Below are 72089 nucleotides of genomic sequence, written 5' to 3' on the forward strand. Positions count from 1 at the left end.
GAAAGTCTTGCCTCTCACCAAATTAAACCACAAGCACACACAAAAATGATGTGTTGATCAGGAACTATTTTTGTTCAAAGGTATTGATGTCTACCAGAACAGACAGAAATATGCAACGTATTTGTATCTTTACATGCTCTCTCATACATATATGTGTGTCTATATATAATATTACAACTCATGGAAGCACATGCATCTGTAATAATGTAAGGAAAATCTCAACCAACAGAAAAAAGAAAAGCCATAATTCAAAACTAAAATGTCCCCCAAGCTGTATTTGATGTCTGAGTCATAAAATACACATAAAATAAATACTATATAAATGGTGGCTTTATTTCACAGTGTTTGGGTTTCATGTACAAATCACTAAAGTTTTGTTCTCCAGGTTACTCTAGGATCCCTAGATAGTTACATATCCTTACACCATTCAGGATAGTTTTTATATGCTTGCCTTGTTAAAGGCCAATTATTTGTAAAAAGTTGTCAGGCTTCTTGAGATGGAAACCATAAAAATGGATGTTCTATACCTTCCACAGCCTTACGTTAGTTTCCATGTAACACAAGTCAAGACGCATGTTTTATTGAATTGAACTAGATGGTACATCATATTTTGGAGAGGCTACAATTTTGCACCTGAGACCTAGGTTCAATGTGAAATCTTTAGGATTCTCTCCCCCCTTTGATACATTTTGGGATTTTTTATTATCACATTGCCATTTTTGTGGCTAGCTGCAGAGGAGAAGAGATAAGGAAGCAGGGAATAGAAAGAAGAGAGGAAGATCCAGAGTGTGGTGCCATTTTTAGAATGTAAGTGAAAGTAAATCTGCCATTGTAGCAGTGGGCTATTGGACTGTTGAGTAAGAACAGGCCACAAATAACCCAAAAGGATAGTGGGGGATGACAGAAGAAAAGAGGCAATTATTCAAAAAGAAGGGCCTTGTTCCTATGCCTTGCGATTTTATTTGGTAAGCTACTTACATGTATGAAGGAGCAGAAAACAGATTACAATCATTGCTGTATTTTGCAATGCCACCTTTATTTATGTGGACTGATTTTGGCTTCAGAAAAAGTGGGTGAGATTTAAGTGCCTAACTCCAGACTGGAGGGAACTACTGATCCCCACTTGGGATCCTGAGCTTAAGCCAGCTAGGGCACTTTTGTCCCCAAAACAAACAAACCAGAGAGCAAAAGGCATCACTTTCTATACCTATTTTACACAACAGCTCAGTGGTTAGGACATCCATCTGCCTGTAGCAGACTTGCTTTTGAATCCCCAAATCTGAGTCGTAACAGTATCTTGAACCCGGTCTCCCACTTTCTATAGTGGTGCTGTAGTCATTAAGCTCTTAAACATTCTGATTGAGGACCTTAATCCTTGTTCTTTTGGCTCCCTCAGCTTGGGATTCACAAGCATGGAGTTAGATAGGTAAGGCAGCACTTCTGTAGCATGAAACACAAGGAAAGAGGGACAGCAGTACTGCAGTCCATTGCAGTAATACCCATGTACAACGTATTTTCTTGTAATATGAGAAACACAGCTTCAAATTTCTCCACTGCCTGATTCGAATGAATAGGGGAGTGTCCTGACCACTAATTATAACTTTTCTGAGGTAGATGGCTCTCTCTAAATAGATAAATATGCATTGGGCAAGAAGAAATGAAAGACTGATTATGTAGGCCAGTGGTTAGGTACTGCTGTTGAAGAGTCTGATTCAAATGCCTGATCCACTGTATGTTTGGTTTTTTTCATTCAAAGCGGAACCATCTAGCCACATTGACACCCAGACAGCCCCAGAACATCCCACTATGCTGCCTTCTGTCTCTTTTGGGCTATAGCTTGCAGATAAGAAAGGCTGGGGGAATGCCCTGTTTGAAAATCCTGCTAGTGTTTGAGCAACAAACAGTTCAGTGCTGTTAGGACCCTGGTAGTTATTCACCATCAAAAACTTGGGTGCCTGAGGATTTTATGTAGTTAAATTAGTCAGCCACTCAGGGAGGAAGTCATAGGTCTAAACTACAGTGAGAAAGTATGCTTGAATAATTCATATTCCAGATGCATTCACTTTTTTGCTGAGTTTTGAAATTATGATAGCAACTTGGAAACAATGAAAATAGAAATGTCAGGAAATTCTTAAATAAAAGGTAATGTATTTAGTGTACTTTTTTGCCAAGAAACTATGAAACTTCCCTTTTATTTTCCCATAGATTTCTAAGAATTAATTCAACATAAAAAGGAATATAAACAATTCAGAAGGGATTTTGAATTAGAAAATGAAAAAAGCAGGCTGGTATACTGGGAAGCGTAGGGGACAGGCAGAGAGAAAAGAGAAAATTGTTCCCAAAATGATGATATTAAATAATTTATCCTAGACCTATCAGTGAATAAAATTGTTGCAGGATTTACTGTACAAAACATGTATGAATCTGTGCATTTGCTATAGCAGTTTAATGGTTACATAACACAATTTTACCCACATATACTATTCATCCCACAAATGCATTCCAGATGATACACTCACAAAAACTGTATGGGATAATAGTAACAATTAAGTGTAACTAATATTTTTAAGTGATTTCATTATGTAAAATAAAATTTAAAAGAAGCATCTACCATGTATATGAATTGTTGGCTTTGCTCCCAAAGTCTCCCACCACACCAAAAAAGGCAAACAGATACCTATCAATATATAGTTACATAGATTTCATACACGTTAAGGGCTGGAAGGGACCTCATGAGATCATCAGGTCCAGTTCCCCTGCCATAGGCAGGAAGTCAGCTGGGATCAAGTGACCCAAACAAGAAATATATCTACCTGTTTTTTGAAAGAATCCAGAGTTGGTACTTGCACCACCTCTGGGGGGAGTTTGTTCTAGACCCTGGACACATGCACTGTAAAAAACTTTTTTCTTATGTCTAGTCTAAATTGGCCTTCCTGGAGTTTATGGCCGTTAGACCTTGTTATCCCTTGGGGAGCTCTGGTGAACAGTTGTTCTCCCAGGTCCTGATGTACCCCTCTTATATAGTTGTAGACTGCCATCAAGTCCCCCTCGAACCTTCTGTTCTCCAGACTGAAGAGTCCCAAGTCCCTCAGTCTCTCCTTGTACAGCCTTCCCTTCGGGCCTTGGATCATATGAGTGGCTCTCTTCTGGACTCTCTCAAGCTTCTCCACATCCTTCCTGAAGTGGGGGGCCCAAACTGGATGCAATACTCCAGCTGCAGTCTCACCAGGGCCGAGTAAAGCAGGAGAATGACTTTGCTGATTTTGCTTGAGATGCATCAATGGATGCATGCTGGAGTTTAGTTTGCTTTGCCAGCCACAGCATCGCATTGGTGGCTCATATTCATCTTGTGGTCAATCAAGACCCCCAAGTCCCTTTCGGGTGTGGTGCTAGCGAGCGTAATAGTGCTGAGTCTGTAAGCACATTGAGAGTTCTTCCTACCAAGGTGCAGCATCTTACATTTCTCTACATTGAAGGTCATCAGGTTTCAGTCGGCCCACCTTGAGAGCGTGTCCAAGTCGGCCTGTATCCCCAGCCTGGCCTGCAGTATGACCACCCTCCCCCATAATTTGGTATCATCCGTGAACTTGGCCAGTTCATATCTGACTCCTGAATCCAAATTATTGATGAAGATGTAAAAGAGTACCAGCCCAAGTACTGAGCCCTGGGGGACTCCACTGGTCACCCTGTGCCATGTTGATTTGCATACCCTTCCCCATAATTTGGTATCATCCGCAAACTTGGCCAATTCATATCTGACTCCTGGGTCCAGATTGTTGATGAAGATGTGAAAGAGTATCGGCCCAAGTACTGAGCCCTGGGGGACTCCACTGGTCACCCTGTGCCATGTTGATTTGCATATCCAGCATGCCGTTCAACATATTTTATTATTGATAGTTTGTACAGAGGGCATGTCACAAAATAATGCTGTACAGGGATATTAGGAGCTGCATTAACACAGCAACCCAACTAGTTTATATTAGCCCCAATGAGAAGGAGACCCCCCCCCTCCCTGCCCCCATCCCAACCAGCACACCTGCCAGGTAACAATTCCCTTAAATTGGAGAAGAGGAGTACATACCCAAGTACACCCGGGCTACAAATTGTTACGATGTGCCTACTTCAAAACAAAACTAAATACCAAGTACTGTGATCTCTAAAGGTTTAGGAATTCACAAAATCAAGAAATCCATAACAATCTGAAAACTAGACTACATGGCTGGAAGATAAAATAAACCAAGCGGAAGTTAAAATAAATCCAACCTTTTTAGATTCAAGATACCTAATGGCAGACTCAAGGCACCCCTTGGAAAATGCCAGCTCTTAGCTTTCACTCATTTTTTGACTATGGAAAAATAATAGAGTAACTCTGTTGCAAAGAAATCAGAAAGACCACAACAGATCAGAAGGCTTTTGACACTATAGATTTCTATTTGAAATGTCTGGGTTTATTTCATTATTCATGTGTATGTATTTGCACACCTAATATTGTATGATACCCATACCACAGCAGCCTGGTTGAGTATCAGTGTACTAGAAGAATCACCTATATTTCAAATCTAAAAAAACAGGTTTCTAATGCTTTAGCTAAACATATCCTTCACATAGTATTAATTCCACATTGCTTGGTCCCAGATCTTCAAATATATTTAAGTACCTTTCTGTCATTTTAGGTGCATCACTCCATGATTTAAATACCACTGACATCCTCAAAGCTAAAGGAGCTTAGCTGGACCAGTTCATTGTTTGAGCTCTGAGGGGGCTGATCCTTTTTTTCTCTGGAGCCCTTGCTCCCTTCCTTCTCCCCCACCTCCATGCTGCCACTGGCCAGGCTGGCAGCCACCTAGCCGCGTGCTGCCTGAATTTCAGAGAAGAAAGGATTAGGCCCCTTGAAGTTCAGATGACAGCCAGGTGGCTGGCAGCCCAGCCAGAAGTGGCACGGGGTGGGGGTGGGGAGCTGCAGAGGGGCTTATTCCTTTTTTCTCTAGAGCTCAGCCCCCAACACCACCATTGGTGGGTGTAGAGAGCCCATCCAGGCAATGGTGGGGGGCACCACAGCTTCTGAGTGCTCCAGGGCTACACTGTGTCTGAGGTCTCTGGGGGAGGAGGGGGAATGAGGTGCCATGCCCAGCCCTGCTGTGCCCTGGCATCCCCTGTCACCCACTGCATCGTGGGATGCTGAAGAATAGCTTTGGAAATTGACCGCACCTTAATAGAACAAAAGCAAAATTAGGTAGATTAGAGATAATCCTGCCCTAAACCGGCATAACTTTAAGCTGAATAATGAGTGCTTTAAGCCATTTAAAAGGTGTTAACATGCAGCTGATCCAGGGGCTAAGAAGCCACCTAAAATTACTATGTAACAAGCCCCTATGATTTATGTGTATGTGTATGTGCATGTGTGATGTAGTACCTGCAGATGAGATAGATATGAAATGCTGCCCAGTTTAAGAGTTTAGGGCTGGGGGACTGGGTGGACCTACTGTTGGGAGTTAGGAAAAGTACCCCAACCACTGGGCTATTAGCTGTAATGGGAGAGAGAGGATGTCTGCCTCATTCTTCATAAGAGATGGCTTAGGTTCAACAACCTCTAAGGCAGCATTTAAGTCCTTCCCTTCCCACAGGTATTTCCTACTGGGTAATTTAAATGGTTCCATTTTTTTTTAATCATGTTTAGAATCTACAGTCTTTCTGAGTTTGAAATAAATTATTGTTTTTCCATTTCTAGCAGCAAAAGTACCAACAATTTTCCAAGCAAACCTTAACACACGCAATGTTGTTTCCTTTTATTCAATACAAGCAGCCAGATTCTATTCAAACTATTAGGCATCTAAGGATAGAAACAGACATTGGTTAACATCGCATTTGTGCCTCCATAACATTTTTATGGAGCCACAAATGCTGAGAAAATAAATGTTCCTACTTTTGTCACGCCACATCAATGGGGAGATAAAAGGTACTAATAAAGTCTGCTTCTTTATTGCAGCTGACATCTATTTGGGAGAGTACTGGCAGTTCAGAGCTGCCTGAACTCTCTTGCCATGCTAGACACATGCTCCAGGGGCTTTAGGGGTCCAATCCTGCACACCCTATGTGCCTCCTGTGAGGGATGGTTCCTAGCAGGGGAGGAGGCCAAAGGAAAAAGTGTGTGAGAGTCAGGTAATCCCAAGTGCCCCTTGCTTTCATACAGGGACCTGCACTGACACGTATCTCTGCATGAAGCATGGGTTCTGGTATGGAAGAACAGGGGACCAGGAATTACCTACTTCCTGTGCAGCACCCAGTGCCAGGACCCATGCTGACCTGTTCCTTTGCATGAGTCATGGATCAGCACAGGTCCCCACATGGAAGCAGAGGACATCAGGGATTACCTGGCTCCTACACCACTCCATGCTACCCCGTGCCAGGATCCGCACTGACCTGTGCCTCTATGTGAATCATGAGTCAGCATGGGTTCCAGCAAGGAGTTGCAGAGTTGTATGGGGACCAGGGAATTCCTGGAGCCCCATGCCTCCATGCCAGAACTTGTGCTGACCCATGCCCCTGGGTCAGTGTGGGACTTAGTGCAGGTCCCAGTGTGGAGGCACAAGGGGACCCATTGCTGATCCACACATCTTCCTGAGGCACAAATCAGCATGGGTCCTGACCCAGGAGCACAGGAATCTCCATCACCCTGTACCTTCTTGCCAGGAATTCAGGCAGAGGCATGGGTCAGTACAGTTCCCCATGTAGAGGCAGGAATTCTCCAGCTCCCATGCTGGGCTGAGCCCCTGTGCTGCTCCACACCAGGGCCCACACTGACCCCATGCTTCCTCATGAGGCACCAGTCAGAATAGGGAATCTCCCAGAACTGGGCAGGGAAGCAGGGGGATAGGGGTCATGTCCTGCCATAACTGATCCGCTTCTGTTCAGCAATATGTTTCTACCCTAAGTGAACTTAGGCAGAAGAGTGCAATCCTATTCCATCCTGTTCAAAACCTTGAAAATCCATATTTCATCCAGTTTCATCCATTATCTGGCTCTTACGGTTGTCACAAAAAAGCAACATGGAGGAAAGGACCCACATACTTTCTGTTTCAACGGGGACTTGAGCAAAATAGAATAAAATCACACTTGGATGCCTGCAAGGTGGAACAGAATTTGGCCTAGGCAGTTCATGAAAAGTAAGCTGCAAATATGAAGGTAATGCTAATAGACCAATGAAACACCCACTGAAATTAATGGAAAGTTTCCTGTTATCTTTAACAGAAATTGAACTATATCCCAAATTCTGAGAGCTACTGAACACCTGAATTATACATTGAGTTCATTGGAACTTGAAAATGCTTATCATCTCTCTGGATTAGACCCATTACTAATACATTGCTCAAATTAATTATATCTATTTGAAGATCTGTTTCAGGTTCACCTATCCCTAATTCCTAGATTTTCTGTTTGCATTAATAATCCTGATAAGATCACCTGAGGTATTATGGCTGACATTGTAAACAGACCAACTGAAATAGTTGTCTTAAAAGTATTAGGAACACTCACTCATTTTAATGAAGTCTGATCTTTTAAACCTCAACATGACTGCTTAAATGCTGGTTTAAATAAACACTGAAATTACTAGTTAAGTAACAGAAACATCTAGCAAATATGTTTACTCAGTGGAACTGGCATCAATCGTTCAATTGTTTCTTTCATTTAAGTTTGTTTCAATATAACTGAAAGAATATGATCTACAGTGGCTACTTCCTCAGTTGACTTCTGTTTGCATCCCATTTACAGAATATAGTCTCTTGTGGAAGTAGCTTATGATGAGTTTTGATGAAAGATGGCCTTAAAAACAAGTGCTATGAGATTGTAAGGCAAATAGTAGATTACTCCCTTGAAGATTTGGAGGTTTGGTATTGTAACTCTAAGGGAGAGCTCTTGGATTTAGGTGTTACAATCTGTGAAGAGCTATAATATCTTGCAAGAGCTTGACAAAGGCATTTAAAGCTAGTTCCTCAAAAACTAGCTTACCCCATTCTTATAAAAAAATTAGGCGACTGTGGCATCAATGCCTACACAGTCAGATGGGTCGCAAATTGGCTGGAGGGCCGCACCCAGAGAGTGGTGGTGGATGGGCCTTTTTCGACCTGGAAGGATGTGGGCAGTGGGGTCTCCCAGGGTTCGGTCCTCGGGCCCTCACTGTTCAACATCTTCATCAGTGACTTGGACAGGGGGATGAAAAGCACCTTGTTCAAATTCGCAGATGACACTAAAATGTGGGGAGAAGTGGGCACACTGGAGGAGAGGGACAGGCTGCAACTAGATCTGGACAGGTTACAGGGGTGAGTGGATGAGAACAGGATGGGATTCAATCCTGACAAGTGCAAGGTACTGCACCTGGGGAGGAAGAGCCAGCAGCATACATACAGGCTGGGGAGCTCCCCTCTCATCAACACAGAGGCAGAAAGGAATCTTGGTGTCATTATTGATTCCAAAATGATCGTGGGCTGCCAATGTGGGGACGTGGTCAGGAAGGCTAACTGCACCTTGTCATGCATCCATAGATGCATCACGAGCAGGCCCAAGGAGGTGATCCTCCCCCTCTATGCAACACTGGTCAGGCCACAGTTGGAGTACTGCATCCAGTTCTAGGCACCGCACTTCAGGAGGGATGTGGACAGCATTGAGAGGGTCCAGAGGAGGGCCACTCGCATGATCAGGGACAGCAAGGCAGGCCCTCCGAGCGGAGTCTAAGGGACCTGAACCTGTTCAGCCTCCACAAGAGAAGGCTTAGAGGGGATCTGGTGGCTGTCTACAAACTGGCCAAGGGGGACCAGCAGGCTATGGGGGAGTCCCTGTTCCCCTGAGCACTACCAAAAGTAACGAGGAATAACGGCCATAAGTTGACCGAGAGTAGATTCAGGCTAGACATCAGGAGGCACTACTTCACAGTCAGGGCGGCTAGGATCTGAAACCAACTTCCAAGAGAAGTGGTGCTCGCTTCTACCCTGGGGGTCTTCAAAAAGAGGCTAGACAACCATCTAGCCGGTGTTGTTTGACCCCAGCATTCCTTCCTGCCCACAGCAGGGGGTCAGACTTGATGATCTGCTCAGGTCCCTTCCAACCCTACCTGCTATGAAACTATGAAACTATAAATAGTACTTTGGATAAGGCTTTTTCTCTAGTAGGGCACAGTAGTTCCAGCAGCTCACTATAAAGCTCCATAGGTGTGAACACAAGCCCTGCTCTGGGATTTTGCCAAATGTGGTATTAGCCATTTTTATGCTCTGATATACCATTGGCTATAGAAACTGGTATGTTTTCAACATGCTAGTGTATGGGCCTCTATGCTGGGGGTGATCTTTGACCACAGTCTGTTTTGGTAAGTATGGCTATTTGAATGGTTTCCCTATTAATTCCATGGCAACTGGTATTCCTTGAGATAGGAATAATAATCAGGTATAATAATATTTGATTTTTTGTTTACATATATCAAGGACCTAGTGAAATTCTCAACAGTTTAGACTGTATAGAAGCAAAAGTAATATAATTTTAAGTCAATCCATACCAAAAATAGGAAATCACTGACTGACAGCGCATAGTACTCATTCCTATCCTTAAGACTATATCCCTTCAAACCAGCCGTCAGAGGAATCAGGCAGAATAAATGAACCTGCAGCAAAAACTGAAGATCAACAAATCTGGACTTTGGTTGACTAAGAAGGGCAAAAGTACCAGAGCCAAGAGCCCCAGATAAAAAGGCAATGTTCTCAACCCAAATTTACAGCAGGTAGGAGAGAAAATGTAACAAACACCAGAGAGGAGATGAAATGGGAGGGTTTGGATAAAAGTTATAAGAAATGAAATTTGAAAGGGATAGAAACAAATTTTAAAAGCAAGGTAGAACAACTTAATTGTATGGAGAAAGCCTAAAAAATGATGAAGGGATATGAACTGTGGAATGACATATGTGACCTGACAACAGATACTAAAAGTTAGTCATAAATTACATACATTCACCCTGTGCAGATTAAATGTAGCTGCTCCAGCTTCTGAATACTGTTCACCTCTAATCCTACTTAAACATAGATCCAGCATTGTGTGTTATTTACTGCCCAGTAGTCTATACTGCATACTTCACTGTCCAAAAACCTATATAGATATTTATAGAAGATTCACATAGCAGCTTTTATCCTGGGATTGCTCATATTTTTAATGTGTAAATGTGTCAGACACTGAGGGTATGGTGCATGTTACAGATGAGCAAGAATGAGACATAGGGAAGTAAATGATTTGTCAAAATATGCCCTTCATGAGAGCCAAGCTTCCTTTTCCAACCAACAGACTACGCTTCACCAGAAATTACAAGCAGAACCATAATACATAATTTTATCATACCCTGGAGGGTCAATATATGGGTTTAGATCAATCAAACCACTGAAAGCATGAGAGTACATAGTCAATATTCAATACAACACATTCAGCAATTTTTAATAATTTGATATTACATTTGTAATTTAAAAGTTTATCTAAGAATAAACAAACACATCACTTGGTTGGCTGCCTTTTTAATCATTTATCATGAATACTAACTGTATGCAAGAAATTAAAATTGAATTGATAAGGGAATATATTTTTCTTCACTATACAATAGGTAAAAGCTGTGACAAAGGGGCAATCATAAAGGATAGATTAGTGATAATGTTTTCAGTTTGTCACTTAGCAACCTGGCCCATACCTGCTGCCATTGCAAATAAGCTAAAATAATGGCTTTATGGTGCTAGAACTGCTGCCCTGAAATTAATTGCATAACTTAAACTTTCCCTGACACTAATAAAAACTACAGCTGATAAAATGAAACATTCTGAAATTAAACCAACACCTTCAGTAAATTGTCCTTTTCAAGTATCAGTTGTTAAATTTTCTGTGCTTTAAATTTTTAATCATTGTTTTCTGGTTTTTTTAATGTATGTATAAGAAGAGGGAAAATAATCAGCTAACTATATTATTTTTCAATCTATAAAAGAAGAAATGCAGTTCTAAACTTTTCATAGGATCCTAAGAAAAATATTTTGGAATGGTGTTTTCAAATATTTTGGAATGAATACATGAATGTAAATTCTCATGATCAAGAAACCTAGATAATAAAAACCTTAAACAATATACTTCAAAATAGGTTAGTGGGGGAAGATGTATTAGAAAAACAGGAAATTGCTATTGAACTCAGTTACGTAGGTGTTTTCCCACTGTGACTGCTTAATGTTCAACAAATTCAACTGCATTTTCTGAATGGTCACTCATGTGAAGCATTTCAATGGCAAATGGAGTGAAATTAAAATTATGAATGTCATCTTCTGTTAAGAAAGACAGAATAAAAACAGGCACAATTCATTTGTTTATTTCCTCAAACGTATTTGCTTCTTTTATTTTTTTTTAATCATATCTGTTTCTCTAGGGTGCTCCGCCTCAGCTGCTAGAGTCTTTAGCATGCTAAATCTGGTTGCAGAAGTGACTATTCTCTCTGACTGTTTATAGATTTAGCTCCTACTTTATGGCTATTGTTGTCCAAACACCCTAATGTGCTCTCTAGTGCTATAGGCTGGACAGGGGTTTAATTTGAGAGAGAGCAGCACCATCTACTGTGACCTGAAAGCTTTGCTCCACATGGTAACAATACAAAGAGTAAACAAGTCTGATTACACTAAATACATTTCAGTTGGAAATTCCTTACTGTGGTTTTTTTTTTATCTCCTGTGCTTCCAGATCAGTTCTAAGTGAGCATATCACTTATTTGTTAAAGTACAATATTTCATACATGTCTAAGAGCTGTATCATAGAACAATACAACTCTAGAAAATTTAAGATGAAGGAATAATATTAATTCAACCATGCTGCAGTGACAGTTTATATTTTCAATCACAGTAATTTTAGATGACTTGGTTGGGGTCTTCTTATCCAAAGTGGGATGGTAAAGATATAAGAGTTTATTTTACGCAGGCGATATTCTTTTAACACTTGTGTGAAGCAGCAGCATTAACATAGGTGTGTTGTACAGTATGTACTTCTAATAATGACGATGCTATTGTCATCCATGTATACTTTTGATTCTTCTCTTTTTCTAGACTGTCTACAAAGCCTGGCTCTGTTCCCAGTATTTTGAAGTCACACAGTTTCACTGCAGCAACAGAATTCCTTGCAAGCAATACTGTTTGGAGGTTCAGACAAGGTGTCCATTTATATTACCAGACAATGATGATGTCATCTATGGAGGACTATCAAGTTTCATCTGTACAGGTACAGTGCAGATTAGCACGTCTCACTAGTTCTCATTCTAAACTTAACCTTGAAGAAGAGTTCAGCTATTTTTTTCAAATAGTTTTAACTAAGAGAGCCTGAAGGCATTCTTCATCAAATAATTGCTCAAAGGGTTTAATAGTTAAATCAATACTTCCAATGCTTCGTTTTCACTAGCTTATCTGTGACCATAGTAATTAACATTACAAAAGCACAGTTCTCATAGAAAAAATGCTTCTGACCTTGTGTTATACTTAGTAATTTGACTGTGAAAAGGTAATTCTGAGTTATATAATACTAAGTTATTTCAGAGAAAATTGTGATTAGAGCTGTGAAGCTGGTTTTTGCAACACCTGTTTTCCATATGCCCTTAAACAATGTGTCTACTGCACACTTAAAAATATGGCTGCCCTACCTGTGTAATTTATTCATACCCTAGTACCAACTTTTACAGGAACATTGCTAAGATAAAATCCATGGGTTATTTCATACCTCCCTGTTGGGATCAAAGGACTCAAAGGACCCAAAACACAACAAAGAACTCAAAAAGCTTTGCTGTTAGAGGGATTTGGAAGAACGTGCGCATACTACCTTAAGGAAGTTTGGATTTAGATGCAACTCTACTCTCAGCCCTATGGTTTCAGGATCCTCCATGAGAGACTCAGGCCCTTTCTACTCACAATGAGCATCATTCAGCCGCTATGGTCTTGATGACCTCCCCTTGCAAATGCACAATTCATGAATGGTGTGTATGGGAATGAATGTACTTCATTCCAGCAGTAACTTCCATGGAAGATAAGCAGGACCATGCCCCAAAGGACACATCCATGCCTTCACTTGCTATAGTCCTGCCTGAACTTCAGAGCCTGGTGGGTTTGGAATAGAAGAGCTTCTACAGGCTTTGGTGCCATGGAGCAGCTCTTTCCCAATGGGCTCTTCTCCTCTGACCAATCTGTCTCTCTCTGTCTTCAGTTACTTCATGTATGCTTTTAACAATATTATATTACTAGAGTTACTATTGTTTTATGTAGCTTACCACTTTCATCATTGAAACAATGTGTTTACCATTTTCATTTTAGTAGCTTGACAGGAACATTTCATAAATTCTGAGATGTATCAAAAAATCAGTGGGTTGAAACAGCTAAGAATGATGGCCATGAGATTTGGATGCCTAGATGTCAAATCTTAAAAATCAGTTCCCTCCATTTTCTGATTGTAGCACATACTGCCCAGCTTGGTTATGTACCAACTTTCATACAGACCCTATGGCTCTGGATTCTTATATTTTCTATTTTCCTTATACAGTGAAGCACATTCTTCCAGACAGATTTTCTTATGCCAGCCAACTCTCTAAGAGCTCCAAGCTCTGAATCCTTCAAACTAAGCATAGTTAATATCTGTAGTTCTGTCTCTGAAAAACTAGTATTATAAGCCATAAACAAATAGTGTTAATGGCTTCATCCCAGTTTTGGAAAAAATCTGTATTACAATGAAGGGCTACCAGTTGGATGCAGGGAAGATATACCTAAACTTTTATTCATATAGCAAGATACTGTAAGGAAGGATTGGGAGACTTTGTAGGTTTGAACTAAATTTATCCTATACCAGCATAATGGAACAAGAGTTTTATAGATGAATGTAAAAATACAGAAATATAATAGCACTAATTTGCAAAATTGTCTTTTTGGGGTAGCTCATTTCCTTAGTACTTATTATTATCACCCAAACTTTCAGTTAAGGTCACAAAGGGATGCAGATGCTTAGCACCCATGAATATCAAAGTATTTGTAGATGTTCAACTCATTTTAATAAAGTGGGAATTAGGTGCCTAAATAGTAGTTAGACATCAAAACACCTTTGTGGCATCTGAACCAATTGTCTAAAGTTGTCCACCAAATATTGAGGGTCCCTAAATTACAATCTTCATATGAACATTTGATCTTAAATTGTTTGACTTCATCACATGATTCTATGGCACAGTCAAGCACAGGACATGGGAATCCTATGTGCTACATCGAAAACATTGTCTTTTAACTGGTAAGTTGATTTGTAAAATCTTTGGCATAATATTTGGTACATTTTAGGAATTTGGGGGATTCTGATACCAAGTTTTTTTTATATAGCATCTGGCAGAAGAGTTAAAGAATTCAGGAACTCCCATTTCATGAAGACAGACAATGATTGTATGGAATACATAAGGAAAAATAACAGTTTTGTTTTCAATTGCATTTTTTCTCAATTTAAGATAAGGAAGCCCAAACCATAGGTTAGACATTGAGGAAGTTTGAGTTTTAAAGTGCTCCTTACAATCCATCCCACAACACAGCTTTGAAAATACATATCCACTTTTAGTTTGTCCAGCACGTGCATTTCCCAAGCCAGTCTCAAATAAATAATGATGCTTATCAACTTTTCTGAAGGTCAAGATTTTGCAGCTAGACTCACCAAACAAATTTTGACTCAATGTTGTAACACCTAACTTTTCAGTCCCTCATCTCCCAAGGGAATCCATGGCGTTGAGTTCAATATTCAGGTTCGCTATACAATGCATGGGAAGATTTAGGTGTCCCAAGATGGAATTTATAAAACTCAGCTGAGCAGGGAGCTGCTGTAGGTAGCCAGTAAAAAAAGCTGAGGGCAAGGTGATAGTTGGGAAGAAAGAGTTTTTGCCCTGTCCGTCCTAATAAACAGACATATTGCTTTGGGGATACACCTATTTTTGTATTTGTTGCATTAGTTGTTCCTCCTATTTGTTGATATCTATCTTTAATTCATGCCTCTGCCTGAGAGGAAATTTAACAATATCTTCTATGTTGTGGGATAAGCACTAGACTATCAATCCATGTTCTCTTCCTTGACCAGTGAATTAATCCATGTAAAGTAGAATATCTTCCCTAGGAGAGAACAGTGCCCTACCCTGAGATACTCTATAACCTGGTAGTTAATTCAACGTTGAGACAGGTGTGGATTTATATCTCAACAAGAGAAGGGAATTCAGCCCAGGTCTCCTACATCTAGGGTGGGGCCCCAAATCTTTCAGCTATAAAAGAAGGCTCGTTCTTTCTCCTCCCATTTTCTATTATGAGACAGTGGAGGAACAACTAATGTGCAGATCACCAGGGATCCTGGTTTTCTCTGATTAAAAAAATCCCCAATTTTTGGTTTTAAAGAAGTAAACCCAAATTCACATTTTTCAGTGTTTAAAATGACGGATATAGATATAGTGGTGTTTCATTTTAATCATGGAAGAATGTGGATTTGGGGTTACAAGATTCCTTGGGTGAATTTGATATCTTTTATTAGACCAACTCAAATGGTTAGAGAATAGTTATTAAGCAAGCTTTCCGGTTCAAAAACCCTTCATCAGGCTAAGGAAGCTTCAGCAGTTGGTGTGTGCTCTTCCTGGATTTGGGGTTACTTCTTTTTTTTTTACTGAAAACTGGGGATTTTTTTTTTAATCAGAGAAACTAGTATCCCTGCAGATCACATGCACAAGCGAATTAGCCACAGGCATGTCTCTATATGGTGTATGAGCTCAGACGGAATTAACTTGAGTACCAGAAGAAGTATAGCTGCATTAGTTCTGCCTGGGCTAGTTGTGCCTGATCCTACTAATTATTCAATGTGGTGCACCTGCTAACATAACTATACTGATTCCTGTATCCAGCTTCTTTAGGCTATAAGCAGATGTCACCAAATGAAGCAGATTAGCTGTGCTGAGATGTGTCCCAGCACAGCTGATCCAGTTCATTGGGTGACACAGACATTGCCCATTGCCCCTGCTGCTCTCTAGGCTTCAGTGGCCCAATCCTGTAGGACAACTGCAAATAGACCCATGTCTTTGCTTACAGATCCCTACCTGGCAAATCCCCTACTGAAATTCCTAGGGTGCGTGTTTGCAAGTGGAGAACCTGGGGTTTCCCCATTTGCAGAAGTGTTCCTCAAGTCATGTCACAGCAGCATGATATGTGCCCAGGGCATTTCTGAAGCATGCCCCTGAAAATGAGAGAACCTGGGCAGACACTTTGGGGGCTGCATGCCCCATGAATAGGAATTTGTAGGGTACTCAAGATCAAGCTCCTGAAGCCCCTGAAGCACCTGCTGCTCTGGGTTGCCTGTGTTCTCCTCCCATGAAGCAGACATCCACCACAAAAAAGCAGCATAGTTTTATACCACCAGTGTCACAGCCATAAACTTTGAGCATTTGAGGTCCAACAAAGGGCATGGATGTGTGTTTGGTTGGCCTTTGCATTGACATAAAACATCTTATGGCAATACAAAAGTGACATCTGTTTCCAGCCTTGGAACACTGTACCTTTGGTGCAAACCTTTAAGCATAGGAAATTTTACTGTAAAAATCATGTGCATCAATGAGCTTACTATATCTCCAGAGGGTTGGGTGACAAATTCAGAGGCTCTAGGTTTCTTACTCAAGTACCTCATGTGGCATTGATGTGCCTAAACCAAGCCTAAGTCCCTTTGTTGGATCTATTTCCTGAACTCAGAGGCACCACCAAGACAAAAGAGCAAACTCCACAAGCAAGGATTTCTCTTATCACAAACCCTCGCTCTGTTAAATTTGGCTTAAATGGGTTGAGCAACTCTCCTTGTCATAATGATAGAATCTTACATGAGAAAAGACTGCAGGTTCTCTTTCAAAATGTTGGATATAACATTTGTGGAGATCCTGAATCTAATTGTGTTAGTAATCAATTGTTAGAAAATTTGTTTTTGAGTATTTCTCCACCCCTCCTCCCCCCACTATGCAGGATTTTGACTAAGAGTGGAGCAGAGTTAATTAGACTAAATTTGTCCCAAGAAGAAAGGGATCCCTTTATTTATGGCATGATTTATCTATGAGAAGTCCCAACCTTTTGAAGCTCCTGATTTTCTTTAATGAGGTTTCAAAAACAATAGTTTCACAATCAACATTTCTCTTTTTCTTCTCCATGGTAACAGGCTGCTTTCTCTAGGGTCCATTAGAGATGTAGGTTATTGGAAAGATGGACTGATTGAATCCTGTGTTTAACTGCTATTGTGAAAGCCAAGAAAGTGAATAAAGTATTGGTGATTACTATTTTATATGGTGTCAAGACAGCACATAGTATGCAAATATAAATGTTAGATGCTGATTTCTAATTGTAACTAGGTAAGAAGTGATGGAGGGGATTTTACCACTGAAAGTGAATTGCTCTTGCTCTATGTTTTTACCCTTATTATCACTTTATGCCAAGAGATTTGACTTATGGTAGAGGAAGGGAGACATCTAGTGGACTGACTGTGGAAAATTAGCTAATAAAAAGAATCACTGGTTTGAAACTAGAAGAAATAATACTTTTTCTCCCAATATGAGATGTATAAACACTAAACCTGCATAAGGAACAACATTGTCTAGAAACTATGATACAGGGTACTTTTATTTCTTTTCTATAGCAGGATTTTCTAATGAAAAAAACACAGAGGACTAGTAGGGGAAAATATGTCAGGAATTTGATTTTTCCTAGAAGAGCCTGACAATGAAAAGAAAGGTATAACCCTGGCAATTCTAAATGAAAACAGTTTCTCAATCCAAAATAATTTCTCAGCTATTTTCTCATTCCATTTCCATCTGTGTGTATTTTAAACTGCTTCTCTCCATTCTCCAAAAATGATTAAGCAATGCAGTTGTATCTTAGGTTGTGGATGGATTAGATCTTCATTTGTGACTGAGAGCCCCATGTGGCAGTTCTGTATGGAGCTGCAGATAGACTCTGTTCTATACTATCTGTATACTTAGCCCGTCTCCCAGCATAATTTAACATGACCTGAGGTTTGTTCTAAATTGCATAAGCTGCTTCTTCCTTCAAGGAGCCAGTATAATAGGTGAGATTCACAAGGGCCTGGGAAACCCCAGGCCATGTAACATTTTCCTCATCTACAGTGACAGCAGGGAGCAGAAGCAGCACAAAGTCTCAATACACTGGCTGTGTATTGCTGGAGCATCTTCCTACCTCAAAGTGATTTTCCTATTGTAGGTTATATTGGGTTGCCCCAGGAGTACAGCACAAAAAAAAAAAAAAATTACTTGGAATCTCTGGGTAAGTGAGAAACCAGTTCATGACTAGAAAACCATTTTGGTAAATACAAGAGAAAGGGTACCTGAGTACTTTTGTGCATTAAACCCTGAAAACCATAAAGCTGTGACTCTTGAATGTTTTTAGCAATTGCAAAGAACATGGACGTTTAGAATATCTCATGTTTGTTATTCAATAACACTGAATTTGTGCTCACAGTTCATACCCTCATAGTTTATAACAATAGTGATTATAGATTTTTTCCCCCTTTTTTAATTCTATCTAGCATTTTTTTTTTTTTTTTTTTTTTTTTTTTTTTTTTTTTTGGTGCAGATAAGATATCTTGAGTTAACTATTCCATTCTCTGAAAACAGAAAGCCTTTAGGGAACCAGTATTGTATTAAAAATGCATTAACTTAAAAAAGGTAGTACCAGCCTGTTACACTGGTACTATGAAAACCATTTAAATATCATAGAATCATAGAGAAGTAGGACTGGGAGGGTCCTCCAGAGGTCATCTAATCCAATTGCCTACCTAAGGCAGGATCATCCATATCCAAACCATACCATGCAAACCATAATCTAAACTCTACATAAGACTACCATCAACTGTGACACAACACAGGCCATATATCCTAACCTGCCACAGGTTAAAGTAGGGGAACCCTGACAGCCAATGTTCTGCTTCTATAAAATGTTGTCAATATATGCTCAAGAGATCTGGGTAGAGGACCATGCCCCTGCTACAGAAGAAAGCAAAAACCCCCACCGTCCATACCATTCTTTCCATGGAGTAAAATTCCTTCTTGACCCCAGATATAGTGATTGATCTAATCCTAAGTGGAGGGGTAGCCAGGAACCTTTGGCTTTGGTCCCAACAGGAGCATTGGCACACCCCAGTCAAAGTCCCCAGCCTTGACTGTAGCCAATACCCAATGCCTCTGAGGAATACTTAAAAACACCCTGACCCATAGAGTAGAAAGCAGGGGGAATGGCAGGGGCAACCAGGAAAGCACAGAAGCACAGGAAATACCCATGGCAGAACATAGGCATAGCTACACCTAGATCATCTCTGACAAGTGGCTGTCCAACCTCTTCTTGAACACCTCCAGTCATGGAGAATTCAGAACTTCCCTAGGCAGCCTATTCCACTGCCTCACTGTTCTAAAAATGAATACTTTTTTTCTGGATATAAAATATAAACTTACTTTGCTGTAACTTCAAGCAATGTCCCTTGTCTTCCTCCCTAAAAGAGAGAAAAAGTGCTTTCCCTCTTCTTTATGGCAGCCCTTCTAGTATTTGAAGACTCCTATCATATTCTCCTTAAACACCTTCCCATCAGCCAGCAGTATACTTCTTTCTGGACTTTCTCTAAGTTCTCCATGTCTTTTTTGAAAATGTGGAGCCCAGAACTGCAAACACTACTTTAAATGAAGTCTAACCAGTGCTGAATAGAGAGGCACTATCGCCTCCTCTGTCTTGTACCTAATGTGTCTATTGATACAGCCCAAAACTGCATTGGCCTTTTGTTTGGCTGCATCATACTGCAGACTTATATTTGCTAGGGACAGACATTACACAGAAACCGGTTTAAGTGATCAGGGGATGACATGGTAGGGGGCCTAAAGATCAGTGGTCACCTGGGGGACAGTGACCACCAAATAATAGAATTCATCATAAGGCATAGAGTGGGTAAGGTAACTAGTAGGGTGGAAGTGCTAGACTTTAGGAAGGCTGACTTCAGCAAACTCAGGCATTTAGTCAATGATGTGCTGCAAAGTAAGAGATTTGGTGTGATGGGAGCCCAGGAAGGGTGGCTGTGCCTTAAGGAAATGATCCTTCGGGCACAGAGGGAGACGATCCCAGTGTGGGGGAAAGGGGGAAGGCGGCCAAGAGGCTTCCCTGCCTGACCAGAGAAATCCAGAGCAACCTAAGGGCAAAAAGGGGGGCATATAAGCAGTGGAAACAGGGAGAGATTGCTAAAGAGGTGTATACCTCCTCAGCTTGCAGTTGCAGGGAGGAAGTTAGACAGGCCAAAGCTACCCTAGAGCTGAGGATGGCATCCCAAGATAAGGATAACAAAAACTTGTTTTTCAGATCTATAGGGAGGAAAAGAAAGGCCCAGGGTGGAATAGGACCGCTACTGAATGGGCAAAAGCAATTGGTGACAGACAGGGGGGACAAGCCTGAACTCCTCAACGAGTTCTTTGCCTCAGTGTTCCTAAACAAGGGGCAAGACAAGTCTCACAATGGGATTGTAGAGAGACAGCAGCAAGGCGCCAGACTACCAAGCGTTGACCCTGAGATAGTGCAGAATCACTTGGAAGAACTGGATGCGTTTAAGTCAGCAGGCCCAGATGAAATCCATCCGAGAGTACTGAAGACACTGGCTGATGTCATTGGCCACTGGCAAGAATATTTGAGCACTCATGGTTCATGGGCCAAGTCCCGGAGGACTGGAAAAAGGCCAATGTGGTCCTTATTTTCAAGAAGGGGAGGAAGGAGGATCCAGGCAACTATAGGCCAGTCAGTCTCACTTCCATCCTTGGTAAAGTCTTTGAAAAGATTATTAAGGCTCATATATGTGAGAGCCCAGCAGGAAAAATTATGATGAGGGGAAACCAGCACGGGTTCATAGCAGGTAGATCATGCCTGACTAATCTAGTCTCTTTTTACGACCAGGTTACAAAATACCTGGATGCAGGAGTAGGGGTTGACATCATCTACTTAGACTTCAGGAAGGCCTTCAATATGGTATCCCACCCCATACTGGTAAACAAGTTAAGGGGCTGTGACTTGGATGATTACACAGTCTGGTGGGTGGCAAATTGGCTAGAGGGTCATACCCAGAGAGTCATAGTGGATGGGTCGGTATCAACCTGGAAAGACATGGGCAGTGGGGTCCCACAGGGCTCGGTCCTTGGATCAATACGTTTCAATGTCTTCATCAATGACTTGGACGAGGGAGTGAAGTATACTCTGTCCAAGTTTGCAGATGACACAAAACTGTGGGGAGAAGTGGACACACCGGAGGGCAGGGAACAACTACAGGCAGACCTGGACAGGCTGGACAAATGGGCAGAAAACAATAGAATGAGATTTAACAAGGAGAAATGCAAAGTGCTGCACCTAGGGAGGAAAAATGTCCAGCACACCTACTGCCTAGGAAATGACCTGCTTGGTAGCACAGAAGTGGAAAGGGATCTTGGAGTCCTAGTGGACTCCAAGATGAACATGAGTCATCAGTGTGATGAAGTCATCAAAAAAGCTAACTGCACTTTATCTTGCATCAGCAGATGCATGACAAACAGAGCCAAGGATGTGATTCTTCCCCTCTATCCGGTGCTGGTCAGACCACAGCTGGAATACTGCATGCAATTTTGGGTGCCACACTTCAAGAGAGATGTGGATAACCTGGAGAGGGTCCAGAGAAGGGCCACTCGTATGGTTAAGGGCTTGCAGGCCAAGCCCTACGAAAAGAGACTAGGGCACCTGGACCTCTTCAGCCTCCACAAGAGAAGGTTGAGAGCCACCCTGGCTGCCTATAAATTCATCATGGGGGCGCAGAGGGGAATTGTTGAGGCTCTACTAACCAAGGCACCCCTGGGGGTCACAATAAATAATGGCCATAAGCTAGCAGAGAGCAGATTAGGACATTAGGAGGAACTTCTTCACAGTTAGAGTGGCCAAAATCTGGAATGGGCTCCCAAGGGAGGTGGTGCTCTCCCCTACCCTGGGGGTCTTCAAGAGGAGGTTGGATGGGCATCTGGCTGGGGTCATCTAAACACAGCACTCTTTCCTGCCTATGCAGGGGGTCGGACTCTATGATCTATTGAGGTCCCTTCCGACCCTAACATCTATGAATCTATGAAACTGTTTTAAACCTGTAACAAAACATATGTTCAGTGTACATAAACTAGTTTGAAAATGGCTGAAACTGGTTTGCGATAAACCTGGTTGAATGTAGTACCAGACTTAACTGAATTGGCTCAAACGGGTTTATGTAATGTCTGTTCCATACCCCTTGCTGGTTAGAGATAAAGCAGACACCCCAAGCATCCTGGCATGCTCTTTGGGCTGGGCTGGGCTGGGCTGGGCTCTCTGCTTCACAGCAGAGATGGCCCCTCCCCTCTGCTCCCTGGCCAGAGCTTGGGCACAGATTTGCAGGCACAGCATTGTTTGCCTGGATTCCCCCTGCCCTACTTCCCCCTCACTGATTGCTGGGCAAGCAGGGATCTCCCCTTCCCTCCCTCCTATCTGCCACAGCACAGACCACATCTCCATGAACCCTAGGCATGCAGTATGCTAGCTAATGTTGAGAGATGTCTGTGTGTGAGTGTCTCTAATTTCACTGGGACAGGCAGACAGAACAGTAACCACTTAGGGCTTTTTGGAGCTATATATTTTATATATCAACAGTTCAGTCAGTAAGCTGTTTAAGAAGAGTTTGAATTAATGGAAAGAGGCTATTGTTTTGCTGATGAGGTGATAAATACTGTTATCAGACCCCTGCTGACTCGCTTGCCTGTCAGTTTGCTGCAGACACTATAAACACGCAGGCAGGGAGATTGCTAGCAGGGGTCTGGGGTCTGCAAACACTACCGCCCCTTGAGCAGCGAGCAGGGAAAAGCTGGGATGGTGCAGCTAGGGTTCAGGTTTACACCGCTCCATAATCTGAGTGTCCTGCCAGGGCCTGGCCACCCCCCTCCCCCAGCTCAGTACTGTGCAAGAAAAGGGAGGGCTGCTTCTACCCTGAGCCACTGCAGGCATGTTCCTGAATTTCCTCAGTCCAGAGAGAACGTCTCTCCAGTTACAAACCAGTTCAGCCTAGTCAGGTTAGATTAACCTACAAAAATTGAATCAATTCCAGCTCAGGCTTTTTGAACATCTGTCCCTGGCCATTAAGTCTGTGACCTACCAAGACTCCCAAGCCTTTTTCCATAGTGCTGCTATCCATCCAGTCACCCTTTTTATATTTGTGCTTTTGACTGTTCCTCCCAAGGTGAAGCACCTTACATTTGTCCACATTGAACTTAATCGTTTTAGCTGTAGCCCAGCTTTCCAATGTGTTGAGATCCCTCAGAATTGTGTTTGTATCCTCCGTGTTTCCAATCCTGTTATTTCATGTTGTCTGCAAAATTGCTCAATAGGGGCCAAGTTTTATCTCCTAAATATGGTTGTCTTCTGTCCCTCATCATGATCTGTAAATGTGGGAAGGTTGTTGACTAAGATTATTACAAACTGACTTACACTCACATGCTTCAATGTGGAAAGATATTTAAGTAAAAGAACTTATGTATCTAGGTACTGTATAGTGTGAAGAGTCTGTTAATATATAATTCTTTTCACATCTTAAAGTATGCATCACTTGCTTTGTTTATGGCAAAATTCTCTAACCTATGTTCTCCTTTGGGTGTCATTTGTGGCATAAAAAGGCTACAATCCATCTACAATCCTCCAGGCCCAAAGGATAACAGTCCCTGAGAGAAGCAAGGTGGGTAAGAGTGCTCAGAAACCCCCTTGGCTCAGCAAGGGCATTCAGCAATGCCTGAGGACTAAAAGGGAGGCGTACAACCAGTGGAAGGGAGGAACTATCATCAAGGAGGAGTACTGCTCCTTGGCCCAGGAGTGTAGGAGGGCTATTAGGAAGGCCAAGGCAGAGATGGAACTCAGGCTAGCATCCAGGATTAAGGACAACAAACAGTCCTTTTTCAAGTACATTGGGAGCAAGAAGAGGGCACCAGGCAATGTAGGGCCCCTGCAAGACACAAACGGTAATCTGGTGGCCACACCAGACAAGAAAGCTGATATTTTTAACAGCTTCTTTGCCTCTGTTTTCTTGAACAGGGACCGGGATAGCCCACCTACCAGAGGTAGGGACAATCTTGGGGATAGCTCTATCAAGGCTTCAGTCAGTGCAGATGTAGTTAGGGATCTTCTGAAAGGGCTAGACACTTTTAAATCTGCAGATCCAGATGCCCTCCGCCCAAGGGTGTTGAGGGAGCTGGCAGGGGTCATCGGGGAGCCCTTGGCCCAGCTGTATGAGCATTTGTGGTCATCTGGCCAGGTGCCAGGGGATTGGAAACTGGTTAATGTGTTCCGTATTTTTAAGAAGGGGAGAAAGGAGGACCCAAGTAATTATAGGCCTGTAAGCCTCACCTTGGTGCTTGAGAAGCTCTTGGAGAGAATCATCAAGGAGCACATCTGTGGGGGGCCTGCAGGGGAGATCATGCTCAGGGGAAATCAGAATGGGTTCACCAAAGGCAGGTCCTGCCAGACCAACCTCATTGCCTTTTATGACCAAGTAACTAAATCCTTGGATGATGGTGTCACTGTGGACATAGTCTTTCTAGACTTTAAGAAGGCCTTTGACATTGTCTTTCACCTCATCCTCATCAATAAATTAAGTGACTGCGGCATTGATGCCTGCACAGTTGGATGGGTAAAAAATTGGCTGTTAGGGACACCCAGAGAGTAGTGGTGGATGGGTTGTACTCAACCTGGTGAGATGTGAGCAGTGGGGTCCCCCAGGGCTCGGTCCTTGGGCCTGCACTGTTTAACATCTTCATCAGCGACTTGGATAAGGGGGTGGAAAGCACGCTGTCCAAGTTTGCTGATGTCACTACGATGTGGGGCGAGGTGGACACACTTGAAGGGAGAGAGAGGCTGCAACTAGATTTAAACAGATTACAAAAGTGGGCAGACAAGAATAGGATGGAGTTCAACGTAGACAAATGCAGGGCGCTGCACCTTGGGAGAAGGAATCCACAACATACATACAGGCTGGGGAGTTCCCTTCTGGAAAGCAGAGAGGCGGAAAGGGATCTTGGAGTCATTATTGACTCCAAGATAGACATGAGCCGTCAATGCCAGACCGCAGCCAGCAAGGCCAGCCATACCTTGTCATGCATCCAAAGGTGCATCTCAAGCCTGTCCAGAGAGGTGATACTCCCCCTCTATGTGACTTTGGTTAGGCCGCAGTTGGAGTACTGAATCTAGTACTGGGCGCTGCACTTCAAAAGGGATATGGCCAGCCTGGAGAGGGTTGAGAGGAGGGCCACCCGCTTGGTGAGGGGGCAGTAGGATAGGCTCTACGAGGAGAGACTGAAGGACCTGAACCTGTTCAGCCTCAGGAAGAGGAGGCTGAGGGGGGACCTGGTGGCTGCCTACAAGCTCTTCAAGGGGGATCAACAGCAAATAGGCAGAGCTCTTTTCTCCCTAGCACCACCTGGGGTGACAAGGAACAATGGTCATAAGCTGATGGAGAATAGGTTTAATTTATAGATCAGAAGGCAATATTTTACAGTTAGGGCAGCCAAAATCTGGAACCAACTTCCCAGGGAAGTGGTCCTCACCCCTACCTTGGGCAAATTCAAGAGGAGGTTGGATGATCACCTATCTGGGGTCTTATGAACCCAGCATTCATTCCGGCCTATGGCAGGGGGTCAGGCTAGATGATCTGTTCAGGTCCCTCCTGACCGTAGCTACTATGAAACTATGAAGTACTTGCCAGGCAGAATATTCACCTATGTAAGGGAACTCCCTGCTGAAGCAGCTGCACTGCTTCAGTAGCAGAGTCTTGTGACTCTGGTCCTTGTGACTTCTAAGCCTTGTGGCATTGGCAGTAGTAGTGGCATACCATACTTATTGTGGGTGGGACAAAGATCAACATGGAAGAGACATGTCAGAGTTCAGTTATGTAACACAAGGTCTCCAGTATTATAAAGCTTAGAACCGCAAGCCAGTCGTGTTCTTTGCAACTACCTGGAAAGAGTTTTAATTAATGTTAAAACTGGAGTTGGTCCTCATAGTAAAGGAGACAAAGCTAAGTCTAACCTCTCCTGACCTGAGCAGAGTTCTGACACATAATTTAGTTTACTATGTATCAGTTGTTACAATCCTTCGTAAGACATTTATTTCACTGATCAGTGCAGAATGGCATTTCCTTGGAGACCCTATTTCAGAATGAAGAAAAGGAAGTGGCTGCCATATATAAAATCATCACCAGGAGTGTTGAGGGGATTTGGATCATTTCCAAAATGAAATGACAAAAGATATTAACAGAAAGAATGAGAGAGAGAGTACATTTCTTGGATTCAAAGTTGGATACAGGCTTGAGGCTATATCAGATCTGGAAGTTTATGTTTGTATTTGACACCACAAAAACTTCATAAATTGTTCAGACATAATTTTACAAGTAAGTAAATAAATGAGGAAAATGCAGACTATGGACATGAATCTTCTCAGCCTGAGGAGAACAGATAACTTAGGTCTTCCGCTTCCTGGGAATGGCTATCATCCATAAGCTGTTATGCAAAAAGGTGCATGTTACCACATGACTATGATGCCATTTCTGAGTTAAAGTGACCATAGGTGCTGTGTGCTTTGCTGAACTCAATTATTTCAGTGCTTACTGGGAAATTTAAACAAGGGTATGCAATGGCTAAGTCGGTGTCAATCAGCTAAATTGTTTATTTTCTTATATTCCCCCTTGGTAGTCTTGAGATTGAAGGATTTCTTCTAGGGAGCACCATTCCCCACTGGTGGTTTTGAGTTTAGAAGATTTCTTCTAAAGGTACCATAACAAAGTAAATGTAGTATCTCCAGTTGCAAATAAATAATTCCCCAGCCATAATGACTAAGTGTCAGTCCCACGGGTATCCCTGAACCTGCAAAGCAAAACGGATGGATAGGTTACTTATTATGGGTGTACGAAGCTTTGGTCACTGATTCAATTCAGAGAAGATTTGGCCCTACTTAAAGGACGAATCACCAAATCTGAATTGAATCAGGAGGAAAAAAATTCCCTCTGAATTGATTTAGAGCCTCCAAATCAATTTGGAAAAGATTCAGAATGAGATTCAGAGATTCAGGGGAACAGAAACTGAGAAGAGGGAGGGGGAGCAGTAGGGGAAAGACTGACATCTGTAACTGGCCAGTGACTGTAATCTTTCCCTGAGTCCCCTTCTAATCACAGTGCTCTGGGGGCGAGATATAGAAACAGCATATAAGCCTGTGTCTGCAGCCTTTCTGTGCCTTTTGTGAGCTGTTTCTGCCAAAGCAACAGCATCTAAAAGGTGCTGGACTGGCTTGGCTTCCTACCTAGACAGTCTCTTGCTAGTTTGTTTTCTTGGAAAGGATTGGATACAGCTTACTAAGTAGAATCCCTCTACTTATCCCTATCCAATCCATTTATTTAAACGTATTCTTCCCCCAAAAACCTCTTATTTGTTCTTGGTTTTTTACCCCCACACTTTTTAAAATAAAGTTGTGTTTTCCCTGGCAGTATGATCCATAACTGTGCAGGAAAGCACATACATTAACATATACACAGAGGAGAATAATAAGAAACCTGGGACCTGGTGGGTGCCTACAAACTCATCAGGGGAGATCAACAGCAAATAGGTAGAGCCCTTTTCTCCCCAGCACCACCTGGGGTGACGAGGAACAATGATAATATGCTGATGGAGAATAGGTTTAAGTTAGAGATCAGAAGGCAATTTTTTTACATTTAGGGTGGCCAAAATCTGGAATCAACTTCCCAGGGAAGTGGTCCTCGCCCCTACCTTGGGCAAATTCAAGAGGAGGTTGGATGATCACCTGTTTGGGGTCTTGTGAACCCAGCATTCATTCCTGCCTGTGGCAGGGGGTCAGGCTAGATGATCTGTTCAGGTCCCTCCTGACCCTAGCAACTATGAAACAATGAAGAGATATTATATAGTTACACATACATACAGTACACAACACAGAAGAAGAAATCAGACAGACACATACATCAGAGAAGAAGAAGAAGAGATATTATTTTAGTTACACACACGACAGTAAACACAACACAGAAGATGTTAGACACAGTCATACATCAGAGAAGAAGAAGAAGAGATATTACAGCTACACACACAAAGAGATACATTTTCCAGCACAGGAAAGATTAATATAAAATGTGCTGGAAAGGCAGGCACCAGGTCTCATGGAAGGGGAGGGAGATGGGCTAGAGGTGGTAGGGGAAGAGCTAGAACTGTAAGTTCCACACCCCTCCCCCAAAACACAGACACATCCTCTTTCCTGGCAGCCATGAATCTTCTGCTGCCATTGGGAGCAAGGAGGTGGGAGCAGTACCTGTCCCTGCACCTGCACCACCTCCCCTAACTCCAGAAATAGGCACCAGCAACAGGATGACAGTCTCCTCCACTACAGTTACATCTCCCATCATTAGCCTCCCAGTGCCAGAGGAGGAGCTGGATTTGGAACCAGGGGACCTGAGCTCCCTAGCTAAAGAAATTCTGGGGACTGAGGGGGAATCTGATTGTGTGCTCCACCCCCTTAAAAGTTCCCCTAGAGGCAGGTATCCTTCTCCAGAAGGCACCTCAGAGGAGTTTGTGGGGGAAGGTGGCTCAGCTTCCCCTCTTGTTGTGCCTCTGCCTGCTGAGGAATACAATAAGGCAGGATCCACACTCTCAACCCAGAAGCAGGGGGGGTAGTGTAGTGTGGGATCATTTTGAGGTGGCAGATGATCCCAAGTATGCTATCCAGCAGCACTGCAGAAGGCAGATAAACTGGGCCAAAGAGGAAACACTTCACCACCACAGTGATGCTGCTGCATCTCAAGAGGCAGCACCCCCTTGCCCTTGCTCCTCCTCAGCCTGGCACAAGTGGGAGTGTACCCAAAGGGAAGTCCTCCTGTCACTCAAAAGCCCCTATCCCCATGAAGCAGAGGCAGATCACCCTGGATCAGTGAGGGAAAGCTGCAGACAAAGTGGGGTGCATTCCAAAAGTGAGTGAGGTCACCTAGAGCATCAGGGAGATGCTTGCTCTGGATAACCAACCCTTCTTAGCTGAGTGACCAGGGTTCAGGTGGGTCATGGCACTCGTGGCCCCATCCGACCAAATGCCTGCATGCACCACCTTTAGCAGGACAGTGGTGCCCTCCCTGTATGAGGCATGCAGGAAGTACTTGAGGGAGGAGTTGCACAAGGCAGAGCCACAGGCAGCCTTGCACTTCACCTCAGACATCCAGAGCAGCCAGGGTGGAGATCGCACCTACCTCTCCCTCACAGGGCACTGGTGCAATCAGTCAGGCCTTCGGTGGGCTCTCCTTCAAGCTGAAGTGATAGATGAGTCCCACATGGCAAGGGAAATCATGGTGGCCATAAACTGCATAGTGCAGGGGTGACTCATTCATAGTCACCAACAATGGTGGTAGGTTCATGGTCACTGACAACAGAGTCAATATGGTCAATGCGGTCTGTGGTGCCAACTTTGTTGACATCCACTGTGTGGCACACAAGTTCCACCTCATAGTCAGGGACACCTTGGAGGGGGACTGGGCTGCTGGTGATGGTGTTGTCACTACCACCCACCTCATTTCAAAATGCAGGAAGGTGGTGGGCTACTTTCACCACAGCATCACCCTACTCGCTCAACTAAGAAGGGCTGGCTATCCAGGGGCAAGAGACTGTGGGAGAAACAGGCAGAGCTGAGCATCCCACAGCACAAAATCATGCAGGATATGGAGACTTGGTGGAACTTCACATACCTGATGCTTAAGAGGCTGGTGGAGCTACAGAAGTCCATCCATGAGATGGCCATGCTCAGGGAGATTGGGATCAGTGCCCCCCTTAACAAAGCGAAGTGGGATACCATCTCCCAGATCTTGGTGGTCCTCAAGCCATTCCTAGAGGCCACCAAGACCCTCAGCACTGCTGATGACCTCCTTACCTAGGTGATCCTTGTAGTGAGGGAACTTGAGAACCAAATGGAGATGTTCCAGGGGATCAATGTTCCTGGCTGGGGCAAGCTGCTGTCACCAGAGGTGCAAGCACTGGTGAGGCGGCTGAAGGAGGGCATCAGGAAATGGCTGGATCCGTTGCACTGCAGTATGATCAACACACTGGCAGGCATGTGCAACCTGAGAGTGAAGGGGAGCATGTGCACTGGCAGCACCAAAACCCTCAATCACTGGACAGAGGTGCTGGTGAACAGAGTCAGGGAGGCAGAAGGGCAGAGGTGAGGGGATGTGGAAGAGGGGGATCCACTTTCCTGTGCCAGCACTCCCAGAACCAGCACCAGTCAGTCTCCTCCACACCAGCCACTGCCAATGTGGGCCAAGGGCATAGCTTCAATGTTGGGGTCCAGATGCACCAGGCCTCAGCCTCAGGCATGTAGTGTGAAGGCTTCAGTGGCTACCTATCTCACCGAGGACATGGAGCTGCTGGACTACAACCCCTTGGCTTATTGGGCAACCCACAGCCAGATGTGGTAGGATCTGGCCACGGTTGCTCTGGAACACCTGTCCTGTCCACCGACTAGTGTTCCAAGCGAGAGAGTGTTCAGCATTGCTGGGGATGTTATGACACCCCATCGTACCTCCTTGGATCCTGGTTTGGTGGAGCAGCTGGTGTTCTTGAAGGGGAATCTCTCACTGCTGGGGTTCCTCAGTCTCCATCTGTAGACAGAGAGAGTACCACCCTCCTCTCTCCGTCTGCACCTATTTCCTTTAAAAAAAAAAAAAAAAAAGTTAATGCCCCACTCTCAAAGCTGGAGGTGGCACTGCTGCATCACCAGCCAGCCAGGGAAGAACATCTCACCACTGAGTTCCCATGCCAGGATGAACTTGAAGGTATGAGCTTGGGCTATGGGGAAGGAGGAGGTCCCTAGTCCTGGGTATGACCACTAAAACTGCACTCTGCCAGTGTCAGGAGGCCTGATGACACTGTTGGTGGCACAGCAGCCCCAGGAAATACCAGGACTAAGGATCCCCCTGGTGAAAGGTGAGTAGGAAGCACCATAACCTTCAGCTACCACAGTCCTGGCTGACAGGTCTGAGGCTTGCTGGTTACAGTGCAGTTATGAGACTCCAGGTGAGCTCAGCTTAGCTGCCTGGGATGTCAGCTTTCAAGTTGAAAAACCCTTCATAAGGCTGACTGGCTTCCTGGCCTGCATTGCATGCCAGCCTCTGGCTTCTTTACTATTTCTTCCATCCAGGAAGAGTACACACACACATGAACTAGATGTTTCCTCAGCCTGATGAAGGGTTTTTCAACCTGAAAGCTTGCTAAGAAGAATTTTTCCAACTTTTCCATTGGTCTAATAAAAGATATCAGATTGACCCTAAAACCCTTGTCTGGGATACATACTTAGACCAATACAGATACAATCTATACCCCTTAACACACACAAGTGACACAAGTTCTACTTTCAGCAGTTTGAGGTGAAGCTTCACAGAAACCCAAGCACCACTCTGCCTGAAACCTGGCAGGCCTTCCTCATGCCCACACAAGGGGCTATGTAGGTGGCAGGACCAGTGCTAATGAGGGTGGCCATTTAATGCCCTGCTCTTAGAGTTGGAGGCAGCAGTTTAGTTTCTCACCAGCCAGTAAGGGAAGAATGTCTCTCTCCTGAGCTCTCATGCCAGAAAGAACTTGAAGGTATAAGGGCTGGGGCTATATAGGGAGGAAGAGGCCCCACACCATCCTGGGCATGACCTAAAACTGTCCCCTGCAATGGTAGGGAGGCCTGAGTGGGACTGCTGGCAGCACAGCAGCCCCAGGAAATGCCAGGACCACACAAACCTTCTTGGTGAAAGGCGGGTAGGAGCAGGAGGCACCAGAACCTCCAGCCACCACACAGTCCTGGCTGAGGAAAACCCAGATCTGTAAGATCTTTGAGGGGCCTGAGGCTTACTGGTTGCCATGGAATTGTGAGGGTGAGAACAGGGGATACCATCCCTGCAATTTTCACCCCCTGTACCTTAACACATATACAAAGTCACATATGTCACGAGTTTTGCTTGTCAGCAGCCTAAGGTGCTGTTTCTCAGAAACCCCTGCACCTATCTCCTTGAAACTTAGCAGGCTTCATGCCCACACAAGAAGCTACCATTCCTGCAATTTTTATCTAAATCAGCCAAAAAATAACAAAGTTGTAGGTATTTCAGTGATTCACCATTATAGTCTATGGCTGAATCTCTCCAAATCAGTGCCGAATCTTCCGAAGCTGATCTGGCTAAATCAACTTGGGACAGTGATCTGAATCTCCAAATTAAGTCACTGTCCTCTGAATCAGCCAAATCCAAATCTGAGTTGAGTAATTCCCTATTTGCACAGGCCTATTGCTTATGTGTGTATCCCATTTACCCTTTCTACCATATATTTAACAGCAGTTAATACATTCCACCAAAGACCACGCATGGGCAGATCCAGGGTTTACTAAAAAGAGGTGCAGAATATGGTCCCTCATACCATGGGATGATTGTGAGCAAGGCATGGCTGGAGCCCCCTGGTCAGCAGGGGACACCGGGGAGCCAGACAAGCACATCAAGTGGAGGGATGGACCATGGGCAGATCCAGGATTTCAGTTATGGGGGTGAAGCTTCATGCACGTTGAAGACAGCTCATTTTGCATGTATCATACAGCTGAAGGGGATGTTGCTGGAGCCCCTTGGTGTTGTCTTGGATGCCAAGGATCTCTTAGCAGTTCCTGCTGGAGCTCCACATGGGCTGTGAGCTCTGAGATCACTAGCACAGGCTCTGGCCATGGTCCCTGCTTTCAAGCAGCTCTCAAGCCTACTGCTCTTTACTCCTTCTATCTACCTTCCACTCTCCCTTGCTGAACAGGACAAGCAGCAGCAGTGCAGAGCCTCCAGAGCCAAGTGTAAGCAGGGGCTGTGCTTTTCTGGCTGTTCTTCCCCTCCTTTCCTCTGCTGGTGAATTCAAGAGTGTGGGGAGGAGGAAGGGGAAGAATGAAGAGTAGCATCTCTCTGGAGCTGCTTGAAAGCATGTACTCAGGGTAAACCCCATGCTGACCAGCAGTGAGCTCATAGAGCTCACAGTACATATGGAGCTCCTGCACTGAAGAGCCCGTAACCTCTCACTGCACATGCAGGGCACAGCCAAAAGGGACAAAGGGAAGCAGATGTGTTGCCACACCACCCTTGTATCTGTTACAACTACTCAGAAGAGGCACATAGGAAAAAATCCTCAAATCCCACAGCTTGATTTGGCTTAGAATCTGGCTATATACTCTTCCTATTTTTCAGCACAGAGCATGATCAAAAGAGAGAAAAAAGTGATGAAAATGAGTTTATTGTGTAGCTGTATTGGCCAGCTCCTCATCAGATATAAGTCACCATCTCTCCATTGGCATGACAGTGATTAACACCAGCAGAGAGAATCTGGCCCCATCTGTTTTTGTATAAAAATGGTGTAAATATTCCAGGGAACATCAATACATTTTTTCTCCCTCTACTCACAGAAAGAAAATTTACCCCAGAGACAACTGCTTGAACCAGCCTGCCAGACTCCAACAAGCAGTAGCAAAATAAAATTAAACAACAACAAACCTTCATCAAGCTTATAATTTGAATGCAGACTTAAGTGGGAAATTGGCTCTTAAAAGAACTAAACAACAACTTTGCCAGTTTAAAAATAATCTGTTTGAATAAAGGCTAACTTGTTTATTTTTTAAAATCTTGTTCTATAGTTCATTCTATTACATTTTATGTTATAAACCATGAAAAATGTATAGCTAAACAGAAGCAACATCATGTACCACAGACATAGCAATTTAGAAATTTAGAAAACCATCTGGATAAGATCAAAGAAAGTTGGTTTCCAGACCAACCCTTATGAAAGCAGTGAGAGCTGGTCACAGCTTTTTTTTCCATTCTCTCCCCTTCCATGTTAGGAAAATTCTAATATTGAAGTCAACAGGCTAAAAAGATAGAGGTGTGTACAGCAGATATTTAATCCTATCAATTTAAATGTTGATTTGAGGCACAGATGCTTTATGCAATAACTTAATTTAAATGTAAGCGACAGTGATGGTGCTAAAAATGTTTTTGGTTGTAGTGTGGAAAGAGATTTTAAAATTCCAGTTGGATCTTTGTTGTTTCATGTTAATGTTTTCCTCTTTAAATGATTTCCTGAATTATTCACTTAGACTTACAGTCTAATATTTTACCTAGAAACTCCAGTTATGCAACCGTTTTTCATCTCAGTGAGCTCCTTTTTAGTAGTTAACAGTGTAGTCACTGAGAATAATTCTGAAAATGGGTGCTCGCCAGCATAAACACTGAATAATCAGGACTCATCCATGCTTAATAAAGCTTCAGACATTCTCCTTTTTATGAAGAATTAACAAAAGGAAATTGTTCACCCACTACTTGCTAGCCATAGCTAGGGCCCAACAACATAGAACTTATACACGAAACACCCAAAGTCTTTGGGTTTTAGTTAAAGATTTAATTAAGATCTGTAGTTCCAAGAGTTCTTTACTTTATCTTCTTGTATTTCCCAGAAATTCCTCAGAGAAGGAAATGTCATGCACAATGCTGCTACTGTCTGAGGCAGTTATATCACTTCTGAATATATCAATGCAGGAGGCATTATTTGCTTCATACTTCACAGCAAAGTTGAACAAACAAAATTCTTAGTGCACTTCATTTTAATGATCTCTTATTTTTGGATGTATCTTCTTCAGAAAGAAAACATTTTGTCTTGGGATAAATTGGAAATCTTAAAGAGTCCCAGTATAGGGCTAGACAGAAAATCTTGTTTCCAAGACTTCTGTTTAATTGCATCTCAGTTTCCAAAACATTCACAAGTAAAATTGTAATAACCTAATCAAGAAGAATGCTCACAACTCCCTTTGAAGTTATTTGCAAGATCCAACAATGTAGAAAAGATGGCATACAACTTTAAATTTTGTATGTGAACATGTCTTTATGTTGTTGTTGATACCCCACTAACTCCATGAAATTTACAGTGCTCAGTAATTCCTTTTTGCTTCAATTAAATTAAGTATAGGAGAACCTCACCATTCACAGGGGATATGTTCTCATATCCCCTGTGAATGGTGAAATCCATGAATAAGGCACTGCGTTCATGAACTCCATCTGTGTTCATTAATGCAGTGCCACCAGCAGCTGTGGGGAGGGGGGCATGGCTGCACTGGCAATGGCGGGATCATGGCGGCGGGAGTGTGGTGGTGGTGGCAGGAGCCTGGTGGCAGCACAAGCGCAAGCACAAAGCTCTCGCAGAGCTCCTTTAAGTGTATTTAAGATGTGGGTTCAGCAATCATGAATATTTGAAACCACGAATGTCAAACCCACAAACACACAAATAGTGAGGGTTTCCAGTATGTTTAATTTATCCCAGTATAGTCTCAATACTCAAATGTGCAAACTTAATTCTGGCCTTAGCAATGATAACAGTATCCTCACTAAAATGTAGTGGAATGCTAAAATTGTAATGTGGCATTGAAAAGTGGCAAAGCAGGAGGTTATAGCTCAGGGTTTTGCATGAGTGCCTTAGAGGAAGTTCTATATTCATGTTGACCACAGGCTCTGAAGTGAGGAGTTGTACTGAGGGTCTTGTCAACATACGTGACCGAGCTGCAGTTTGGGTTGAGCTCTAGAACCTGCTCAACTTCCCCACTTCTGTTTCCTTGCTCACTGATGAATATGGGGTCTTCAGGTGCCAATAATAACTAAAATTAGCAGCAGGGGAATGGGGTAAGTGGTGAGGGGGAAGACAAGGTATTCACATTTGGGTTCTGGAGAGACACCAATGTAGCAACTCTGGCAGTCATCCAGATAAGCTGGCACCTTACTACTGGAGGTGGGTTGTTCAGCCCATGAGAAGCTCCTTAGTCTGGATCCAGGCCATCTACAGACATTCAGTTTCTGCCCTCCCAGTAGAGACCAACAGTGTATAAATGTTCAAAAAAGCGCTTCAGAAGAAAAGTAACCTGGGTATAACCACAGTTAAATCATTCCTGGGAAGATAGTGAATGTCTGTACCTGTTCCCTTCTGGAGAAGCCACAGCACAGTTCTCCAGAATCCCAAGGTGCTTTGTTACCAACCCTTCCCAAGGAGACAGTGTGTTGTTTGGGCTGAACTCTACTGCTCCAGCTGAGAAGGGAGCAGAACATGCCCCCTTCGTAATTATCACATTGTGTTGCAGGGAGACACACGATGACCCTGAGCAGTCTAGGTCAGTTAATCAGGTGTGTCCTGTGCACTGCTGCCATCTATATCCAGATAGACTGGGGGAATCTGCAGAGCATTCTGACATGTGTATGCAGGGGACCCATGGCTGCACAGCATCAGCACTGCAAGTTCTCCGCTCTTCAGGGGCTCAGCACACAAATATCTGGGCAAGTTTTTCTCAGCACTAAGCATCTCTGGCCAAGTTTTTCTACCAGGAGAACAATCCCAGGAGAATTCTACCAGGTCATTTGAATGTATGTATGCAGCCCTAGCCTGAAAAACCAAATGACTTGGACTCTGTAGGAATGATATTGAATTCCAAGAAACATCCCTATTATATTAAAACAAATAATTCCTGTACATTCATCAGGCTGAGACCCCCTACTAGTGAATGTTAGGAGTTACCTGGGGTCAGGTGACAAGGAAAAGGCAGTAAATGCTGAGTGAGAAGCATGTAAACTGTGCAGCCAGGGAGATATTTTTGAAAAATGGAAGTGTATTATGTTAGTTCCTAAAAGATTTATCAGCTTCTCTTAGTGAAAATATAAAATCTTACAAGGAATACAGCAAATAAACATTTTCTGTTCTGTTTTTCAATTACATATATAACCAGACTGGAAGTGTCATGGTTTTCACAAGTGTGTAACCTTTTTAAATTGTATTAAATGTCAATGTTTCATTACAAGAAGCCAAAAGTTCTTCTTATAGCCAAAAAAAAAAAAAAAAAATGTTTAATTGCTTTACTACAAAACTTAAAGGCTATATTATTCATGCAGTCTACAATTGTCATGTATGTAGTAGTTCTGGAATAATATAATATTATTATTAAATATATAATTGTAAATTTAGAGACTACCTGTAAATTCAGTTGCTAAACAGAGGCACAGAGGAAATTTAATTTTGTTGTACGAAAAAAGCTCAATGACATCTTAACTACGGAGTTGCTACCAATTTATCTATAATTTAGTAGTGCACAGCAAATAATCAAATGTTTTTTGATTGCTAACTTGTATATATAGCCTTTGATTTCAAAGGAAGTCTGTGTTTTCATATAACAAGAAAGGCAGGAAATACAGCTGGAGCAGTAAGCAAGCTACAGTGGGATCAAAGAATTAATAATATTTGGTGTCTTTTCAATTACAGCTCATAGTTTGAGCTACTGAAGTTACAGAAGAGTTTGTGTAATTATCTGCCTTTTAAGGTATTTCCCATACAGAAGCAGTTACTATGTTTTAAAAAATGTAATAAACTATATGCCATAGAAAATATAACGATAATAGGGGGACTGTTCTATACTATTTGAAATAACCAGCACAAACATGATCCCAAATAGTGTGTTACCTACTGGGACTAAAACATAGGTGGCCCCTTTTCCTCTGCAGATGTCTATCACCCTCTAGTCATGGTTTCTTGTTCAGCAGCAGTGAATATTCTGAGCATGACATACAAACCTGTGGCAGACCACTTTAACCTTCCTGGACATTACATCATTGACCTCAATAGCTGTTTGACAAAAAAAATTTAAATACCAAGTGCTTTGGGTACCCAACGGCAGACAAGGTTCCTTGGGTGAATTTGATATCTTTTATTAGACCAACCCAAATAGTTGGAGTTGGGTACCCAACAACACTTTACCAGAAAAAGAACTGAATCAGTTTGAATCAGCTCTCCAGTGTCTGTATAATTTGGTTGCTTCAGCAGAGCTTTTTGGTGCTTTTGTCTAATAGTTGATTGAACCAGTTTTAGATAAAAGTGCCAAAAAGCGCTGCTGAAGTGTGTGAGCTATACAGATGCTGGGTGAGCCAGGTCAAACTGATGCAGTTCCTCTTCTGGTTATGCACTGTGCTTGGTTCAGAGGTGTGTCGAACTAAAGCATTTTTTTCCATGTCTGTAAGCACCCTCAATGGGTTACTGCTTGCTTTTCTCTCTTCTACCCACTTTGCCTCTCTCAGCAATGCCCCCTCTTCCCCCTGCCCTTCTCCACCTCTTGTATTCTAATCACTCCCTTCTGTTCAGAAGCTCTGCTTCCTGCAATTCCTACTTAGCATCTGATGAATTAACCTACTTCTTAAGAAAGCTTATGCATCTCTGATTTATGTGGTGCAAGGTCTATAAAGTGCAAATGTACCTTGCCATCTGCCTGACTTCAGGCTAACATAGCTAATTGTCATTCTGGCCACATATAGCTATGCATCTTGCAAGTCAGTGCATAACTTAAAACATGAAATAAAATGTTTTCATGTTGGTATGGGAGAATGAACAGTTATTAAATGTGGGTACCCAAAGGTAGGCATCAGCCAACCAGAAAACTGGTCTGAGTATTGTGGAACAGCTCCCTGGTATGAGTATTGCAAGGAAATCCAGCAGCCTCTTTCAGTTTTCAAACAGCATTCACAGAAGCTTTAAAATGCAAAAGGATGCAATAAAAAAGAAAATTGTTTTCTATAAATCATAGACAGTCTATATAGTAATGCCAATAGTAATGCCAATTCAGAGCCTCAGCATATGACACCTATATACCAGTGTAACAGATACCTATTTTGTACACCTATGTAACTTACGCTGGAATCTAGAGCAAGCCAGTAATCTGCTCTCCCAGGTTAGCTAGCTGCACTGTTAGGCACTATTACTGCTTCACAAGTAGGTAGTGTGAGAGAATATGGGCCTTGAGTAAATTTCTACCCCAATTTACTGTAGTCTGAAGACAGGCAATGCTTGTGTGAGGATGGGGGCATGGGAGTCTAAAGGAGCACAGGGATAAACAAGTTCTTGAGCCAGAGAAAGATCCAGACCTAAGACAAGGTCTGAGTCAAAGTCCCAATCAGTAAGGAATATCCATGTCAATAGTCCAGGCTGTGTCAGAAGTCAAAAGCCAGGAAATTCAAAATACAAATGGGGAGGGAGAGCTGCAAGGTGTGAAATATTAAGTAACTAATGCCAGGTGAAGGGACTGGACTTATATAGTGAGCCCAGCCAGTGCCATACCTAGATTCCTGGTGGCCCTGGGTGAACTTTTAGTATCGGGCCCCGCTTCGCCACTATGCGGCGGTTTTTTGTTGCAATAGTCTTTATCACATCTGTGGTATTGATGTCTTTATATAGCTCACTCTCAGTTGATAACATTGCCAGTCCTGTATATGCGCAATATTAAAACATTTTTTTTGCTATTGGAATGGGGTTTTTTTCATTTTTTTTCATTGTTGGGCCCCTTTTCTGTTTGGGCCCCGGGCAGCTGCCCAGTTCATCCATGCCTGTGTTCAAATCTGAACCCAGCCTACCCTGCAGCCAATGAGTGTGACCCCTGAAGTTAGTGCTGCTTTGAAGCCAGGTGCTCCTGCCAAGAGTACAGATTCTCTATGATCCTTTCAGATGTAATTTTGCACTAGATTGGGTGACATTATCCTGGTGTGGGGTTTCCATCGGCTGTCTAATTCTTTTTTACCCTGATGCAAAGGCTGATTATATCAATAACATAACAAAGAAGGGAGGCAACTATGGCACTAGCCCTAGGGATACTGATTTAAGGGGCATAGAAAAACAGCAGTCAGTGCCACTGTTCTCCTGGGCACCACACCACCAATGACAACCTGACTGTAGCTGCTGCCCTGTGCCCCATTGTCACCCAAGGCACAGAATTGTCCAGTTACACCTCTAATTTACACTGGTGTAAGCCTGCCATCATTTTAGGTCCCAAAATACAAAAATAAAATACACCACTTTGGGTTTCATCTATGTTTTGCCTGTGAACTGAGTAAACTTTGTTGTTTAATTGTATATCAGACAGCTACTGTGTAATTGTTAGTATATTTCAACAATAGACAGAAAAAGACAGGCCTTTTTCTAGAAAAGAGTTCAGTTTACAATGAGTAGAAATCTTCTATTCCTATTAAAAAGCCTTGTCCAAAAATTTTAGTACAGCTCTAGGTTACTTTTTGCAATTTAGCCTTCATAGTGTGAATTTATGATGCTATGTTGAACTATATTTTAGTTATAAAGACCATATTTCCTTAATTTACCAGTTTAAATTAAAGAAGGATTTGGGGCCATTATTTAAACTTATTGCTTTTGCAATTCCAACTCCAAATCATGTTCTCTGTAAAACACATTTATGGGAAAAAAGTAATATGTTGTTTCATTACTGACCCAAAATAAAACAACTTGTACAGCATTTAAATTGTTGGGAAGTGTAGAAATAGATATTCCAAAACTCAGGAAGGAATTTACCCCATGGTCAAATTGATATGGACTGTGGGGGGTTTTGCCATCCTGTAGCATGGTACATAACCAACTTCCTAGGATCTGTTAAGAATACAATTACAAAATATAGAACAGCAGGACATTGGCTGCCATGTCTCCCCTGCTTTACGTGTGGCAGGTTACGGTGTTATGTCTTGTGTTACGTTAGAGCTGACTGTGTAGCTTTGCTAAGAGGTTAGACAATGGATTTGTATAGGATGTTTTGGATAGGGATGACCCTGCTTCAGGCAGGGGATTGGACTAGATGACGTGGAAGTCCCTTCCAACCTTACTTCCTTATGATTCAAATTACAAAATCGTGTAAGGTTCATTACTGCTATACAGTTCAAACAGTAAGAAAATAGAGAATTGCCTGATGGCTTGCTATTTACCTGAATTTTAGACACAGTGCTGTACCAACAAAGTTTGGCACCTGGGGGAAAAACCCACAGTGGCAGCACGCCCTTGCCCTGTGCACAAATCTGGGGGCACATGTCCCCCGCCATGCTTGCCTGGGAGTGCATGCAGTGGTAGGACCTGCCCTCCCCCTGTCCCCACGCCCCCTCATGGCTCCATCCTGTGCACCGCCCTGGCTGGGCAGCACCTTTTGGCACTTTTTGGCTGTCCTGGGGCGGTGACCTCTGCAAGGGGCCAGCAGGGGAGATCATGCTTCAGGGCAACCAACATGGGTTCATTCGAGGCAGGTCCTGTCAGACCAACCTGGTGGCCTTCTATGATCAGGTCACTAAATCCTTAGACGCAGGTGTCTCAGTGGACATAGTCTTCCTAGACTTTATAGATTCATAGATTCATAGATGTTAGGGTCGGAAGGGACATCAATAGATCATCGAGTCCGACCCCCTGCATATGCAGGAAAGAGTGCTAGGTCTAGATGACCCCAGCTAGATGCTTATCTAACCTCCTCTTGAAGACCCCCAGGGTAGGGGAGAGCACCACCTCCCTTGGGAGCCCATTCCAGACCTTGGCCACTCGAACTGTGAAGAAGTTCTTCCTAATTTCCAATCTAAATCTGCTGTCTGCTAGCTTGTGGCCATTATTTCTTGTAACCCCTGGGGGCGCCTTGGTGGATAAATACTCACCAATTCCCTTCTGTGCCCCCATGATGAACTTATAGGCAGCCACAAGGTCGCCTCTCAACCTTCTCTTGCGGAGGCTGAAAAGGTCCAGGTTCTCTAGTCTCTCCTCGTAGGGCTTGGTCTGCAGGCTCTTAACCATATGAGTGGCCCTTCTCTGGACCCTCTCCAGGTTATCCGCATCCCTCTTGAAGTGTGGCACCCAGAATTGCACTCAGTACTCCAACTGTGGTCTGACCAGCACCCGATAGAGGGGAAGTATCACCTCCTTGGACCTATTCATCATGCATCTGCTGATGCACGATACAGTGCCATTGGCTTTTCTGATGGCTTCGTCACGCTGCCGACTCATGTTCATCTTGGAGTCCACTAGGACTCCAAGATCCCTTTCCACTTCCGTGCCACCCAGCAGGTCATTCCCTAGGCTGTAGGTGTGCTGGACATTTTTCCTCCCTAGGTGCAGCACTTTGCATTTCTCCTTGTTGAACTGCATTCTGTTGTTTTCTGCCCACTTGTCCAACCTGTCCAGGTCTGCTTGCAGCTGTTCCCTGCCCTCCGGCGTGTCCACTTCTCCCCATAGCTTTGTGTCATCTGCAAACTTGGACAGAGTACATTTCACTCCCTCGTCCAAGTCGCTGATGAAGACATTAAAGAGTATTGGTCCAAGGACTGAGCCCTGCGGGACCCCACTGCCCACACCCTTCCAGGTCGAAACTGTAGGCCCTTCGACACTGTCTCTCACCCCTTTTCATTAAAAAATTAGGCGACTGTGGCATCGATGCCTACATGGTCAGATGGGTCACAAATTGGCTGGAGGGCCACACCCAGAGAGTGGTGGTGGATGGGTCTTTTTTGACCTGGAGGGATGTGGGCAGTGGGGTCCCCCAGGGCTCAGTCCTCGGGCCCGCAATGTTCAACATCTTCATCAGCAACTTGGACAAGGGGGTGAAAAGCACCTTGTACAAATTCGTGGATGACACTAAGATGTGGGGAGAAGTGGGCACAGTGGAAGAGAGGGACAGGCTACAACTAGATCTGGACAGGTTACAGAGGTGGGTGGATAAGAACAGGATGGGATTTAATACTGACAAGTACAAGGTACTACACCTAGGGAGGAAGAACCAGCAACATACCTACAGGCTGGGGAACTCCCTTCTAGTCAGCACAGAGGCAGAAAGAGCCAGCAGCCTATGGGAGAGTCCCTGTTCCCCCAAGCACTACCAGGAGTAACGAGGAACAATGGCCATAAGTTGGCTGAGAGTAGATTCAGGCTAGATATCAGGAGGCACTACTTCACAGTCAGGGCGGCTAGGATCTGGAATCAACTTCAAAGGGAAGTGGTGCTCACTCCTACCCTGGGGGTCTTCAAAAAGAGGCTAGACAATCACCTAGACAGGTGATGCTTGACCCCAGCATCCTTTCCTGCCCAGGGCAATGGGTCAGACTTGATGATCTGCTTAGGTCCCTTCTAACCCTACCTACTATGAAACTATGAAACCATGAAACCGCTCTTGCCCCCCTCCCCCCCGCCCTTGCTATAGCACTGTCCGGACAACTCTAGTAATTATAGGGTTTTTACTCTGGAGTGTACACAACTAAGTACAGAGAACTGAATCAGAGAAACTTGGTTAGAATTGGAACTCTTAAGTGGATTGTGTACCATTATGAGTAGATCTTTTAAAAAAATATTGCTGTAAAGTCAATGTACGTATACCATTTTCCACCAAATGGCTAAACATGTACTAATATCTATCCAAATCAGAACAAAAATAGACATGAGGATATATTTATTCAACACTGACTATGGTAAGGAGGGCCATCATAAACTTACATCCTACCCAGTCAGTCATATTCTGTGTATGTCAAATGCTGAGAAAACGTCCAGACTGATAAACATGCTTGAGAATGAGTGTCCCAGGTACCAAACAGTGGCTGCATTACATTTTTTCAGCCTTTAGCAGGTTCATAGTAGGAATGAGTTGGCATGCCATCTATTTTCACATTTTATGCAATCCTTCTGAAACCTATTTCATTGTCCCCCTGGGTAGACTAACTTTAACACCTCAGCAGTTCCTAAAACCCACAAAGGCCAGACCTGGAACTAATAGCTGAGTCTAGAAAAGTCCATTCTATTCATGGCATTAATTTTCTGTAATGTTTATTCTACAGGGCTCTATGAAAACAATCCAACCAATGCAGAACCAGAATGCTGTGATGTCAGATGGGGACTATTATCAGATCACCAATCCAAAGGGACTATAAAATCAAGTGACTCAACGATGTGTCACAGGACATCACTCACAGTTTCATCAGCATCAAGACTGTGTAATAGCAGACTTAAACTGTGTGTTCTTGTATTAATTCTCTTACATACAGTACTTACAGTCTCAGCAGCACAGAACTCAACAGGACTGGGCTTTGGAGGCATAACAACTATGGACGATAATTCAACTAATGAAGAATAAAAGAAAGGATTCATAAAATGTGATAGACATACAAGAGGCCCAAATGTACTACAGTCAAATATAACAGAGACTGGGTGCTTTTACCCTCAGATCACTTCTTGAAAGGCCTTCTGGGTAAAATTAAAAGGATGGGCCACAATCCAAACAAAGACACATGAACACAGCTTTTTATTGACTAAAAGGCTGTATGGTGACTTAAATTTCTCACACCATTTTATACACTGTGTTTTAATGTTTGGAGTTTCCTTTTTGTTTGTTTTTGCACTTGTTAATACAGGATTTTATTTTTGGGATGGTTTCTCAAAGCTAAACTAAGTCTTTTCACTGTCGATATATTTCTAGTCACTGTGTGTGTTCATCTGATAGTTCTGTCTTTTATGTCCTGTCAGTTTCTACTAGAGGAATGACTGCTATGATTCCATGCCATAGCTAAAAAACTACAAACCGCCCCCCCCCCCAAAAAAACCAACAAAAAACCACAAAAAAATAATACCTAACTGTCCCTTTACCCATGGAAACCATTCTTCTTCTCCTCCCTTTCCCATCTCCTGTTAGCAGACAACATCCACTTGCTTCTGTCTGTGTAATCACAATGAATGGGTACACATAATTCCAGTGTACCTCTGCCACTGTTGCACAAACCAGCTGACTGAGCAAATCCAAAGGGAGCATGATGGGGGTTCCTTTTAGCTGAACAAACAAGTGCTCTCTTATAAGGTGGGATCAGACAGTTAACAAATTTTTATGTAAAGATATATATAACAAACTGTTATTCCAAATCCCATTTTCAAAAAGTCCAGTCCTTTCTCGCTGGTCAGTTGAACAGGAGCAGCCTTTTCAGATGCAGTATGTGAAACTAGTTAAGCTCAGCGAGTTAATAGTCAGGAAACCTTCACATTGGAGGTTAAAGATTGGCATTCATTGTGAATTACGTTTTGAGTTCCACTGAAGTCACGTAACCAGCAAATATCCACAACATATGGGAACAAAAGTTTTCAGGAAAAAAAAAATCTTTTTTGTTCTAATGAAGCTACAGTAGAAGCACCTGACCACCAACAATACAAAATGCGTGTACAATTTTGAATCTATTGTTTTTCTAATAGCTATATGCTGTTGAAAGCTATTCCAGTTATTAAGGGTACAGTGTGTTATGTTAGCACAGCTAAAGAATCTGCTTTTTTAATAAAGAAATCAAGCATTTTCATAAATGTGCAATAAAACAGCAAAGAATATACTAGGATATTGGTAGTCAAGGAAAAGGATTGTAATCTGATTGCCTTTTTTTTTTTTTCTTTTTTTGTGTGGGAACATTTCACCTGCTGAGTGTATGAGAATTTGCTTTTTAAAAAGGCTTTTTAGAGTTTACAGTAGAATCAATGGAAGGAAAAGTTAATAAGGGCTGTTTTTAAAAACTTTACATTCCTTCCTATTCTCTAACTACACTTGGAAAGTGCACTTTAGAGATGTTTGCTGTGTAGCTGGGAGATGAAGGAAAACTATAGGAAATGTTCTCTTAGCAAATACAATTTAGTTATAACTTTCTAGCTATGAAATACCCCTTGATAAATATTTCTGTTATAAGAGTATTTAATCACTGGTGCATAAGTATGTGTTTTTATTCACATTTTACAGTCTGTAAAATACTGAAGAAAAAAAATCTTACTGCTTAAGCAGTTCAAACTGCATTTGTTAAGATATAAAAGCTCAAATATTTTGCAAAAACATTTGTTTTGATAGTGTTTTACTATGACTGGGACTAAGGATCCTAAGATGATCTGTGCAAATACAAAAAAAGCACCAAAATGCGAAATTTTTCAGCTCTGGTTTGTTTCCATAACTCTCCACCTTTCCCTTTCCCCAACATAAGATATTCTGTTCAATAAAACATGGTGCTTTTTTTTCTGTTAGAGGCACATGTGTTAATTACATTGAACTGATGCAAACTGTGGAAAAATGTAGAAATGTAAATGAAAAAGCCTTAATTAATGGTAGAATGTAGATTTAAAAAAGGATGGGATTATTATTGAAGTAGTGGAGCAATAACTGGGCATTGTTGTGGTATTGAATGATAGATTATAAATCACACTACTGAGAAAGCGCCTACTAGGTGAGCTCTTGTTCAACTGACCTCTTAATTATATTAAGTGTATATGGTCAGTAAACAGTTTGTTATAACCTTTATCTACCTCTGCTGTGCAAAGGCCATTCAACATCCATTTCTGTGATGTTATTCATTTATTTTTGTTCTCACTGTTACCCATAGTCATCTATTTTTACACTGCATCAATATAGTAGCAAGTCCTATTCATCCCAGTTAAACTGGCATATGAAGAAGAGTTACCATTTCTGTTCACTCTACCCTATTTTGCCTCATGGTGACACTTAGTGTGGAGAATGATCTTTAAGGAATATTGTTTTCTCTCTCACCATGTCTCTCTTCTGCCTTCTCTCTTTCTCTTATTCTCTCACCACTTCTTCTTGACCCCAATCCTTTTGCTTTTCTTTAAAGGTGTTTTCAAATGGTGTCAGTGAAAAACATGACTTATCCACTGCTTAACTACACTCAGTAACATGTCATACTATATGGGAGAAATACAGCTGAGGAAATAACAGTGGTAACATCATCAAATGCATAAAATAGCCAAATTAAAGTTGGACAAAATGAAGCAGGAAGCAATTACAAAATCTTAATTATTAAGTATAAAATGTAATAAAATACTCCCCCTACCCTCACCCTGAGTCAGTGCCTGCAGTTAAATGGTCTGTGAATTCTCTGACATACTTTTGGTATATTTCCTTCATATAAGGAAAAAAAAAATCATGTTCCTGGGATTACTACTGCTATGATATTTGTTACCATTCCAACCAGATACATCAGCCCCAGGAGTGTGGTATGCAGCTTCTTTTGGGGGCAGCTAGGAAATCACAAGTAGACAAAGACTCTTTTATGAAGTTAAATAACACATAATCATGTATGATGCAAAGACTCATTTCATCCATTCCTCATTCGTAATAGTTTTCCTGGCACAAACTTAAGCATGCTTGATATTGTGCGCATATTACTTTTTTGCCAAAATAAATTTGCATTTTGCCACTGCTGTAACTGCCATCTTGTTCCATTTCTCCTTGTACTGTATGCATATTACATACATGATGAAGAACTGGCTTAAACACAGATAATACTAAAATATTTCTGCAAGCAAGTGACAAAAAAAGAGGAAAAAAAATATTTATTTTACAGTCATATGAAATATCTCCCATGTCTTTTACTGTCTTATTTTCCACAGTAGGGAAAACCCAGAGTTTGTGCAATATGTTAATACTGCTACGCCAAATGTCATATAACATAAACACAGCTATATGTTATTCCGTATTGCATTTACATTTGGGAAACATTATACTGACTTTTTTCTTTCATTAAAGAGACAGTATCCATTTTTTGAAAACACAGTAAGTGAAGGCTGTCCTTCTGCACGCCATAATTTAAACACAAAAACTAATGTAGAATAAAGGTTTAGCTGCATAATTGATGAAATCGAGCCATCAGCTGCCAATGAGTCTGCAGAACAATAAAGATGCACCAAAAAGGGATTTTCAGGAAATTCTGTCTTGAGTTGTTAAAAAGAATGCTTTTCTTCTAAGCATAGGGATAAAAAAAGAGGAATAAGAGCTGTATACCAAATAGCAGAGATGGCAGGTTCCATTTGGTATGTCATGTGGTTCTTGGTCTATATCATTATATTCTTTTATTAAAAAGTGGAGGGACAAGGACATTGTCTTCTTGCTTTCTATTATGTATCTATTATGATTATCAATGTCCTTACTGAAAGTATTGTACCCATACAGTGAAGCAGAAGTGATCTGCTTAACACTATACAAAGGAAGACAGCTTATACATGTAGCTTATATACACATACACCCCCCACCCCCCACAGATGTGCACACAGTGAAACCTGTTTTAAGTAACTATGAAAAGCACAATCAAAAAGAATTTGCCTAGCAGAGGTAGTTCTTCATTAAAGTTTAAATACAATTGTATTAAAAATCCTACAGATAATTGTAAGTGGTTACTTAAGCAAGGGGTCTTATAATAGATGTAATGCTTACTGCAGCTTTCACTGTACATCTCATAAATATCTCAGCCCTGCAAAAAAAACAACTGTATAGGCAGACTTCTGGCTGTGCTTAAAGCCAGTTTTGTTTTTTTTAGCAAGCATCTATGTGGGCATTGAGGTGCATCCACACAAAGTTCATTGTAGGGTCTGAGCCTAAATTTCTAGTCTTCGAAGTCTTTACTCAAGTAATGCCAATGAAATTTGCCCCTACATAAAGGCCTATAGGAAGTGCACCTAGGAGTGGTTCTATTTTTTATTATAAGCCAGATGAGTGGCAGAAGCCAGATGAGTGACATGGGCCTGATCCAGCATGGGGCAGGTGCAGGGTGTCAATCTGCTGGTATGATCCAGCAAGTAGGCCTAATACCACACACAGGATTCAACTGCAGAGTAAAATTAGGCAGCTGGGAAGGTACAATTAATCCTGCCCCTGCTCCACCACTGCCAAATTTTTGAATCCATGAGGAGACCCACAAATTAGATGACATTGTCCCATTGACCGGAGGTTAACCACCACTGTTATAAACTATTATTTTATTATTTTTCATGGCAAGCTAATTTCAAAGCTAAATTAGCAGGACAGAGAACAGACTAAGAGCAATCTCCCACTTCTGAGGAGAAATTTAAAAATTATTTTAAGGTAGTAAGAAATTAATATCTGTTAGGAGCTGGCATGAAAACCACAGTATTTTGGAAAACCTTGTGAAGTTAATGTGGGTGGCATATGTCAATTAGGTATTGTGGTTATGGTGGTTATCGTGAGTAGTCTAACTTTCTAGATAGCACATGAGATAAGACCTAATTTGGGATTTTAATTACAATAATTTTCCATAAGAACTCTGAGGAAAGACTGTAATTAAATATTGTTGAGATTTTCAGGTTTGTTGTAAAGTTTTAGCAAGACTGATCTGACATGTGAAACAAACCAATTACATCTGATGGCATAAACAAAAAAATAGAGCCGAGTCAGCTTGTGAATACTCACCAGGCAAACAAGCTAACTTTCTTTAAAGTATATATGCAGGTAGATGCATATATAGATACCACTCTACACATGGGTATCTATCTCTGTTTATAGAGACAGATATTTATATGTTTTCCAAGAATGTCAAACATACAAGCTTACTGTAAGATAAAAATTCCAAAGTTAATAAATTAAGGTATAATTCTCCTCTCTTATATATATTCATATGATGGAGTGTGAATTGCCAAGAATAATTTTGAGAGTATATGACAGTTTTTTGTCATATGAAAACTAAAAGCAAAGTTTACAGAGATTTTCTTAAATTGGGCATTTGGATGCTCAAACTGTGCTCCTCTTTCTCCTTAGCGTCCCTCAAATTATTTTGAGTGTTTTACTTTAAATCATAATTTTTGTTAAATAGACTAAGTACATCTTAATATTCCCTTGGCTTCAGTGGACTGGTGATAGCAAAGATGGTAATTGTGAAGAATTCAGAAATGAGAGGATTCAAAGTGGTTAGTCTGAGTACCCAGTTTTCTCATTCTCCTAGTGTTAAATCCCTCTAGGCAAATCTACATGTTTATTAATCCACAGTACTTATTGGCAGACAAAACTCTTATTAGACCACCTAAATATTAGCCAAAAAAAAATATTTCTTTGTGACCTTTTGGGCCCAAATGCCCTTGCTTAATGAAGTACTACATAAATGCTCAGTAACTACAGTTACTGCACGGTATCTCTGATGCATAGTTTTTTAGTAATGCTTACTGTGCAGTAGCCTAATACTAGTGCACAGTAGCATAATAGCATGGTTTTTGCACACAGGAATAAACACAGTGTAAACTTCCTCCCTTTGTGTTAGGCATATACACAACACAAGTTTCAATGAAGGCCCTACTTAAGACTTTAGTGTGACTATCCTTGTGTTGGGTTTTACTCCCTACTCCAATGAATGTTAACAAAATGTTTATTAAGCCTTCAATCATTAAATAACAGTACCTTATTATTATAGTATTTTCTCTGTATCATAGGGAATACTGCAAATGGAGCTCAATTCTTTGAGGTTCTGAATGTGCACAACCTCCATTTACTTCATTGATAGTTGAGAGCTCATTGGATTTTGCACCATGAGGTCCATACTACGGTAATGATGCCCACTTGTCATTTGAAACTGAAAAGCTTCTTTTCAGGAAATCTACTGTAAGGAAAGCAGTAGACCCTTAAGTATCTTGCTGAATATTCCTGCAAGTCTTAAATAAGACTAAATTAGCACATAGAGCTTGTACTGTCTCTCTCCACAGTGGTGGGATTTTACCCAAATCATATATCTCCTGAAGCAAGGTCTCCCAAGTAAAAGCTGGTCTAACAAAAGATATCACCAAAGTAATCTTGCTTCTTGCATATTTCCTGGACTGTCACAGCTACAGCCCCACCCCAACCGTACTATATCTTCAGATATTTTTTTTTCTGTCCTCAAACACCTAGGCCCCACAAAGGATTTAGATGTCACAACAGTGACTATTGCAACACTTAAATTTTGGTGCCTTACTAGCTAGTGGCACCCACGGTTCCAAATTAGGCACCTGCAGTCATTACAAAATGAATGGAAGAGCTTTACAATGTGATTCATAAAACTCAGTGTGTTGAGCAGGGTGTCCCTTAACTAACCAGGAGAATATGCTGAGGAGAGTACTGGCCCCTCTCAGGAACTTAGGATTCTTACTCTGGGCTACAGGGAGGTACTAGCCTCCAACAGTTTTGAGCTGTCTCCTGAACTTACACTCCTAAGCCAGCTCTTTCTCAGTCAGAAAATGAGGTACTGCCTGTCCTATAGTGCACCAAAAGTTAGACACTCACCCAGAATGTGGATACCCTAGGTTCAATTCCCTTCTTTACCCAAGGGGATTTGAAACTGGCTCTTCCATATGGACGCTACAACTACCAGGCCAGGACTCCAAAAGATCTGAAGCAGAAAGTCACTCTTGTTGAAACTACCCCACTTTACATGAACTAAATGAATAATCCTTGAGCCTGTGAGAGAGTAAGCATGCTTGGGGAAAAGAGAGTTTAATAACAGTACCTTATTATTACAGTATTTTCTCTGTATCATAGGGAATACTGCAAATAGAGCTCAATCCTTTGAGGTTCTGAATGTGCACAACCTCTATTTATTTCATTGATGGTTGAGAGCTCATTGGATTTTGCATCATGAGGTCCATGCTATGGTAATGATACTCATTTGTCATCTGAAACTGAAAAACTTCTTTTCAGGACATCTACTGTAAGGAAAGCAGCACAGTTATAACTCTCTTGGAAAAATCTGCTTTGTAAACAACATTTTTAAGAAGTAGTCTCTCATTCCCTTTGTCCTTAGAAAAGAAAGGAGAAAAATATAAATAAGTAAGCAAACCAATCCTTTAAAGGAGTTTTAATTTTGTTTCTCCTTCTTTCTTTTTTTCTTTTTTTCAATTTTGCTTTGACAGAGCCACCAGTCTGACCTAGAACATGTCTTAGCCTCAACAGCTCACTGAAGAAATAAAAAATAATGTTCTCCTACTTTATATTTGGCTATATATGCACACACAAAAAAAGAATTTTCAATCAGCCCAGTGACATGATTTTACCTTTTCATTTTTCTCTCCATTATTAATCCAAGCCCCATTCAAGTCTACTGGACCCTTGAGTTTGACTTTAATGGCACCAAGATTGATGGCAGGGGTCAAAGATTGCTAAGCTTGCTGAGTTTGCTGAGTTCAGTGCGACTTATCATCAGGGATCCTGGTGTTCTTTGATTTAAAAAATCCCCAACTTTCAGATTTAAAAAAGTAGCCCAAAATCCACATTTCTCTGCGCTCAAAATGAAACGCCCTTCTCATCATTGACTTCAAGGGCTTTGGAGGGTCCAGAATTCTCCTGGACATGTGGAAGCTCATAATAAGAACATAAGCAAGCACTTGAATGACTGAAGGATTGCAATGTTTCAAACTTCTATCCGAGTGGTTGGCCAAATAATTACCTGCAGCTCTATGCAAAAGACATGTTGAGCCAAAGCTTTGAGCTTTGAGCTTTGATTTAGAAAATATTTTTGTCTGAAATCTAATATGTTTCATTCAGGGTTCGAATATGCAAAAACTTATAGATGAGGATAAATATACGAGAAAAAAATGTTAACAACTTTCACTAGTACAAGCAGAAACAAAATTTAAGAATTTTTTTTAATTGCAATTTTTTTTTTCCCTTCAAACTGCTATTTATGTCATTTTTCAGGAGCTGCTTGCTTTGTTTTTTGGTTTATTTTTTATATTTGAACTAGTTTTTTGGTCTTTTCAAGATTCATATTGAACTATGCAGCTATAAATTACATGCTTATGTTAAAGGACTTGCAATTAAAATTATTCAACTCTTCTGTTATTTCAAAATTGTATGAAACTGAGCGCTCATGGTAAAAGCAGATTTAATTAACTGTTGTTTCCTGGTTTCCTTTTTCTTTTTTCTTTTTTAGTTTCTCCCCCCCCCCCCTTTTTTTTTTCCTTTGGTTAGTTGAGGACTGGGTTTTGAAATGGGATAAAATGGCATCAGTGTTTTTTAAATCCATGGAATGTCCTTTAATTCTTAGCATTGAAAAGAGGGCTAACTGGTCCTGTCAGAAAAAATATTTAAAAATATGTAAATTGTAATAATATAGTAAATATTGTATTATTACTATAGCAAGTTTAGTTAAGTAACTAACACTATCTTTAATTTTTTACAGAGATCTTTGATGAAATAATTTATTACAATGACTCACAAAAATCTTGTTTTCAAAATGACTTGGGAAAACTGTTAAAGATTGTGAAAAAATTCTAAAATCATGCTCTATTAAGAATAAATTTAAAGATGCAAGAAGTGAGTCTGACTTTCTGGGGGCTAAGCATTTGATAATAAAATTAATTTAAATACACGGGTACAATAATTTTTAAAATACTGATAAAATTTCCCCTCTTTCCATAAATAAGAAGTCTTTTCCTTTTTACCTGGATTGCAGATCAATAGCTATGTATTTTGTAAAATTGCTATGGTACAGACATAAACTCTGCGATAATTTCTTCTTGTTTTTCTTGATGTCCAGATTATATTGTCTAATACAAGAGCAACGTTGTCATGGTTCACCACTTAAAATTGTTTAGCAAGGAGATAAAGCTAGAATACTTGCAGAAAAAAAGGTTTTATACTCTTGGGTCATGTATCTGTAATATTTGAGTTGTATGCGGTCTCCAAATATATAGGTATTTTTTTACATAGTGAACGTTCAATATTTCATAACAAAGACTAAATTTGTACATGGCATTTGAGTCTTTGTGTATCTAATGATCTTCTGTTTTTTTTTAATTTTTGTATTTCTCAAAGGGATTGACAGCAAAACAAGAGACCCAAGAAGATGCATTTAAATGAGATTATGAATATTTTGGGTATTATCAGGGGTGACATTAAAGATCTGATCCTGTATACACTGAAATTAATTATAAAAACTCTCACTGAGAGCAGACAAAGGCTCAGAATAAGTTCATAAAAGCAAAACCTGCCAAATTGTAATTTAAGGCTAGCATGAGATGTCCCTTGAAGACAATGGATGAACGTCAATATGATGAAGAAATATAAGTGCTGAAAAATATTCTGAAAGATATACTTGAAACAGCAGCCTGGTTTGATTATATTAAAGAGAAGGAAGGCAGGAAAATTGTGTTTAAATGCTACTGTTATGACCTCAGGACCGTATCATGAAGAAAGAAAAAGTAATCAAAATTAATCTACAATTCAGTTGTTCTAAACCGTTTACCCTTATTTTAGCCAAAGAGTAAACTTATAATTGTCTCGATTGGAGACATCCATTTACGGTTTTTAAAACCATTACGGTTGTTTGTTTTCAATTTAATCTTATAATTATAAAAAATATATGTATGCTGTGTTAAGCTGAAACACCATATTAATAGTTAACTTCAAGGATATTTTTATTACTAGCCTCATTTAGAAGTTTAGTGTAGTATGAATCTACAGATTGGATGCCATATATAATCTGATAAGGAGACTCATGTCATTTGTAATTCAGGAATAAACCTGTTTAAGGCAGTGGGCTTACACTAGTGTAGAACTGGTGAGCGGTCACAGTCAGGCCCATTGTTTAAAAATAGGGTGTAGGCAAACAGTTACACCATTTAAAAAGGAGGGTATATTATAATTCTGCTGGATTCACCGGATTTAGCTATTTTGTCTGTCTGCTCCTATTCAATGGTAAATTGAATTCAATGGTAAATTGGCCCAGGTTATCCATGAGTGGAACAGAGCTAAATCCCAGCATTTACTGTAGGATAGAAGGGGAAAGGTGAAACAGATAAATAGATTAGCTAATTTGTCCTCACAAGCAGTAAACCCCCCTCCCACTCTATTTTTAAAAGATATTATTATTCATCAATCCATGCCCCTAAAGGGATGAAATCCTGGCTGCACTGAAATCAGTGGCAAAATGTTTATTGTTGTCAATGGAAAGGAATTATCTTCAAGTATTCAAATGATCATGGGATGATTTCTACATGAAAAACTAAATGGACATAGATTTAATATCAAATCCAAGAAGACACAAAGCCTCCAGAAGAACACTTTGACCTCCCTGGACATTCTAGCACTTACCTTAGACTAGATATTGTTCAACAACTTAACCTTTAAAAAATTACTTAAACACAAACATGCAAAATAACAGATCACCCAAAAACTGAACTGTGCTAAGTATCGCCTACAGAGATTCTAGATTCTTACCCCATTATCTGGGCTAGCTTCTATTACCCTTATGTTCCTCAATGAGTTTACTGCTGTGTTTATTCTTTTTTTTATCTTCAACCCACTTTCAGCTCTCTCTTCAGTGCTCCCTTGTCATTATCCTTTCTTTCTCCTTTCCCCAGACTTTGTATTCAAATTACTTTATTCCTTTCTTTTTAATGTCTGTGTTCTCTGAGTTTATTCATAGAATCTGATAAGCAGCTGTAGCCTACAAAAGCAAATGCCTTTCTTAATAGATTCATCTTAAAGGTGCCACCCTGCCATGCCTTTGATCAGTATTCAAGCAGCAATAGTGTCAGGAATCTGTTTTCTAGTTGCCCAAACAAGCCTCAACTGATTCTGATAGCCTTGGGTGGGACTGGCTGCTGGCTGCCTGAATACCTTCAGCAGGCCCCCTGAAAAGTGCCTGGGTGTAACTGTGTATAACCAACAGGCCTCAGAATCACAGAAATCATAGAAAATGAGGATTGGAAGGGACCTTAGGAGGTCATCTAGTCCAAGCCTGCCCTGTTCAAAGCAAGACTACCCTCAGCTAGATCATCCCAACCAAGGCTTTGTCTAGCCAGTTCTTAAAAACCTGCAAGGATAGAGACTTCACAACCTTGTTGGGTAACCTGTGCCAGTGTTTTACTATTCTCCTAGTGAGAAAGTTTTGGCCTAATATCTAACCTATCCCTCCCTTCCTGCAACTTTAGACCATCGCTCCTTGTTCTGTCACCTGGCACAACTGAAAACAGTCTAGCTCCATCCTCTTTGGAACCAGCCTTCAGATAGTTGAAGGCTGCTATTAAATCTCCCTTCAGTCTTCTCTTTTTCAAACTAAATAAGACCAGTTCCCTCAGCCTCTCATCATAAGTCATCTATAATCAGCAGGGATCCTGGTTTTCTCTGATTAGAAAAAAATCCCCAATTTTCATATTAAAAAAAGTAACCCAAAATCCACATTTTCCTTTATCTTTATATTAGCAGTGTTTCATTTTGATCACAGAAAAATGTAGATTTGGGGTTACTTTTTTTAATCTGAAAATTGGGGATTTTTTTTTTATAAGAGAAAACCAGGATCCCTGATAATCAGTATGATGCCTGTCGAGTGGAGCTGCAGTCCCTGACTGATGGCTGTGAATTCCACTAAAAAGGCACCTCAGTCCCCTGCATAAATCTGCCCCTTAGTGCCCACTGAAAAGTCCACTTAACTGACTCACCTATCATCCTTTAAGAATTCCTTGGGAGAGAGAGAATCTGAATCTCCAGAGTGGCATTCAACTACCTGAATCACAAGACTGCTTTCCTTTTCCTAGAGGCAAGGTTTGTTTGGTGATATCTTTAAGTGGACTATGTAACTGAGAGAGATGCTAGAAAAGCTTTTGGGTGCAAAGTGCCCTTCATCAGATCTGAGAAAGAAGGAGACAGCCTAAGCTCAGTATTAGGTGAAACAATGGCTCATGTAAAACATGCCCTTACAGCACTCGGTGAGCTTGCAAAAAGATAAGTTTCCCTTCTGTCAAGCTGCAGTGTTCCTGATTCTTTGCTTCTCATCCTGGTTCTGATCCCTCTGTCTAGCTCCTGCCTGAACCTTTGCCTAGCCTGAACTCATGTCTTGCTCATTACCTTGGCCCTCTGGTCTTGGACTTTGGGCATAGTTACCCTTGGTCCTGCACTTTCCAGGTTTGTGCCCTTACCTCTGAACCCTAATCTCCCACATTCTGGTCATGACCATGACAACTAGCTATATGTGAATGTCAGTTACATAGTTCTTGCTTTTTAAAACAAAACAAAACAAAACAAAAACGAAAAACCTGAAAGAACATAAAGTGAAATATTTTCCAGGCCTGGCTTTTACTCATGTATGGATAATAAAGAAGTATGCATTAAACAAGGTAAACCTCAATGAGTATTTGCTTCTGAAAGCACTTACGTATGAGTTTAACTTTAAGTATGGGCCTAATGCAAAGCCCACAGAAGTCAGTAGTTGTGGCGTTTCTGTTTCCATTAGTAAGCTTCAGATTATAAAAAAAGAGCCCTCCTCTTTTTCTAATGTGATATAAAGAACAGTAACTTCATTTTCTCTACAAAAGTGATTTCAGGCTTTTCTTAACTTAAGGTTAACAATTTTTTTTTCAGTTAAGTTTCACTAATATAAGGTCTGTTCAAAAAGTATCAAGACTGATGCTGTAGGAAACTAAGTATTTTATTTACAGGGGTTTCGACTTAATCTCCTTCAAAGTATGCTTCCTCTGCAGCCACGCACTTCTCCCAACTTTTCTGCCATTGTTGGAAGCACCTCTGATAAGCAATTTGTGCAATCGCTAAAAGCTGATCAGTTGCATTTTGTTTTATGGTTTCCAAGTCACAAAATCTTCTTACTTTCAAGGTTTTCTTTAGTTGAGAGAAGAGAAAAAAGTCACATGGGGCCATATCAGGTGAATATGGAAGCTGCAGCACTTGTGGGATGTGGTATTTGGCTGAAATTTGGCTAAAAATTGCTTCACAAGCTGTGCTGAGTGGGCAGGCACATTGTCATGGTGAAGCATCCAATAGTCAGACACCCACCTTTCTGGTCATTTTTCTGGTCACTGCATTCCCGAATCACCGGTTGAAATTGAATAGCATGAACCAACAGAAATCCCAACTTGTTCTGCTATCTCTCGGACAGTCAATTGCCTATCATTTCGAACCAAACTGCAACCTGCTGCCACATTTTCATCATTTCATGATGTTGATCACTTTCGACCAATGATCGTCCTTCTTTAAACTGACGATACCATTCAAAAACTCTTGCAAAGCTCATAATGTCATCACCAAATGCTATTTTAAGTAATTCAAATGTTTCACTTGCCGTTTTCCAGATATTTATGCAAAATTTAATGTACACATGTTGTTCTGGACACTGACAAAATGAAAGGGGATGTGAGACACAAACAATCTTACTTCAACCACTGGTCACAGAAAACTGGGGAAACACCATGAGCTGAAAACCTGTCCAGAGGAGTCCCAACATGCCCAGATATGTTCAGCAAAGCCACGTCCCCCACCTAACACGTTGTGCCACAAATTCACATTCAGTCTCAATACTTTTTGAACAAACCTTGTACATTATTAGTTGAAAGAGTTAAATCCAAATCTCATAGACACCTAGGACTTAGGAGGAATTTAGGCCCCTGAGTCACAAAACACGATCCAGAGTTACTTTTCAGCAGAACAACTTTTGCTTTTACTACTCTGTATCCACAATAGCTTCAGGTAGGGATCCTCTCAAAGCCAAATCCCACCTATTTACTCCTGCTTGCATGCAACAAACCCAAAAATGCAGTATACAGACATAAAACCACTCCACAGGCACCTGACATAGCTGCTGTCAGGATCTATGCTTGAGAGTGGCCATGGAAGGCAATACACTTGGTGTGACTTCACTGTTTCATTTCTGAGTTTGGCACAAAAGAGAAATGGGCATGGCATTCTCAACTGACGCACTGAAGATGCAATGTAGACATATCCTTGAGCACCCTTCATAATGCATAACCCTCACTACACATCTCCATTGTACCTTGAAAACACACCTAAGATATCATGGGTTACTGTTCAGGTTCAGAAGTAATCCAGATCAGCCATCTAGGCTTACAAACTCAATTCATATCACAGCTGGAAGATAAAATCTCTCCTAATACTTGCTTTCTTTTTAGACAGCCATAGAACATTCCAAGCCAATGTTTAACAGTAGCAGAATGTGAGAGGTTCATTACAAAAAACAGTTCCTGAAGGAGAAGCTGGTGCTCACTGCATAACAACCTAATATTCATAGTACTTGCCCAAGAAATAGGAGAGCTGGGTTCTAGGCCTTTTATAACCTGAAAAGACTTAAATTTACAATTCCCACTTTCCAAAAGAGGTAGTGGGGCACCTTCACTCATCATGTTCACACAGGGTTAAAAGGCAACCTAGACTTCAAGATGCATGGGATCAAAAAGAGAGAGGGAACATGACTTTTTCCAGTTATTAGGGTATACCTCTGGGAGGGGAAGGGTCCAGAATACAACCTAGAGTAGTAGAAGAATAGATTAGAGAAGCTAAGGGCTTTCAAGTTGAGAGGCCTGGATGAGATGAACCCTAGGGTTCTAAAGGAAGTAGCTGCAGTAATTTCAGAGGCATTGCCTATCCTCTTTGAGAACTTGTGGAGGTTGAGTGAGGTCCTGGGGCAAAAATAGGGCAAAAATAGTGCCCAGCTCTAAGAAGGGGAATAAGGAGGATCTAGGGAACTACAGACCGGACAATCTGACCTCATTGCCTGGCAAGACCATGGAGCAGGTCCTCAAGGAATCTATTGTGCAGTAAGGTGATTGGGAGCAGACTGTGTCTGGGAGTACTGTTAGACACAAGTACTACTTTATGGCAGAGTTATTTACTCCACCACATTGCACATGTAGATGATGATGGGACTGGCTGGGGCATGACAGTGCTTCAGTGTGGGGGTTGCCTCCTGACTAGCCCTGCACTGAGACACCCTCGTGCCCCAGCTAGCCTCTCTGCAACATGTTGAGCCAGGTCAGAGCAGCCCCAGGCTGACATGCTGACCCCCAGGGCTCGCTGCCAACTGGAGCTGCTCTGACCAAGCTCAATGTGCTGCAGCCCTGGGTATATGTGCAGACAGTGCTCCCAGGAGTGATAAACTCTGGTGCAAACTGTACCAGATTGTATTCATGCACGCTAATTATACGTGTAGATGTACTTAGCTAATCTGTAAGGTACTCTACCCTTCCTTCACCCTCATGGTGAGAAAGTTCTTCTTAATATCCACCTATTTTTCCCTTGATATAATTTAAACATTTTTATTCCTGCTCTGTCCCCTACAGATGAAGAGAATAGTCTATCTCCATTCTTTATACAACCAAAATTCTGGTAGGGTCATAGAATCATATGAAAATACTGCAGTATGAAAATGAATGCCATAGCAACATTAGAAAAGTGCATACTGAGGGCATATCCTTATCTTATGTTCATAGGAATGGAGGGCTGAAAGGAACCTCATGAGGCCATCTAGTGCAGCCCTTGTTAAAGGCATGATCATCCCTAACTGAAACATCCCAGACAAGTGTCTGTGCATCCTACTCTTGAAAATTTGCACGATTGGAGATTCCACAATTCCTCTGGGCGGTCTACTCCAATGGCTGAGCACCCTTATAGTCAGAAAGTTCCTCCTAGGGCATGTCCAGACATGCGTGGACGTTTGGTTCCCCAGGGACAGGTAGTGGCAGTGCACCTAGTGGCACTGCTACCTGTCCCTGGGGAATGCCCATGCCATGCATACTATGGCACACGGCAAGTTGTCCTGGGTGGGGTAGGAGAGGCTGGGGCCAGCACTGTGCAGGTCCCCATAGACTTACCTGGGGTCTTCTGGGGCTGCAGCCATGACAATTCTGATAAACAGAGCCTGGCTGGCAGCAAAGTGCAGTTCCGGCTGGCCTGGCTCTGCTTTTCAGCAGCACAGGCTGGCCAAGCGTGCATAGCTCTGGGGTTTTTTTCTGTTTTGTTTTGTTTTTCTGACCCCTGGATATCCACGTTTGCACGCTTGCCGAGCATGTCCTTTCAGGGCAGAGAACATTGGACTATGTGGTATGTGACACTATGAATGTTTAATGCTCCCTCCCACCCTGTGCCTCTGGATGAGCCATCCATAGACTTGTCCCACAACTTTCCCTGGCCCCAGGGCTCTATTCAGCCCAGGCCTTGGCCCTGCCTGACTCCCAGTGGTGGAATGGAGCCTGGGTGCAATTAACGTGGTGAAAAAAATTCATGCAAGATCCTGTTAACACGTTAATCATATTCATTAACTGCAATTACTTAACAGCTGTATTGGAGATGTAAACTGACTAAGAAGCTACATAGAGGAGACTTGAGATTGAGCTTCTATTCAGAATCAGTGATGTACTGTAACAGCAATAATAAATCTAAATACTTTTTATTTAAAGATTAAATTTTTCAGTATTCATATTTTCACTAAAATATAAACTTTTACCACATGGAAGAAACATTCTAAACAGCTCTGCTTTACAGTTTTAAGTGGCATAGCCATATGCTCATAAATGTAATATTCTGGTAGCTAAAATTCCATTAGCCCTATCATTTGAAACAGACCTTTGGTGGTGTCTTAGTCAAATGCATTTTCCTATTATTTTCCATTACACTATGTGTAAAAGTAGATTGTATTGAACTTATCCCTGGCAAGAAAGGATTTTTTAACCTATAGTTTGTCTTCTCAGTTAATTTTTACTCATTGCTTTTCTGATTTTTACTTCAGCAATAAAAAATTTCCCTTTTATTTCATACTGCATATATGAATAAAAGCAACTGTGAGAAATGAAATTTAAAATTATGTTTTCAGATTTCAATGTTTGTTCTATACACTACAAAATGAAGCAATCTTCAGTTTAAATAAAATCCAAATATGTTCACTGGGACAATTCATTATCAAAATACATGAATAAGTTACCTTGACAAACAAGTTATTTCTAGCTTACTATAAAAGGAGTTTCATCCATAGTTTTATCCATAGTTACCTTTGGTAATGAATGAAAAGCTTTTAAACTATGGTACCTAAAAATAGTCACTAGAAAAAAAATAACCAAATTAAAATCTATGGTAGAAAAGATAATGAAAGGATAAATCTGCGTCTAAATATCAGAAAATAGTTTTACAAACCAAACATGCTGTCATCAAAACACAAGCATCATCAGTGGCAATCTGTTGCAGTCAAGGATGATTGTCTTCCATGATTGTCTTACCTGTGGCTCCAAAGGTGGCTGACAAAGCCAATCAGGGATTGGCAGATTCTATTGCAACTCAGGTATGTGTTTCCTTGCAGGCTGGATGGCTCTGAAAGCCTGATTCAGTCTGCAACATGTTGTTCCTACTTTCCTATTTTTCCATCTCCTATTGCCATTGTGAGGTTTCAAAGTACTGAGAGCCTTGCAGCAAACTCTTCCTTCCTTTTGGAGCAGTCCTGGATGATACCCTCCCATGAGTTGACATTGCATTTTTTTCAAGTTGTGCTTGAGGATGCCCTTGAAGCACTTTGCCTGCCCTCCTCTTGACTGAACTGGCAGAATAAAACCTGTTTCAGGAGTTTGGCATTGGACAGCTGGATGACATGGCCAGCCCAGCAAAGTTGATGTTGAATGATAATCACCTCAATGCTTGTAGTGTTTGCTGCAAGAGAACCATAATTTTGGCACATTTGTATTCCCACTGGATTCAAAGGATCTTCTGAAAGCAATGTCGATGGTATTTCTCCATCAACTTGAGGTGTCTCCTGTACTTTGTCCATGTCTCACCTCCATACAGTAAGATTGTAACCCTGACTGCTTGACAAATCATGAGCTTGGTTTTGAATCTGATGTTGCAATCTTCAAACACCTGTTTCTTCAGGCATCTGAAGGGTGCACTGCACATTTGAGGTAATGTTGGATTTCTTAGTTGATGTCAGCCTTCTGTGAGAGTTGGCTTACAAGGTATGAGAAATACTCAACATTCTCCAGAGTCTCACTGTAAATATGAATTAGTGGAGCTGAGGACTGCTCATTAAGAGCTTGATGATGGAGGACCTTAGTCTTCTGAGTCCCATTTTTTTGCATGTCTAGGTAAAGACAGTGACAATCATCTGAAGATCTGCTTCTGAATGAGCACACACTACAGCAACCTCAGTGCACTGGAACTCAATGATTGAGGTTGGGGTAGTCTTGGTTTTGCAGTCAACTAAGATTAAACAGTTTACCATCCATTTAGTATTTTAGCTCCACTCTGATTGGAAGCTGGTTGGTGGTCAGATGTTGCCTTGCAGTATGGAATATCAAAAGAGTGTTGAAGTGATGATGCAACCTTGCTTAACTGCCTTTTTAACCTCAACGGGATCTATGATAGATTCATTACTAAGAACCACTGCTTACATACCATCATGGAGCAGGCAAAGAATGGTGATGAATTTCAGTGGGTATCTGTACCTTAGAAGAGTTCTCCACAGTATTTCTCAGTTGATAGAGTCAGTTTTTTCTGAGGTCAAATGAAGACATTTGTATGTTGTTCCTTGCATTTTTCCTGCTGCTGGCAAGCAATGATGATCATGTTGGTTGTACCTCTTGATTTCCTAAATCCACACTGATATTCCAGAAGGAGTTCTTCAGCAAGTGGAAGGAGACATTTGAGGAAGGTTCTTGCAATGAATTTTCCTGTGGTGGACAGCTAGGCAAGTCCTTTGTAATTTCAATAGTCAGACCTCTCTCCTTTCTTGAAGATTGTCATAATTATGGTGTTTCTGAGGTGATCTGGGATTTTCTTATCATTCCAGATCCTAAAGATGAGGGCAAGGAGCTATGATATAAGCTCCTCTTCCCTCTGCTTCAAGATTTTAGCAGGGATTCCATCTGCACCAGAAGGCTAGTCATTCATCATATGCTATATGGCTTTTGTCCCAGCCAGCTGCGGAGGGTTCGGGATTGAGAGTATGGTCGGGGGTAGAAAGGTAAGAAAGGTTTATTGACTTAACAAAAACACAACTACGTGCAGTAACAAGACAAACAATGACAGACAAAAACAATTTGCATCAGCAACTTACCGACAGTCTCCTCTGATGCCTGATACACAGCAAGTTTCTCTTTCCACAAAGTTCAGCGAAGTCAGGTGTCCCCAATCAGCACTATCTGAGAGGTATGGGGAAGGACCCTGGAATGCAGTTCTTGGGCTCCTCAAGGTCCACGGGCCCACTGATCTAGGCAACAGCTAACCAATCCTTTTCACAGAGCTGTATCTTTCTTCTGAATGGTTTCTGGATATTTCAGCTAATTTATAGCTTCTGAATGGTACTGATAACGTACAACCACTCAGATTCTTTTTACTTCAACTGTCCTTAGACTGACCAATAGCAGTACAAGCCTTGCATTCCTTTGATAAGGTGATTTTAACTATGCCACAGGGCCTTACTACTTCAAGACTTTGCTAAATTTACTAGGCCTTACTTTATACAAGACCTCACTATATCTTAAACTTTAATTAGGCTTTTAGCAACTACATATAGCTTAATATCTAAACAAATACAGAAAAAAAACTTAGTCTAATCTTCATAGAGCCTCCAGCAAGCACCTTTATCACACAGACATACTTTTCAGCTCTCACAGCTTTCATCACCTCATCAAGGGTTGGAGAGATTCCGAGATCATTTCTTACTTCGGTGTTGCAGGATAGACTTGAGAACATTCTTGTCAACATCAGTGTTTCAATTGAGAAGGCCACCAAAATGCCCCTTATTGGATTTTTTTTCTTTAGTCAGGTCTCCTCCATCCTTAGGTCTCAAAGTGGTTGATCTCTGAGTGCTTGGAGCATACATGACTTTGGTGGCACTAAAAAAACCATGGCACTAAAAAATATCATGGATGTCAATGAGATGTTGAATCTCCTTCACCTTGTCTCTCCACCACCTAGTCTTCATATCACAGATGATCCTCTTTGGACCTCTGCTTTGGCTTGTTGGTAATTCAATTATTTTGCTTGGAATTGATGTAATTCTGCCAAACACAAAAGGCCTTGTATTTATGGTCAATCAACTCTTGGACTCCCAGTCATTCTCAGCAAACCAGTCTTGATGTTTCCTGGTAGTGAATCCAAGTGTCTCTTCACAGGTGCTGACAACAGTGGACTTGAAGGCATCCCAAGTGCTGCTGACATTCTCCCATTGTTGTTGATTAGAATTCTCCAGTTTTCCATTGAGGCAGTCATAGAAGAGATTTTGTTTGATTGGGTTTTTGAGTCCTTCAATGTTGACCTTCCATCAGCATTGCTTCTTCTACAGACATCATTTTGGAGCCAGTTTGAGTGACATAATCAAACAGATGAGTTGATGATTGGTCAAGCAATTGTCAGCTCCTAGCATAGATTTAGTGATGTGGACATGTTTGTGATCCCAGGAATGAATGATGACATTTTGTCAGTCAAGTGCCAATGCTTAGATACAAGGCCATGATGTCTTATACTTGTTTTTTCTGGTGGAACATGGTGGTGGTGATGGTGAGTCCATGTTACATGCATTTGGTCAAGAGGAGGATGCTGTTGAAGTTGACCTTTCTCACTCCGTTCCTTGTCAATGGTTCCATTCCTGAGGTTTGAGCCCCTTCTGAATGGCTTTGAATCACTGGTCAGAATAAGTCTGTCTCCCTCCAGAACATCAGAGAGAACTTGGTTATGGTTGGCATAGAATTCTTCCTTGGTTACATCTAAGATGAAGAGTCATTGGATTCTCATTAAGTTCAATAGGGAACTCATTGAGTTGGTTTATGAGCAGGGATCCTGGTTTTCTCTGACAAATAAAAAAATCACCCATTTCCACAGTGGCAGACACATGGCATTGCACTGCTCCCAAGGCACTGGTAGTGGGGCACAAAGCCCAGCTTGCAGCTGCAGCCTGCCTCTTCCCTGTGTACAAATCCAGGGATCTCCACTGGGGTGTGCACAGCAGTGGGAGCCTCCCCCCCTTCACAAGCTACCTGGGCTCTGAACATGCCACAACCCATCCCAGGGCCCCGTTCATGCCAGATCCAGCCCAGCCCCTGCAACTGCCCCTTCCCCTGCCCCTGCCTCTGCCCCTGCCTCAGCCTTACTCCCTTCCTCACCACAGGGGCCTCGATCTGTCCTCCCCATGTCCCTTTCCCATGACAGACTTACCTGCTGTGGTGGACAGTGCTCTACAGCTGCAGGATGTAGCTGTATGTTTGAGTCTGTGTGCACCCCTCTACCCCTGCTGCAGCTGCCCAGAGCCCATACCTGGGCTGTCCTGTGGCCCTCTGCACTGCTACTGCTGCCCCACATTTGGGGGGACTAAGCCCCATTAGCCTTGGCCTTCTACCGCCTATAGATTGTAGGGACCTGTGCTGCAGGGGTGATTGCACCTCCCTCTCCCAGCCTCCTCCCCCTTAACTGGATCCCTGCAGGAGCAGCAGCCTAGGACTTAAGTCTCAGGAAAGGTAAACATTCCTTGGCTCCCTTACTCTCTGTGCTCAGAGGCACATAACCTCCCTTTCCCTCCCCACTCCATTCCTTCCACTCCAGTTCCCATTTCTCTTCTGCCTGCCATTGACAACTGCTGTTCTGGGAGTGAGATGAGCTCTTGCCCACTCCAGCTGGGATGTGCAGGGGCTGCACTCAGTGGGGGCTGTGGCAGCAGTGGCAGTAGCCAGAGGCAAATTCCCCCTCTTTGCACCTGCTGCTAGACTGGAAGGGAACATGCAAAGGCATCAGGTAGGGAGGGGAAACTGCTGCTGGGATCCCATGATCTATGCAGCCCTGTACAGCCCAGCTGGAGTGGGAAGGAGCTTCCTTGGCTCCTAAGTGCAGCCCCAAGATCAGTCAGTGGAAGGAAAAATGGGAGAGGAAGGAAAGGGGAGGGGAGGCAGCATGCTTTTGAGCACAGAGTGGAAGGGAGAGAGGAAATGCTTACCTTTTTGAGACTTAAATCCCGGACTGCTGCTCCAGTGGCATGGTCAGAAAACAGGAATGAAGCCACACCACTGCATCCCATCTGGATCCCGCCCTGTCCCTGACCATGCTATTCCAGTGTCTGTGCAACCTGCTCTTGAAAATTTCCAAGTATGTAGATTTCACAATTTCCTTAGGGAGTCTGTTCCACTTGTTAGCCACCCTCATAATCAAAAATGTTTCTCCTAATCTCCAGCCTGAATTACCTCTTCTGAATCTTTAAGCCATTCCTCTTAGTTCAGACTCCTTTAGCCACAAAGGAGAACCCATCTTCACCCCACTGGGTGCATCTACATTAGACACTTACTGTGGAGTTGCCTAATTAGCTCTTTAGTAAAGCATCACTAGTCTACATGAGTTGTGTTGTTAGGCTACAGTAAACTAATTAACTCCACCATCAGATACTACTGCCCAACACAAGTACTAATCTATGGTAGAGTTATTTACTCCACTGCACTGCACATGTAGATGGTAACTGGGGGTGACTAGGTCACAAAGGTACTACAGTGTATGGCTGCCTGCTGGCTAGCCCTGTTCTGTAGCAACTTAGTGCCCCAGCCAGCCCCTCTACAGCATGTTGAACTGGCCAGGAGAAACCCCAGACTGGCAGGCTAACCACCCAGGCTCCCTGCCAGCCGGGGCTACACCACCCCAGCTCAACGTGCTGTGGTATTGGACACATGTATAAATGCTGCTCCGAGAAGAAATGAAGTCTGGCAAAAACTGCACTGGATTTTATTGCATTGCATTAATATTCATGTGTAGATGTGCCCACTGTCTTTATAACTGCCCTTCATGTATTTGACGACTGTTCTCATATCCCCCTCAGTCTTCTCTTCTCCAGACTAAATAATTAGTTGTTTCAGCCTTTCTTCATAGGCCTTTCTTAATCATTTTTGTTACCCAACGCGGGACTCTTTCCAATCTGTTCACAAAACCTTGAAGTGTGGGACCCAAAACTTGACACAGTACTCCAGGTGAGGGGGCACCAGTTCTGAATAGAATAGAAAACTCATTTCTCTTGATTTGCAAGTGGCCATCCTGTTATTGCTACCTACTGTGATGGTGGCCTTTTTTGCACCCATAACATACTGTTGGCTCATATTCAGCTTGTGAAACCCCCCCAGTACTGCATACTAGCCAATCATTTTCCAATCTGTCTTTGAATATACAATTTTTTCATTCAAAGTGCAGAATTTTGTATTTCTCCTTGTTGAATCATATATCTGGTTGATTGCAGACCATTTTTTCAGTCTATCCAGTCCTATAGTGTGTCTTTGAGTCCACTTAATTTAGTGTTATCTACACATTTGTTAAACATGTACTCACTGCTGTCATCCAAATGATTTATGAAGATGCTGAAAAATACCAGGCTAAGGCCAGACACCTGAAGAACTCCACTTGATACCTCTTTCCAACTAGATGTTGATCCATTGATGACTGCTTGATGAGCACAGTGTATCTACCTTTGAGGATTTCCTTCTAATTTCTATTTTCTTAGCTTGTTAATGCGAATGCTTTGGGACACAGTGTCAAAAGCCTTACTAAAGTCAAGATATATCACATCCATTGTTTTCCCCATTATCCACACTGCCTGTCTCCTTATCATAGAAGGAAATCAGGTTATTCAAGCATGATTTGCTCTTGGTGAATACATGATGGATACTCCCATTCACCTGCTTCACAATAGATTCCTTGAGGTCATGGTGACTGACTTGTAATTCCCTGGACCTTCCTTCTTTCCCTTCTTAAAGGTGGGCATTATCTTTGCCCTTTTCCAATCTCCCTGGACCTCACCCAACCTCCACAAGTTCTCAAAGAAGATAGCTAATGTCTCTGAAATTACCTCAACCACTACCTTCACTATTCGAGGGTGCATCCTACTCAGACCTGTTGACATGCAAACATCTAGCTTCTCTAAATGATCCCTGACCAATTCTTCTACTATTCCAGGCTGCTTTTCTCCTTCCCTATCTTTGCTATTCACTGCACTAATCATCTTGTAACTGCCCCTATTGCTGAATACTAAAGTAAAAATGACTTTCCATAATTCAGCCTTCTCTGCATCATCTGTAATTAGATTGTGTTCTCCACTCTGTATAGGACCTATGGTTTCTTTGGTCTTCTTATTTGACATAAATTCCCTGTTTGTAGAAACCCCTTTTACATTACTTGTTAGTTCCGTCTCTAAGCATGGCCTTCCTAATTTTCTCCCTGTTCCCTCCTGCTGTGATCAAATTTGCCCTTCTTATAGTATCCTTACTGAATTTCAACTAATTGAAGAGACTGCTGTTTAGTCAGACTGGTCTCCTTTTGCACTTCATATTCCTCCATCCCATTGTGATGACTATCCTCTGTTCTTCATACAACCTGCTGAAAGGATAGCCAGTACTCTTGCACTTTTCCCCTCCTTAGACTGTCTCGCATGGGATTCTGTCCACCAGATCCATGAATTTGCTGAAGTCTGCTTTTCTGAAGTCTACTGTCCTTATTTGGCTGCTCCCCTTCCTTTCCCTCCTTAGGATCTTGATTTCTATAATTTTATGGTCTGTGTCACTCAAGTTACCTTCCACCTTCCTTCCAGGCCTGCTCCTGCTCATATTTTCAACCAATTCCTCCATATTTGTGAGCAGCAAGTTAAAAATAGATTTCCTCCCAGTAGGTCTCAGGTTTCTCTTTATCAAAAAAGTCGTACCCAGCTGTAACAGGTGGGCAGACCCTTGTTACTGGGGAGAGACCAGAGAAAGAACAGCAGGTCTAGGTCCCTTTAAGGTGAGGACTTCTCAGAATAGAAGGGGTGAAGAGACATAGCTTGGGACAAGTCAAAGGCCCACTCTTCCTGGAGACTGCACACTGGTAATGAGAACCTCTTGTGATGGCCTGACCAGGCAGGGTTAGGTGACCAGAGAGGGGGAAGGGCCCAGAAGCATATAAGCTGGGCCCTAGCCAACAGTGAGGAAAAGAGGCTTGGAAGTGGAGCCACGACCAATGTCCCTGAAAGGGGAGGCATCACAGAAGCTGGCCAATTGCTCTAGGGTGCACAGGAAATAGATTGGAGAATGCATGGATTGCTGCAGCAGTAAGCTGCGGGATTTTGTTATTATCTTTCGGGGCCCAAGGAGGCAAAGGTTTATGTTTGGGACTTTGTTGGCCCAGAAGGCAGGATAGTCTGTTAAAAATTTCTGTTGTTAACAGCTAGTGGAATTGGCATGGCTAAAAGCAGTGATGTGGAGGCTGCATACTAGAGAACTGAGAGGAGGTGCTCTGCTGTAATTGACCCTCAGCAGATGGGCCTGGGATCTTCCAGAGCAGCAGAGACTGAGAGCCCACAGACATGGCCCATAAGTTGCATCATTGGTCTGCAGAGATGAGAACTCTTGGTTTGAGACCCTAAAGGAACACAACACTATTGGCCAGAGTAGGGAGGGACCTTGTAGTCAGCAAGGCTGAGGCTCTGGAAGGGGGTCTGGATCCAGCTACTGACAGTGACGAATGATGCAAATGCAGATGAAGCAGTGAAGTCTGGCTTTAAATCCACCCCACTCTCACTGGGGTAAAATAGTCTCACCAAATTATTTAGCATCAAGGCATGGGAGGTGAGTGAAAGAAGGGGAGTACACAGCTAGCAGAGATGGAAACTTTGGGGTTACCTGCCAGTGGCACCCTGTAACACCAATACACTCCAAGAATTTGCAGGACTGCTTGTTCATTACTGTGTTTCCCACCCAGCAGATATCCTCATAATTAAATCTCTTATGAGAATCAGGTCCTGCAATTGGAAGCGTCCATCAATTGTTTAAATAAGGCAACACCTCCTCCTCCTGGTTTGGTAGCTTACTTTAGGTACCTCAATTGAATATCTCCATCATCTAAATCCTTGCTCAAATGTCTACTAACCTTTGAGGCACATAAAGTTGACAGACACCTTAGGGAATATCTACGCAACAAACTTATCACACTAGGCAGCAGTGTTCAAACATAGTGCACTTCTCTGTGTATAATATTCCTTGAACCTGAAGCAGTCTAGCTTCATTTATGCATTGCTGACTCCCTTTCAGCAATGCTAATTAGTCAACCAACACCACTACCCAGACACAGCTTCTCTAGTAGAGTACAAAGAGCATCATGGCATTTCAGCCTGCAGTTGCCAGATATTTTAACTGTATTGTGTAAACATGCTCCAAGTTTCCATTAGTAGATTTTCCTAGGATTCAGATCCACATGAGCACTTATGCACCTTAAGTGGGACTTAGACAAAATTTTAAGTAGCTACAGGTATGTTAATTCGCCTTAGCCTAATTTACTGCTCAGTGTGCACGTGTGTCTGCACATACACATCCTCACTGCACAGTAAAAATAGCTAATGATGACTAAATTTGATACCTGCAAATGCACATTTAGGCATGATTAGTTAAAGTGCATTAACACATGTGTAGAGGCAACCTGGCACTAACTTTAATGCCAGGTCTGCCTAGACACTAGGAGACTGGCCTGGACCCAACCCTAGTGCTCCTGGTTGGCCACCCCTCCTGCCCCAGGGCTGGGTGCTCTTTGGCAGCCTCTACCTGTAGTCTATAAAAGCCAGCAACTATTTTGTGCCCTGGGAACACACACCAGGAGCCTGGAGCACTGCAGGCCCTGTGTGCCCTCCTGGACAGGCCACAGGCTACCTCTGCCAGTCCTGTCCCCAAGCCAGAGCTACTGCTTAGCCACAGGTGAATGTTGAAAAGGGCTGCAACCCGTTGCATCATCTTCCCAGCCCTGACATCTCCCCAGGGCTGTTGCCTGGCTGCCTCTGGCAGTAGGGCCAGCACCTTCTCTGTTTTGCTGCTCACCCACAGAGGGTCTCCTGTTCTTGCAGGTCCTATGGCAAACTGCCTTTGCTGTGCAGCTCCCAGTACCTGGCCATACCCCTCTGCTGAGCACTGCTGGCCACTGTGCAGGGCCAACCACACAGGGACAGCTGTGAGCATGCACAGAGAACTGGAACAAGACATATCACCATGTCCTCCCTGTCAAAAACTGGCCCCACCCACCCATGCATACCTAAGCCTTCCACCTGGGGCCTCAACTGGGGCCAGGAGGAGGTTGATGACTTTGTGGCCCTCAGCAGGGATGCAGAGGTCTAGGGGCAGTTCTTATGGGGTGGGTGCTCGAACACCCTTATTTATAAGGCCCTATCAGCTGGAACGAATGAGTGCACTCCCAGATGGTGTGGCAGTGCTGCATAAAGATCAAGACCTTGTGGGCACAGTGTGTGGCCATAACTGAGCACAATTGTAAGTCTGGTTGTGCCCACAAGACCATGGTCTTTATGCAGGAGCTGACCAACATTTTTGGCACCCCAGGACCCAGACTGCAACCCTGAAGTGTTCACCAGCAGGGAAAGCCTGACCAAACCCCTGACCTGCCCTGACCCCTCCAGTGGTGACAACTCCTCTGGGGTGAGGCCCTCAGGTGTTGCGTTCCCTGCCCCACCAGCCTCCCCAGCTGTTGCACCTACCAGCAGAATGGTGAGCTCTGACCAGCAGCTGCTTCACCAGCTCCGTATCCCCAGACCCCGCCATGAGGAGCAGCATGCCA

General features: G+C 42.2%; 1 non-coding gene across 1 annotated transcript; it reads left to right on the forward strand.

Moving 5' to 3' along the window:
* Positions 1-12102: 12102 nt before the first annotated feature.
* NALF1 (NALCN channel auxiliary factor 1) lies at positions 12103-47873 on the forward strand. Its single transcript, XR_009459205.1, has 2 exons — positions 12103-12270; positions 43810-47873. It is a non-coding gene; the product is annotated as an NALCN channel auxiliary factor 1 (transcript).
* The last annotated feature ends 24216 nt before the right edge of the window (positions 47874-72089 follow it).

Source organism: Alligator mississippiensis, chromosome 1 (genome assembly GCF_030867095.1).
Source record: "Alligator mississippiensis isolate rAllMis1 chromosome 1, rAllMis1, whole genome shotgun sequence".
NCBI classification, from domain to species: domain Eukaryota; kingdom Metazoa; phylum Chordata; order Crocodylia; family Alligatoridae; genus Alligator; species Alligator mississippiensis.